The 72,089-nt window shown below is 36.5% G+C and overlaps 4 protein-coding genes across 7 annotated transcripts; 1 reads left to right on the top strand and 3 right to left on the bottom strand.

The window, feature by feature from the left end:
- Positions 1-19,275: 19,275 nt before the first annotated feature.
- Positions 19,276-22,011, top strand: LOC132641200 (probable pectate lyase 5). The gene is made up of 5 exons (XM_060358093.1): positions 19,276-19,456; positions 19,901-20,534; positions 20,655-20,758; positions 20,852-20,990; positions 21,561-22,011. Exons 1-5 carry the CDS (start codon positions 19,353-19,355, stop codon positions 21,780-21,782), a joined length of 1,203 nt encoding a protein of 400 aa, XP_060214076.1. The 5' UTR covers positions 19,276-19,352; the 3' UTR covers positions 21,783-22,011.
- A 1,992-nt stretch (positions 22,012-24,003) lies between these two features.
- Positions 24,004-32,186, bottom strand: LOC132641199 (T-complex protein 1 subunit epsilon). The gene is made up of 9 exons (XM_060358092.1): positions 31,854-32,186; positions 29,456-29,774; positions 28,907-29,255; positions 27,449-27,581; positions 27,290-27,342; positions 26,836-26,938; positions 24,807-24,973; positions 24,607-24,720; positions 24,004-24,406 (listed from the first exon to the last, which is right to left on the bottom strand). Exons 1-9 carry the CDS (start codon positions 32,050-32,052, stop codon positions 24,236-24,238), a joined length of 1,608 nt encoding a protein of 535 aa, XP_060214075.1. The 5' UTR covers positions 32,053-32,186; the 3' UTR covers positions 24,004-24,235.
- Positions 32,187-42,423: 10,237 nt separating this feature from the next.
- LOC132642635 (uncharacterized) lies at positions 42,424-43,836 on the bottom strand. The gene is made up of 2 exons (XM_060359723.1): positions 43,611-43,836; positions 42,424-42,823 (listed from the first exon to the last, which is right to left on the bottom strand). The coding sequence occupies exons 1-2, from the start codon at positions 43,744-43,746 to the stop codon at positions 42,627-42,629; spliced, it is 333 nt and encodes a 110-aa protein (XP_060215706.1). The 5' UTR covers positions 43,747-43,836; the 3' UTR covers positions 42,424-42,626.
- Positions 43,837-56,765: 12,929 nt separating this feature from the next.
- On the bottom strand, positions 56,766-63,062 carry LOC132641197 (uncharacterized). 4 transcript variants are annotated; one of them, XR_009582755.1, is made up of 3 exons: positions 62,785-63,062; positions 59,441-61,563; positions 56,766-57,584 (listed from the first exon to the last, which is right to left on the bottom strand). XR_009582755.1 is itself a non-coding variant. In XM_060358091.1 (2 exons), the coding sequence occupies exon 2, from the start codon at positions 61,525-61,527 to the stop codon at positions 59,581-59,583; it is 1,947 nt and encodes a 648-aa protein (XP_060214074.1). In that variant the 5' UTR covers positions 61,528-61,563; positions 62,841-63,062; the 3' UTR covers positions 59,301-59,580. The 4 variants fall into 4 exon arrangements, 1 of the variants encoding a protein (XP_060214074.1); XR_009582753.1 differs by having other exon boundaries at positions 62,841-63,062; XR_009582754.1 differs by lacking the exon at positions 62,785-63,062 and adding an exon at positions 62,548-62,760.
- Between the last annotated feature and the right edge of the window lie 9,027 nt (positions 63,063-72,089).

The following is a 72,089-nucleotide window of genomic DNA, read 5'->3' as shown; positions in this document are numbered from 1 at the left end:
AAGGAAAGAAAATATTTAGTAAGTTTGATTATAAATCAAGATATTGGCAGATAAAAATGCATGAAGACAGTATAAAATGGGCAACATTTACTTGCCCCGAAGGAAATTTTGAATGGTAGTAATGTCATTTGAATTAAAGATGGCTCCACCAATATTTCAAAGAAAAATGGATAGTATATTCGGAGAATATAGAAGATTTGCATTAGTTTATGTAGATGGCATATTAGTATTTAGTAGAGATATTAAAGAACATCTGGGACATTTACAGACTGTATTTAGACTATTTGTAGAAAATGGAATAATAATTAGTAAAAAGAAAATGGAATTATATAAAAATTACATAAATTTCTTAGGAGTAGTATTCAGAGATGGGGAGATTAAATTACAACCCCATATAGCTAAAACAAACTTTAGAAATGCCAGATAAATTAGATAATAGTAAGGAAGTACAAAAATTCATAGGAATAGTAAACTACGCTAGAAATTTTATAAAAGGCTTAGGAAAAATAGTAGGACCTTTATATTCTAAGACAAGTTCTACGGGACAGAAACATTTCAACACAGAAGATATTAAATAAGTACAAAAAATTAAAGAAAAAATAAAAAATATGCCTGACCTAAACATGCCATTAGAAATAGATTATTTAATCATAGAAACCGATGGTAGTTTTGAAGGATGGGGAGCAATGTTAAAAACAAGACCTAATAAATATAGTAACAAGAGTGAAGAAAAAATATATGCTTATCAAAGTAGTAAGTATAAAGAAAAAGGTAATATGAGTAGTATATATGCAGAAATATTAGCTGTAATTTATGGACTAAATAGTTTCAGACTATATATTTTAAATAAACCAGAAATATTAATTAGAACTGATTGTGAGGCTATAGTTAAATTCCATCAAAAAATAAATGATAAAAATAGTAGTTGAAGAAGATAGTTAAATTTTATAGATACTATAGTTAAATTTTATAAATACTATCTCAATTTATAATTTAATTTTTGAACATATTAAAGGAAAATATAATAACTTAACAGACCAGTTAAGTAGGTTAAAATTACTGTCAACTAATAAAACTGTTCTACATTGATAGCATGAGACCAACAGTTCCAAAGACAGCAGAAAAGGGAATGGCATCCAAGCCTCACCCCAGACACTTATATGCAGACAGTATTAGGTAATCTTCATTTTAGACCGCAAGCTTCGGTGGGTGATACTATTATAGATAGAATATGGTTTGGGAAGAAGCATAATTTGATATCCTTTCCACCTTCAAATATGACATTTAGAAAATTAGCAGAGTGTATATTAGACAGACCACAAACATGTTTAGTAGACAATCTATGGGTAGCATATAATAAAAAACACACAAAATATTTTATAGCAACTTTAAATGCTCTATGCCAATGTTTTACGGATAAAAATCGAGACAAAAGATTTAAATATTATGTTGTGATACATGGCAAGACCAATGACATTTTTCAAATTTGGCCAGAAGTTATAGATTCAATTAAAGATATAGAAAAACCTATGTTCAAAGGTTTTAATGATTTTACTGAAGCATTAGACTATGCTAGGGGAATATTAGGGCTAAACTATTATATTTCTCCAGCACTTAGACAAAAGCCAAAAAAGATCCGTCAATACAACATCCAAAAAGACACAGACAAAGTGATTTTCTGTGACCATTATTCTTCCATGACTGAGGCATTCAAAAGACTAAACCAGAAAAGACATTAATACAAGGAAAAAACAAAACTCATGGAGCAAGTGAGAATGTTAGAACACAGACTTCAGGTTGTAAAGTTCGAGTTGGCCCAATCACAGAGTTTTCCATCTCAAGACAAAATGGATGAGACGGGTGTGCCTTCCGCAATGAATGCAGTAAAATTCCCTGTATCAGATAGAGATACAGCTAGTTCGGTTCAAACGGTAGCCGATAAAGACTCATCAAATCCGTTAATGGCTGACACATTTCCAAAAAGTGAAGATGAAGGTTGTTCATCACTTCAGACCAGACAAAGACTACCAAGGACATTAACACAGGGAGAAACTTTGAAAAAGAAAAGCTTATTGACAAAAAAGAAAAGAAAAAAGAAAAAAATAGAAGACATAGTCAAACAAACTTTAGAAAAGTTTTTCCAAGAAAAGGAAAATCAACACAAACTTATAATCAAAAACCCTAGTCCAGAATTATCTCCTAGTCCAGAAATGTCTCCAGAACATAGTTCAGACCCTGAAGCTTTTCATGAAAATTTCCAGGATACTAACTTCCAAGATTCACAAGACCCAAATGACGATTCAGGGATGGGTTTTGACTCAATAGCCCTACACAATCTCGACACGTAAAAGAACTAGTAATCATGACAGCTAAAGAAAAATCAGACACAGTGAAGAAAGCAACAAAGCCAGATGAGACAATTTAACTTTATTAAAAGCAACCTTATAAAAGTAGCTTTAATAAAGAAGCTACAGGACCAACAAGGACAATAATACAAAGACTCTTTTGAAAATTTCAGGTGACGATGGGGCACAAAACGCACGCGGCTGAAATCAGAAAGATTCTTTAAACAAGTTGAAGTCTGAAAGCTCTTATAAATAGAGACAACTCATGAAGATAGAAGACATCAAGTAATTCAACAACCAAGTTTCTCTTAAAAAACCATATTCCCCTTCCCTTTCACCAAATGCTCCAACTCATCTTCAAAATCTGTGACGACCCAAATTATCGATCGTGCGGGCACCTACCTTATTATCACTAGTAGGCGAACCCTTACCCGTTAACCCATTAATCACTAGCCACTTTTAACTTCTTTAATCATTTATACTAAAACAATCAGTGAACAAGTAAATGAATAAATAGTCTAACCAAGTCATAAATAAAAATTAATATAAGTGCAGAAGTCTTAACTATTACACACCCAAAATCTGAAAGTCATCGTACAAGGACTCTAACTAACAATGTCTAAAGAATGAAGTATATCTTAAATATAATAACAAATAACGTCTGTAGTGAAAGTAGACATCTGAAAAGAGAGATCTTCAGGTGGCATGGCATGGATAGAAGCTCACCTTCGGATTCGTTCAAGCTAACTAGCTTCAAGCTAGAGATGTGGTCTGGATGAAATCTCTGGAACACAATCTGCACTCAAAAAGGGTGCAGCAAGGTAGTAACAATACAAACACTATGCACCGGTAAGCATCATAGGCCGATTAAGATTAGTTCAAGCATATAAGTATAAAATCAACAAGATAAACAGATATGCACTTAATACTCAAAATCCAAGTCACATAATATCCCATAACAGATTCACAGCCTAATATGAAGCTTCTAAACCCCAAGTCTGTCAAGTCTCAATAATCTCACCTGATAATCACAAGTCTAAGTTCCAGCCCTAGGTAAAGTCACTAATCCACAATTTAACTCAATCAATAATCATACTTATATCACAATAGGCATTAAACATCCATACCAAAAATCAGAACCAAACGAGCATATCATAATGCAGATAAAATGCAGTGATGTACAAGGAAAAATATGATGAAGTGCATGCAATGCACTGGCCAAATACACACTGTACACACATGCTCACGGGTGTTATTTCCTAAAAGTCACGACCTACAGGGAATCCATGGTGTTCATGTACCACTCGTTCCGGATCCACTCCTCGGACCCGAGCTCAAACCTAGGCCACATTCTCGGCCCCGGTCAAATGTGCATGTATATATATATATATATATATATGCCACTCGTTCTAAAACGAACCTCGGACCACGAGCTCACAACTAACATCAATAGTATCACAAGTTCAACAAGAAGATTATATTAACTACTTCACTAATTTCACATCACAACGTATGTCTCCGTGTATTCCAGTTCATTAGTATGTATGGACTATGAACAATTAGTAATATCAATGTCAAACACAAGGCATCATGCCACAAGTCTTTCATGAATCCTTACCGAACCATTTCCATCATGTATGAGTGTATGAATGCATAAATGAGTGTAAACATGGTAAATCAATCCAAACCAATAAAGCAACAGTGAAGGTACAAGTCACAAGCGACTAGTCATATCAAGACTTAGATCAACTCAACCATGAAATGGATCATACAAACCGTCTCACCCAATAAAAGAGTCTATGTCCCTCTTTACTTCCACACATAGCAAGTACGCCTCACAACTAAGTCTTGTATCACCAAGATGCTACATTTTACTATATATTATCATCAACAGTAAATCATACATCAAGTTTTCATCTACGTACTGTCATAATTTTATATCACAATTCAAGTCTAAACTCATTATCCTTCCTTTCTCCGATGATTTGTGTCACAATAAGAGAGAATTGGGTACAACACGTATTACACCACAACAATTCAGGTAACAAGTCTAATCACAATAACATGAAAACAAGCCACTATCAACTACAATAAACCTAATATAAAACCATCCCGAATCACCACAGTATGAACACAACTACACCTTCAACTATTGCTTAAATAACGGCGACAAGCCCACATAATCAGAAGTCATACCAAACTAGCTAATATCCAACCAAAACTCCATGTCTGAAGACATAATCATGCTTTCTCCCATCAAGTCTACACAATAGATACATTTCGCTAATCAAAGTTTAACTAAAGTAATCTGTAACCTACCTAGAATGTCGAGCAACAGTCTCTAATATCCAAACCTTAGCATTGCCTTCCTCTGTAGAGAACCTCAAAATGATTAACGTCTATCAAATATGAATTTTACGTCAGAATACGAATCTAAGGATACCCATATTGCCATAGTTTTACCCAAACCCCAAAAATGGATCCAAAATAGCCTAACTCGAGCCACAAGGGGAAAACTGTAATTTTATTGAAACTTTAGATACACTATAGTCAAAATAGTACTCTACAAGTCTAAACGAGTCCAATGATACCCATATTGCTATACTTTTAGAAAAATACCCAAAATACCCCTACAATGTGAATCCGGGTTCATGAGGGTAAAACGGGGAACTTAGTGCACAATTATGTTACCCATCATCTAGTTAACCGTCAATCTTAATTTTATGGAATTCTATTCACCACAAGATATGCAAATTAATCTTTTCTATTTTTAGCCCTAGGGTCCTTAACCCATTAGTTCTTCACAATTAGTGTATAGGATGACTATGAGATGATGATAATCGACAATAAATAATGAATACTAGGTTAGAATCTTACCCCAAAGTGATTGTGAATGTTTTTTCCATTGCTATCTCCCCAACCCTTCAATTATTGAAGGTTTCATTAATTTTTGGGTTCTAATCTTGCACCACCATTAATGAAGCTTCAGTTTGTCATGGGATTTGAAGAAGGGAAGATAATGAATCACGTAAGGGTTTGTGCTTACCTTTAAGGAGGAACCCCACCCTGGCCCTAGGAAAATAGTCTCTCACTTTCTAGGGAAGTGTTTTTGGGTTTATGAGGGGAAAGACTTGAAAATAGCACTTAAAAATGACTTTTCTGCCCTAGACTTTTGCTGCAGCGGGTGCCCAAAATTCTGAAATGTTTAAAACTTCGTTTTAGCCCCTTGAAACTCATCCGAAACCTCCCGAACACAAACCATATATGCGTTTTGATTGTAAAACACGTTACGGACTCAATCGTGACCTCGGAATTCCTAAAATAGATCATTTTAACTGGGTGTTGACCAAGTCAACCCTAACACTGTGAAACTAAGCCTTCACTCGAGATTCAAAACATCCCCGAACGCCTTGGGACGCAAACCAATGGCTTCACTAAGTCATATGTCGTACTAATGGGACTCGGGGAAAGGGTCAACAAGGTTAAATGGGTCAAAATGCTATAATGACCAAACGGGTCGTTACATCAGATACCAATTTACCCATCGGTCGTCCTCGAAATAAGAAGGGGAGTACGAAGGTTGACGATAACCCAAGGACATGCATTATAACCACGCGGAAGCCTACACGCACCAAGTGCGCCCTAACCACTATCTGTTCATCTTATCAGTCAAAGCTTCCTATAGCTTAGGTAAAAGACCCAGTTTCCATATTTCTGTACTCGAAGCTACCATAGGAATTGTTACAATACATATGCGTCATCTAATATATCGAAGTTAGATCATACTAATCCCAATTTATACCTCTAATGATTACAACTTCTTTAGACCCTTATAATCACCAATGCAATCAACAAATCTTTCTTAGATCAGTAAACTAAGATTTCATATCTCAACACACTTTGTCTATTCCACCAACTCATTTACCCTTTTTCCTCGAGACTACTTTATTAGGACACTCTTCATAACATCTCGTCCAATCGGAATTGTTCAACATCCCTATATTTCTCACATTATGAAAAAAATTCTATTTATTAAGAAGTCACAACAGTATATCAACTCTTCGACAAATCTCAACTACCATCAATTTGTTAATTATTCCTCATATCTATCTCAACAAATCAGGACCCATACACCTGCTTCACTAAGTTCATACTTAACCCTTTTCTGACTTAGACAACTAATTTAACTAAGATCACCATTACTTTAATACGACGAAATTTTAACTCAGAGATCTCGAAAATAAGCCTTACCTTAGCAAGATGTCATACAACTCGGGAACACCAATCAACAAACATATATTCAAGCTCAAAAACCACATAGGTAATTACGAAAATATAGTACAATAAATAATATCATCTCTCACCAGCTGTAAGTAACACAATAACCACTAGAGTCTTCGTTTCTGTTATCCAACCAATGTCCCCTATAGCCTATGACATACTAAAACTTACCAATTCATACATAACCCTCAAGTTGACTTCACATTGTACAACCTCAACATAACTGTCAAATTATTAGCTCTTTTTTCGAACGATCCCTCTTTTTATCCTTAATCAATCTTAGTCTAGATTAGATATTCAAGCTTATAATTTACTACTTCATGAAATTCCATCTTACTATTGGCAAGACTCACCAATTAAACTAATATTTAAAGCCTATTATTCAATCCTCAATGTTAAGGTATAAACTCATCTTCTCCAACTAGTTCCCATACATTTTCAACATTAATTCAAGCCTAAGATGATAGATACTCATAAGATAAGGCAAAGGAACTCACCCCCAAAAGAAATAAATTCAAGAACTCTTCAGGCTACCCTTGTCACAACCTAACCGGAGGGCCGTGACGGGTACCCGGAGCTAACCTACCGAGCACCTCTTAACATGCTTCTCATAGTCATAACTAGATGGGCCACGAAAGGTAACTGCTAATATCATAACCTATAAGGGCATGAGGTCAAAAGATAAATGCATATCTTTATATAAACATAATCAAATATGCCCATATGTACAAGCCGACATGGCTGTCAAAAAAATAGTATACCAAGATATGAACCGATAAGGCTACAGAACATCTAACTACCTATATCTGTCTACGAGCCTCTACATAGAGTGCATAATATCATAAGAACGGGACAGGACCCTACCATGCCCAAATATGTACTCAAAAGAACAATACCACTGGACTGCAGCTCTGAAGCAAATGGAGCGCTCTTGAGAATCGCTGATAAAGCACCTATGGATCTGATCCGTCTTCCTGCCTACCTGCGGGCATGAACGCAGTGTCCACAAGAAAATGACTTCAGTACAAATAATGTACGGAGTATGTAAGGCATGAATAACAACACAATAAAATTATGAAAGAAGTATGAGATAGGAGAAACAACTTGTACATCTGATTGCCTCTTGAGGCGGATGTCATACATGCTTAGCTTTTAAAAAAAAAATCATATATATATATATATATTGTTGCGGAAGGTGCATACCGATCCATATATCATATCATCCCGCGTCCGGGGCGTCCCGCGTCTGGGGTAATATCATAACGTACCCACTATAGTGGTGTGCACATCTACGTGTTGTACCCGGCCAACTATAGTGCGGCTCGGTGTGAAAAAATACATATATATATATATATATATATAAAGCATGCATGAGAGCCCAAATAAAACGTTACCACTCTATCAGAGTGACGTAAGGTCGGTAAACCTCCGATTTCTATTATGGAATCATCATCATCGCTATATCTCACCTTGAGAGACAATAATTATAAGATGAAATCAACAACAACGAATAAAATCAATAATCATGGAACAAGCTCAATAATATCATGAGAACATCCAGAACTATAAGCTTTGGTATTTTTAGAAATGGAATCAGCATCATCATCATTATCATCATCATCATAGGGAACTTTTATCAACAATACCATAGGAATCTTGAGAATTATGAGTTTCTAGCAATTTTAGGAAATAGGACATTATAGATATCATGTATGGGTTCACAATAAAGGAATTATGCCTTTTGAAAGAAAGGGTTAGCCTTAACATATGAAAGGGGTTAGCCTTAACATACCTCATCATCTCTTCAATTAGTCGACGCCTATCATCCCAAGCTCATAAATCTACATTCAACATGATTCGCACTTCGGATAAGTCATTGAAACACTTATGAGGTCAAACTAGACTTAATAAATGAGTTAACGAAATTCAGGCAGCATTTCCCCTGTACCACTTACTTGCTCCAAATCTTAAGACAACACCCAAACACAACAGCAACACTAGCAATACCATAACCAAGAGATTATATTCAAATTAAACTTAAATCAATCCACAACTCTCTTTAAAAATCATCCCATATTCATCAACTTCAACTTAATACCTCGTGACTTCTCTATCCCTATTCTCTTGACTTTAAGACTTACTAAACCTCCAAATCAACTCAACATAAGCAATAAGATGAAGAACATACCTAGTATTTGAAGAACTTCAACTCACACAACTTATTTCAAGGCCAAGTTCACCACAACTCCATGTAGAAACAAGAACAAGCACCTTTCTATAAACTAGTTGAGGATTTAGGAGTTTGATCCTTTCTTGATTTGAATTGGTGTGGTTATGGATGTTAGAGGGAGCTTAGAGAGACTTTAGGGTTTATTTTGGGTGAAAAAATGAAGCCTAGGTCGAGGAAATGGCTATTTAAAAGCTTAGGAAAAAAATTCCACCCACTCAAATTTCTGGAAATTTCGGGCAAAGTACGAGTTACTATTCATCCCGTACTTTGGAGGTAAAAATTTCAACTTTCTAAAAATTTTGGCAAAATACGCCCAAAATGTACGGGACGTACATTTTTGTACGAGCCGTACTTCACAGAAATGCGATCTATTATTTGTATTGGAAAGAAGACTCGCCGAACTACAATTTACATAAGTTATGGATTCCGTAACTCCTCATATCCTAGGAGATATGCCTCTTTGAAGTTGGACCAAAAATTCGGCCAAGTTTTTCCAAATTTTCAACAAACCTAATTTCTTCGATTCGCTTGATCCCGAAATCCTTTAAATACTTGTCTAACACTTATTAAAAATCTTCCTTAACCTTATAGGGCTATCATAGCCTCTCTGGACTCACGTTAATTTGCTTATCACGATGCAAAAATTTATGAGGTGTAATAACCCTAAGTCTCAAATCACTATTCTCATGTATCTAAAGGTTGAATTCTCAACTAATAAATAGTAATCCATGCTTCTGGATGATAAACTAACAATATATTCATAACCCATCAATTATCACGAGGGTGCTTACGTTCTAGCATTTTCTAGTCCCCAATTCATCAATAGAGACCCCTTTAGATGAGGTATAATCTTAGGATGATAATGGAACGAACAAAGTAAAGGTTTGAAACTTACCTTTTAAGAGTCGTCTTTCCTTAGTCTTAGAAAATCGCCCTAAGTGTTCCTTAGGAACTGTTTTGGAGTTAAGTGAATAAATAATTCTAAGTGTGGGCCATTAAAACACTAAAATTGTTCGTCAATCGCTGAGGCGGTCGACCAATCCGCTGTAGCGCATCCGCTATAGCGACAGGGGCTCCGATATAGCGGACCCTGTGACCCTTAACTCCCCGCTATAGCGACGATCCATCTGCTATAGTGGGTCCGCTACCGCGGGAATTCACCTGCCGCAGCGGGCCCTTTTAGGCAGTAACCCCGGTAATTAGTTGAGTTCCATACTTAGTTTCTACAAAGCACCTCTACGCCTCAAGAACACAACTCAAAATTACACTAAGTAAAACAAACACAACACACATTCACTTATACACCACACAACGCAAAACACAACAAGCCAAATCTCAGTTTTTAGACTTCTACATTTGAGTTTCTATTAGCTCATTCTACTCTCAGAGAGGCGCTACCGGCTAAGGTGGTCAAGATTTCTCTAATGATCGGGAGGGTCGTTACAGTCAGATATCAATTATTCCCTTCCTAATAGTGGAGATTAATCTATCCAAGGTTCTCTTCTTTACAAGATTATGAAAACAAAATAACCGAGTCTAAACTACAGCCCATACAACTAAACTTCAAGTCACAATTGGAAACTGAACTTGGATCATCCGTCTGAATCAGGAAGACGCATCTAATACCATACCCAACCATGCCATAACACAAACCGCTCGCATAAGATGTTACACCTCAAAAATTTCCAATCTCGTACAGTGAATAGACTAACGAAGAATACGAGCATACGATGTTTTAATAAGAAGGGAACGACGTTTGACGACCCTAAGCAAGATTTTAGAGGCAATTGCAATAAGAGATAGGTTATGCTCCACAATGACTAATTATAGGTTCTGAAGACGTGAAAGTTGTAGATTTGCACTTCGGCCCAGTCGATCGTAAAATGAAATACGGACCGTAAAGTAGTTTACGGGCCGTAAACTGCCATGTCGTATTTCAACCTACAAAACTTCAACTTTCTGCCAAAGACTTAAATGGTTAAATACGACTTGAAATACGGACCGTAAACTGAATTACGGCCCGTAAACTGAATCGTAAACCACCATGTCCTCAGCCTGACTTTCTGGTTCTGATATGTTTAAATACGCCCGCAGAATATGGACCGTAAACCTAAATACGGACCATAAACTAAGTTTACGACCACTGTGCACTTCAACTACTATTCATTTCAGATCAGATTTTAAGTCATTAAAAAGGAGACCCAAGCTCATTAATTCATTTCCACGTTACTTCTCTCTAGAAACCTCTAGAATATTCCCCACTCTTCATCTACAAGAAAACAAAGGAAATCAAAGATCAATATCAAGAATCCAAGTGAATCAAGTGTATGAAACTCATCAAAGTTCATCCAAGTTAAGAAATTTCAAGAGAAGCAAACTAGGGTTTTGGTGCAAGAAGAGTAATACCACTCAAGGCTTGTTCCTACAACATCCAAGGTAAGTTTTATGGCATTTACATGTTATTTAGGGTATGGAAGAGATGAAACACTTGGATTATAGAAGGATGTAAGAAATGGGTCATGAAAGTGTGAATAGTAGAAATGTTGAGTAAAGGTTTGAATTGAGCCATGATCATTGATAATTGTGATTATGAAAATGTTATGAATGACATTTAGAACATGGAATAAGTATCCTATGTGAGAAAATGCAACAATGAACCATGGCCATGATTATGGAGAAATTGAAGACAAATTGTGAAATACGAATATTGTAAATGAATGATGAGTGTTGTCTATCATATTGAGAATGTTGTTATGAACGTTTGAGAGTTGATATAGAATATGGGAAGAGTTGCATAAACGAAAGGAAATGTTGTCCAATTTTCTCTAGCGTTAGTAAGCTATTTTTATAATCGCCAGCTAATGTCGATACAAATTCTCTTGAAGGTAGAACGTACGCACTAAAGGAGAACAAGCAAGCGATAGATTAGTAAACGACAAAGGTATGTGAGGCTAGTCCTTTCTTTCTAATGGCATGAATCCTATAGCATGACTCTCTTTCCTCTTCATGAGTTCCCATATTCCAGAAAGCTAAAAGCCTACGTCTATGAATAGCTATATAAGATGAGAGACAGGTTATGAGCCCTATAATGATGGTGATGAGTTAAAGTATAAGGATTCTAAAATGTATGATATGATGATCCTATAATGATAATGATGTTATTTATTGCTCACACTCACCTTATATGTTAGTTCCTTCAAGGTGAGGCAGAATGTCAAAGAATGTTCCATAATGAAATCGGGGGTTCACGACCTTACGTCACCCCGATAAGGTGTAGTTGTTCTTGAGCCCTATGCATGTACTATGATAAACATATTATGAAAAGTATATTATGATAAGCATACTATGATGAGCATGTATGATGATGACATAACACCGCGCCTATATGGCCGGGCAGTCACCGCTAAGGCGGGTAGCGTATACACCAAGGCCAGATGGCATGGGCAGACACCACTAGTGGGCGGCATGAGATGAAACCCCGGACGCGGGAGGCCTGGACGCAGGCTAATGTTATGATTATCACACCAATCCGATATGGACGGGCAGTTTATACACTATCACACCGTACCTATATGGGCGGGCAGCTTATACATTTATGCATATATGATATGACGATGAGTATGAGTAAGACAGCATGCATTAATTCTTTTATATTTGACAGTCAGATACAAATGTTTCATATTGATATCTCCTTTCTATCATTGTCTTATTTCATTGTTTATGCCTCTCATACTCAGTACAATGTTCGTACTGACGTCCGTTTTCTTTGGACGCTGTGTTCATGCCCACAGGTAGACAGGGAGGAGTGCTTGACCCAGATCCGTAGTAGCTGCTAGCTGGTTGAAAGCACTCCTTTGTTCCGGAAGTGCTTGATTATTCTTTTGTGTACATTTGTATATGTATTTTGGGCATGACGGGGTCTTGTCCCGTCTCTATGTTTAGCACTCCAGTAGAGGCTCGTAGATACGCAGTGTGGGTTAGATGGTCTCACGAAATTGTTATTATGTATATATATTATTTTGATGACCGATAGGCATATGTATATGAAAGTATTTATGTTTCCATATGAAATATGATTTTCCTACAATTTGAGTATAAATGTGATAAAAGAGCTAAATGAGCATGATGAGAAATAGAACGAGCGGTGCTCGGTGGTTAGCCCCGGGTACCCGTCGCGGCCCCTAGCTGAGTCGTGACATAAGAGTTTAGGGAAGGGGTTTCCACAATTCGTGGAAGAATAAGACAATGAGGTGTAGATACTAATTGGAATCGTCTAGATACCAATTTGAATGAAGTAGCACGAAAGAATGAAAGAAGTGGAAGTTTCCTACATGTCCCATAGCCTCTCGTAGATAGGTACCGAGATCTTCATACCGATCCGTAAGACTCTACTAGAAACGTCCTTGTACAACGAGATTCACGAACCTAGGCTCTGATCTCAACTGTCACGACCCAAATTACCGATTGTGCGGCCACCTACCTTATTATCACTTGTAGGCGAACCCTTACCCGTTAACCCATTAATTACTGGCCACTGTTAACTTCTTTGATCATTTATACTCAAACAATCAATGAACAAGTAAATGAATAAATAGTCTGACCAAGTCATAAATAATAATTAATATAAGTGCGGAAGTCTCAACTATTACACCCCCAAAATCTGAAAGTCATCGTAGAAGGACTCTAACCAACAATGCCTAAAGAATGAAGTATAACTCAAATATAATAACAAATAATGTCTGGAATGAAAGTAGACATCTGAAAAGAGAGATCTTCAGGTGGCATGGCATGGATAGAAGCTCACTCTCGGATCCGTTCAAGCTAACTAGCTTCAAGCTAGAGATGTGGTCTGGATGAAATATCTGGAACACAATCTGCACTCAAAAAGGGTGCAACAAGGTAGTATCAATACAAACATTATGTACCGGTAAGCATCATAGGCCGATAAATATTAGTTTGTGCATATAAGTATAAAATCAACAAGATAAACAGATAGGCACTTAATACTCAAATCCAAGTGACAGAATATCCTATAACAAAGTCACAACCTAAGATGAAGTTTCTAAACCCTAAGTCTGTCAAGTCTCAAATAATCTCACCTGATAATCACAAGTCCAAGTTCCGACCCTAGGTAAAGTCACTAATCCACAAGTTAACTCAATCAATGATCATATTTATATCACAATAGGCATTCAACACCCATACCAAAATCAGAACCAAACTAGCATATCATAATGCAGATAAAATGTAATGATGTACAATGCAAAATATGATGAAGTGCATGCAATGCACTGGCCAAATACACACTGTACACACATGCTCACTGTTGTCATTGCCCAGAAGTCATGACCTGCAGGGGACCCATGGTGTCCATGTACCACTCGTTCCAGATCCACTCCTCGGACCCGAGCTCCAAACTAGGTCACATCCTCAGCCCTGGTCAAATGTGCTTGTTCATATATATATACCACTTGTTCCGAAACGAACCTCGGACCACGAGCTCACAACTAGCATCAAATAGTATCACAAGTTCAACAAGAAGATTATATTAACTACTTCACTAATTTCACATCACAATGTATGCCTCCGCGTATTCCAGTTCATTAGTCAGCATGGACTATGAACAATTAGCAATATCAATGTCAAACACAAGGTATCATGCCACAAGTCTTTCATGAATCCGTACCGAACCATTTCCATCATATATGAGTGTATGAATATATAAATGAATGTAAACATGGTAAATCAATGCAAACCAATAAAGAAACAGTGAAGGTACAAGTCACAAGCGACTAGTCATATCAAGACTTAGATCAACTCAACCATGAAATGGATCATACAAACCATCTCACCCAATAAAAGAGTCTATGTCCCTCTTTACTTCCACACATAGCAAGTACGCCTCACAACTAAGTCTTGTATCACCAAGATGCTACATTTTACTATATATTATCATCAACAGTAAATCATACATCAAGTTTTCATCTACGTACTGTCATAAGTTTATATCACAATTCAAGTCTAAACTCATTATCCTTCCTTTCTCCGATGATATGTGTCACAATAAGAGAGAATTGGGTACAACACGTATTACACCACAACAATTCAGGTAACAAGTCTAATCACAATAACAGGAAAACAAGCCACCATCAACAACAATCAACCTAATATAAACCCATCCTGAATCACCACAGTATGAACACAACTACACCACCTTCAACTATTGCTTAAATAACGGCGACAAGCCCGCATAATCAAAAGTCATACCAACCTAGCTAATATCCAACCAAAATGCCATGTTCGAAGACCTAATCATGCTTTCTCCCGTCAATTCTACACAGTATATACGTTTCGTTAATCAAAGTATAACTAAAGAATGTCGTAACCTACCTGGAATGCCGAGCAATAATCTCGAATCGCCAAACCTTAGCCTTTCCTTCCTCTTTGGAGAACCTCAAAACGATTAACGTCTATCAAATATGAATTCTACGTTAGAATACGAATCTAAGGATACACATATTGTCATAGTTTTACCCAAAATCCGAAATGGCCAACCCGAGCCACAAGGGCAAAACTGTAATTTTATTTAAAATTAAAATAAAATAAAGTCAAAATAGTACTCTGCGAGTCTAAAAGAGTCCAACGATACCCATATTGCTATACTTTTAGAAAAATACCCAAAATACCCCTACAATGTGAATCCGGGTTCATAAGGGTAAAACGGGAAATTTAGTGCAAAATTATGTTACCCATCATCTAGTTAACCTTCAATCTTAATTTCATGGAATTCTATTCACCGCAAGATATGCAAATTCATCTTTTCTATTTTTAGCCCTGGGGTTCTTAACCCATTAGTTCTTCACAATTAGTGTATAGGATGACTATGAGATGATGATAATCAACAATAAATAATGAATACTAGGTTAGAATCTTAGGTTAGAATCTTACCCCAAAGTGCTTGTGAATACTTTTCCATTGCTAACTCCCCAACCTTTCAACTATTGAAGGTTTCATCAATTCTTAGGTTCTAATCTTGCACCCACCATTAATGAAGCTTAAGCTTGTCATGGGATTTGAAGAAGGGAAGATATTGAATCACGTAAGCATTAGCACTTACCTTTAAGGAGGAACCTCACCCTAGCACTAGGAAAATAGCCTCACTTTCTAGGGAAGTGTTTTTGGGTTTATGAGGGGAAAGACTTGAAAATAGCACTTAAAAATGACTTTTCTGCCCCAGACTTTTGCTGCAGCGGGTGCACCCTTCGCTATAGCGGGTGCCCAAAATTTTGAAATGTTCAAAACTTCGTTTTAGCCCCCGAAACTCATCCGGAACCTCCCGAACACAACCCATATATGCGTTTTGGTTGTAAACCACATTACGGACTCAACCGTGACCTCGGAATTCCTAAAAGAGATCATTTTAACCCGGTGTTGACCAAGTCAACCCTAACACTATGAAACTAAGCCTTCACTCGAGACTCAAAACATCCCCGAACGCCTTGGGACCCAAACCAATGGCTTCACTAAGTCATAGGTCGTACTAACGGGACTCAGGGAAAGGGTCAACAAGGTTAAATGGGTCAAAATACTATAACGACCAAACGGGTCGTTACAAAATCCAAAACCTTGTAATATAAACCTTTATTGTAAAATAGTACTAGATTTCCAATAATTCTCCAAGTGTGAGCAGTAGTCTTTGGGGTTCCCCGAAAGGGAAACCTCTCTCCATCTTTAAGTCATGTAAGTTTTTATAACTATATTTCTGTATTACTCTCCCAGTTATGTATATTATTAGATTGTTGTTGTAAAAATCTCTGTTATATAAATCTATATTTAAGTAATTTCTTGTTATTATGGATCTGTTACTCTTAGTATATGGTTATTTTCTTAATTTCTTAATAAACTCGATGGATTAACCTGTAAATTCCTATGTTTTGAGAGGCCATTAAAATGTCAAAAGATGATATAGGACGAAATGTTTGGCCATGTCCGAGATGTGGTTAAAGAAGAGAGTTATTAAGAGTAAAAATTAAGAGGAAGAGATGAAGAGTGTAACAAGAATCCTGACCAAGTTTGGATTGTTGAACAGGAGTGAGGAAGTACCTATTAGGATTGTTTAAAAAATTGATTTACACCACAGTTTTCGGTCATTAATTTTATATCCCCCGTCATTAATTTTATATCCCCCCTTTCTTTTTGTTTTTCTATATCTTTAATTGAATCTGTAACTTCCGGCCAAGTTTGAAAAATGTCATTGGTCTTGTCATGTATCACAATATAATATTTAAATCTTTTGTCTTGATTTTTATCTATAAAATATTGACATAGAGCGTTTAATTATATATATATATATATATATATATATATATATATATATATATATATTCCATTTATTAACCAAACCCCTGAAAACAAATTTCCATGAAAAATAATTTCTTTCGTCATACCAAACGCACTCAAAAATAAGACGTCTTAGTTAAAAGTAGAAGCTTTTGGTGAAGATAGAAAGAGACTGAGGCGACCTTACTTTCGTGCAGAGTCTCACATTACTAACATTAAATACATGAAAGGAGAAAGCCACTTTTACCCTTCCAATGTCTTCTCTCATTATTTTCTTCTACCTGTTTTTTTTTATTTATTTATTTTTTATAAAGAGATAAATTACAATACACTGACATTGTACTCCCTTCCTCTCAAATTATTTATCGTGATTTTTAAAAATAGTAATCTCAAATTATTTATTATTTTAAAAGTTTGAGATAAAATTAATTATTTTTTCTCCATTTTACCCTTAGGGTCTGTTTGGAAAGCCACCTGGGATTGGAATTGGTGTAATTACTAGGGTAGTAATTACACAGCCTAGTAATTAAACAGTAGAGTAATTATGACGACTTGTTTGTTTGTCATAACGTAATTATAGGGTAATTACAAGCGTTTTGTTTGGTTGCACAAGTGTAATTACACCGATAGATCAAATTTAAAAATAAATGTCAATATTTGACAAATATATGTCTATATAAATGATAGTATGAAATTAGGCATTTAAGATACATGTTGTTGCTTGAAAACATATTAATTAACAATCATATATTTATAACTAGTATTTTAAAAAATAATTGATATATATATTTTTTTTTTTCAAATTAATAATATTTTAATTTAATTAATTATAAATATTAAAAGCATAAATTTTGTAAGAACATCATGAATTGCATGTTTGAGAAAGATTAATATTTATAAATATAACACTATATCATTATTCAAATAGTAGATAAAAAAATAATCTTTCAATTCTAACTGAAAAAATGAGCAAAATGCAATGTGAATACTATTAAAGCAAATAAATCGAAAACGAAAATACAACATAAATTCAAAAACCACAAAAAAAAAAAAATTAACATAATATTCTTATGTCAAATTCCAACATAACATAAAATAGGTTTCAACATAACTTAAGTAAATATAATTCAAACAAAAAGAAATAAGTCTATAATCTCATTCAACAACGTAATTCTACTTTAATAATATCTCTCATTATATGTCAAGTTTGCTAATACCTCGTTATTTCTAATATTAGGAGGTGTAATTTCAAAAACTAGAATAATAACGTGGTTACGCTAAATGGAGAAAATAAAAATAAAAACGTGAGCAATTATATGGAATCACGCAAAGCAAAGGTTGGGAAATGAGAAGAAAAGAAATAAAAGATAAATAATGTCAAAATATATATTTTAAAAATAGAACCAAATTCAAAAAGAAATTAAAATAATAGAAATAAAAAAGAAATTAAGAATAAAAGAAATTAAAATAAAAAACAAAAAAGAACCCTATAATTACACCATGTAATTACCAGCAATTCTCACCTCCACCTGAGAATTGAAGAGTGTAATTACACCCCCTCAATTACACCAATTACATGTTGACAAACAGGCCAAACTCTTACTAGTAATTGTTCTTGAAGACTACAAACACCTCAAGATGGCACATAAATAGAGCAAATATTCAATGAAGAGATATTATATCTTAAGACACAAATAAGTGTAAAATATTCAAAAACCCCCTCTTAATTAATATTTTCTTAAGGGGCATGTAAAAGAAAAACACGACAAAATAATTTGAAACGGAAGAGTACAGAATTTTCATACCATCATGTTAAGTTTAGTAATCCTAATTTGATAACAGAAAAATTACAGTAAATAATTTGTTATAATTAGTTAAATACACTAATTATGTAGTAACAAAAACTTTACACTATAACATATAGGAGTATATGTGTTGAATCTAAAAACGGTGATAGAAAAATGTGAAAGGAGGGAAATACCAAATTTATGGAACAGTTGATACAGGTAGGTTCAAGTGGTGTTTGGTTGGTTCATCTTCTTTTCCCCTGTATATAAAACCCCTCCAAAAGTCCCACATCCCCTTCATTCCAAACTCCATACACTTATCAGTTCTCCACAAAATAATTCTTCCCCTTAAAACACAAGGGGATTTCAATGGCAATGCCACTTTCCTTTCTTCTTTCTCTTTTTTTAGCTCCTATCTTCACATTCTCCTCCCATGTTCCTGACCCTGAAGTTATAGTCCAAGAAGTTAATCAGTATGACACTTACACCCTCACTCTTATTCCCCATTTCATTTTTTGACAAAATCTTTTTATTATCAAAAATTAGTTGGATGCAGCTATATGAATCCTTAGTTTTTATATTCAAAATTTATCATAACTTGCTTATTTGACATTAACTGTCAACATGCTGCAATCTTGATTTTTTTTTTTTTAAAGGAAGAAGTAAACAAATCAAGATTTTTGCGTACTTACATTATGAAGGGTTGCTAACCCTTCATTAATATATGAGTTGCTAACCCTTGATCACTTACATCGCCCCTAACAACTGACTGCATTTTTTAACTGAAATAGAATATTTATTACTACCTAACTTACATTTTCTTCTTTTTTTCGGGTTTTGGACCGACTATGTTTAACATCTTGGTGGATTTAAATCTTTAACTAAAGAGCTCAAAAACAATTTATATACTTTTGCAGGAAAATCAATGCATCAAGAAGGAACTTAGGCTATTTATCATGTGGCACAGGCAACCCCATTGATGATTGCTGGAGATGTGACCCCAATTGGGAAAAAAACAGGCAAAGATTAGCTGATTGTGCTATTGGCTTTGGCAAACAAGCCATTGGTGGAAGAGATGGCAAAATATACATAGTTACTGACACTAGTGATGACCCTGTGAACCCAAAGCCAGGCACTTTAAGATATGGTGCAATTCAAGATGAACCTCTTTGGATAATATTTTCTAGAGACATGGTCATTAAGTTAAAAGAAGAATTAATGTTGAATTCATTCAAGACTATTGATGGTAGAGGTGGTAGTGTACACATTGCTGGTGGTCCATGTATTACTATACAATATGTTACAAATATTATTATACATGGTTTGAATATTCATGATTGTAAGCAAGGTGGGAATGCTTATGTTAGAGACTCACCAGAGCATTATGGTTGGAGGACATTATCAGATGGAGATGGGGTTTCTATTTTTGGAGGAAGTCATGTTTGGGTTGATCATTGTTCTTTGTCAAATTGTAGAGATGGGTTAATAGATGCAATCAGGGGATCTACAGCCATTACTATTTCCAATAATTATATGACACACCATAATAAGGTAAATTAATTAGTGGCGGATGTAGTCTTTCTGTTCATTTTCGACTCGAATTATGTATATATATATATATATATAAACGCGACATTTTCGACACTTTAAATTTTGGATTTTCATATGAAGGTGATGCTTTTGGGACATAGTGATTCATTTACTAGGGACAAGAACATGCAAGTTACCATAGCTTTTAACCATTTTGGAGAAGGGCTTGTGCAGAGGATGCCAAGGTAAAAAACAAAATGTTGGATCTAATATGCTCTTTGTTTTCTTAGTACATTTATTATAGGTGTAATAAGGCAATATGTTTTTGGGATTTACAGATGTAGACATGGATATTTCCATGTGGTGAATAATGACTACACACATTGGGAGATGTATGCAATTGGAGGAAGTGCTTCTCCAACTATCAACAGCCAAGGCAATAGATTTCTTGCTCCTAATGATGTCTCCAACAAGGAGGTAGATTTTACTATTACCTTAACACTCTTACTTTTCCATTTTTTGAAGAGAAAATATTTTTTCAAAAAGGAACAGGGTGAACTTTTGGTGTTTAAAGGTTACAAAGGTATTTAACAATTAAACAAAAAAAGCAAGAAGCAAAATCTTCTCATGATTTTTCAAGATTACAATTTTTACTAACAAAATATAGTAGCATATTTTGTCATCTTTATTTAGTAATATAACTTCTTTTATGCAGATGTCCTCACTAGTCACTAGTTACCATAATTTATCTATAGTAATACTGATTTATTAACATTTGAATAAATTTTAGCATGTTGAAAATTAATGTTGAATAAACTTTATTTATCCTTTAGCCCGTACAAAGAATCTCATTGAACCAAATTTTGCCTAATTAGAGTTGAAACTTGATAATGTCAATCGCCTAGTTATTAGGTGTCATAAATGTGTACATAATAATAACTAACTTTCATAAAGATGTTAGTGCAATGAAAAGATTTGCTGAAATCAAAAGCATGGTAACTTTAACCTATTTAAGGGACAAAATCTGACTAAATGTTTGTTAAAAAGGTGACAAAACATGAGGATGCAGCAGAAAATGAATGGAAAAACTGGAATTGGAGATCTGATGGTGATTTAATGCTTAATGGAGCTTTTTTTACAAGATCTGGTGCTGGAGCTTCTTCTAGTTATGCAAAAGCTTCAAGTTTAAGTGCAAGGCCATCTACTTTAGTTAATTCTATTACAATGAATGCTGGTGCACTTGGCTGCAAAAAGGGCAAAAGATGCTAATTGGTTTATGATTATCAATAATCCTAATTAGCACTATATGTTCTCTTTTTTTTTGTAATTGTCTTCTTGAGAAATTATGAAATATTATAATCTCTCAGTCAATTCCCATTTAGTATAAGCGGGTTGATGAGTTTGTGACTTGACCCCCCTCATTGTAATGTTATGTGATAATCAAGGATCAAGTGTGAATACTACTACAACATTTCAACTAGAAATAATTGTGCCCCAATGCCCCCAACCCCTTTCCCTACCTACACACTTAACTAATGCTTTATAATTGTTACTAGCAATTCCCCATCACTTATGCCCTTCCATAAAGGTTACATTGATGATATGGGTTTTCTTATGATCCCTAACTTACTGACAGCAACTCCTGTATATTATCGAAAGAGTACTGTGGCCATAAATAATACTGTCCTAGTATTTGTAATTCCATGTGTACAATATTTGCAAATGCTAATTTAATCATCAGTATTTGCAAATCCTAAACTTCAGTATTTGAATTACTGCTGAGCTACTGAAAATAATTCAAAATAATTGTTTGAAGAATATTTCAAGTGAAATAATGATTTTCGTTCATAGCTTTTTGTCAAGTGAAAAATTCATGTCGAAACAAATTTGTGCTTCCGAAATAACTCTTTCTTACCTTCAATTTTGAGCACGTCTACAAAATAAAGCGAGCACACAACACACTCTTACTGCATCAGGACTTTAGCTTTCATTGAGAAGAAGAGACTATTTTCAGTTAGTTTTTGTTTTTTTTTCCTTTTCCAACCCTAACCAATAAACGGTAGGCGATTTAGAATAATTGAAAACGAATTCACTTTAAGTAATTGGAAGCAAGTTAAGAGCCGGGGCGGGCGCCCCCGGCTTCTTAAATTTGGTCATTTATTTCTTCTGTTGAAGATGTCCCACTTGGGGGTTTCCTTCACATGGGGTGGTACATCAACATAAATGCAACTATAGTGAAATAAGAAAGAGTAGGGACCTTGTTTGTACACTCTGAATTGGACCATGATTTGGTAGACTGAAATTGCAGTCACCTAAAAAGAATGCATCTTTTGACAAAAGTTGCAATGGCTCCATCAATGCAGAGATCTTGTTTTTTTTTGCAGAGAGCAATGGTGCCCAAAGGCCTAACCGCTCAACTACCAGTAGCAACTAACATGTAGATATTAAAAGCTTCTGTCTCAACCCCATAGATTTCCTTAAATGAACTACCAGACATAAATTTATCACCAATCTTGCACCACCCTACCCATAAATAGCATATCAAGGTTTTCCCATGAAACTTTATGCCAATTCGTTTCTGGGTTACAAATTGCATCTACTCTTCTTCTATGTTAGCATAATTGTTCTTTTTTTCTTTTATAGACGATAAATCCCCAAACATCCTAATACACAATTCGAAACTCAATGAATAATAGTCAGGTTCTCTATCCTCTGCTCCACTTAAATACCACTTCTTTTCACAGCAGAGTTCCAACCTGTGACGTGTCTAACCCACACGTATTGCAATCTACCACTAGACTAAAGCAACACCTACCACTAGACCAAAGTCTTAGGAGCAAGCATCAAGTTCAACGTCAACATACGAGGCAAAAAAAATTAACTAGAATATCCAGATTGATGAAAGGTTCAGTTGATTATTATGATAATTCTATTTAGGCTGAAAACTCCTATAGCGATTTGAGATGACAACTTTACGTCCAAACTTAGCTAATGCAACAAATTGGGTCGATTTGTTAAAACTGTAGTCTCTCGTTGGAGAATTTATAAAGCGGGTAACTCTCAACACGTATAGGATCGATGGAAAATTTTCTCCATAAGTACCACCACACATGGAAATGAAAACCATAGCAAACAAATCTCAGCTTCGAACGTAGGATTATAAAGAAATTACCATGATCTCACTTTTTTACAACTTTAATGAGCAAGTCAACCACCAAAATCAACAGCATAATGCACTTAACCGTTTGCTAATTGTTGTTGGTTTCATTACATTTCAAAGTCTAGAAAAATGGTTTGGTTGTATTTAAATGCTCCTCCATGGTAGTAACTGAATAATCAACATTCGTTGCCACACAGAGGCAAAGGCGCATAATCCTTTTAATGTAATTGCTACATCATTGCATATAAACTAAAGAGGAAGTACACCATGAAGGTGCCACTAAGTTCAGATGAGAACGCAAACAGAAACTATAGTGTTTGCGCAATCTAGTTCTTTCAGAGATAAATTGGTAAAATCTATTGATCGAGCATACTGTTACCGAAACTGAGAATCAATCCAGTTAAATTCATCAACCACCAAAACTGTACTCAAATAGACAATACAGAAGCCAAAGCATAACACAGTGAAAATTTAACCCAAGAAAACTTGTGGTTTGTGTAGCCAGAAGGAAAACGTTCATCTCCTCTTGGGCGAAGAAAAATTTGCATTTCCATACTTAACATCAATACTCAGATGGAGAAATCACATCATCAATCTTTAGGATCATCTTGACAACCTGAGTTGCAAGCAAAATCTGTTGTTGCTTTCCAATTAGAGTCTCGAAGACGTTTTGCTCACGCATGTCATTTGTGCCAACATCATTACAATCTATTCCACAGCAAGGATTGTTCTCCTGCATATAAGATATGAAGTTGAGGTTATAACATAATTGTTCAGAAAAACACTGGATACATACATGACAGTCAGAAATGGCAAGAATAGCTTCTGTAAGTTTCCTTTTTTAACACCCGAACAGCTAGAAATGTCATATAACGACTCATCAATATTGGACTAATTTAATAATGCTCTTAAATTCTAATAAGTCAGGATTACCTTAATTTGCTGAGCCTTAACAGCAGATAGAGTTTCGATGGGCTGGAGACCACTGTTCTCAGCAAGTGCCATGGGCACAGAATCCAAAGCATCTGCAAATGCCCTGATGGCATACTGCAAAAAAGAACAATAGAGGCTTCAGCTGAAGACACTTAAATACACAAGATAGACACAAAAATTAAAGATACTTAACGCTATACCTGTTCAACTCCTGGGTGTTTATCAGCAGCAGCTTCCACAGCAATTGAGCAAGAAATTTCTGCTGAACCACCACCATATACAATTGAATTGTTGCGAATAAGATTTCTAGCAACACATAAAGCATCATGGATACTACGTTTCGTCTCTTCTATTATCATCTTGTTGCCTGTACAATAATCAAAGATCAGTTCAGGCATCATAATCCGTAACAGTTCCGGTCATATGCATAATGCAATGCTATTTCATATAGTCTGGATAATCTCTAGCATAAAAACCTCAAATTTGCACAGGTAAAAACATGCTGCACCATGTGCTCCATGCAAAATGAATGGCACAAACCATGATGACAGCAGACTATGCTTTACTTCTATATTTAGTTCCCATCTACAAGTTAGTTACACTTAAAAAAGGGGGAAAGGGAGGGGACTGTAATAAGCCAATCAACCAAACAAGACCAAACCCCTTTTAGAAATTAACTGGTTTGTTTTGATTTTGGTTCTGTGAATAAAAAACCATAGAAAACCAAATTGAACAGATTATTTGTATATATCTTATGAAGTACTCCTAAGTTTGGTATGACGGAAAAAATACTCAATTGAAAAAACAGTTCTAAAATGTTTTGAAGCATTTTACACGATGAAATCTTTTTAACATTTTCTTCTTTTGGCTTAACTTCAAACAACTAGTTATGGAAGGAGAATACCCCAATAATTTTTTGATGAAGTTTTTTTTTTTAATTATTCCATCTAATTAAAAAAAGAATATCTATGCTTCTATTGCTTATCCTGAACAATAACTTTTTGAGAAAATGAAATTCAGTGAGCATTTAAAATGTGCTGTACTTTTTAATTAAAATGCTTTTATGGTTCAAACATTCGTTTGTTACATAAATTTTGATACATAATATCATGGTTGATAAGTAATTACTAAAGACTGTCTTATTATGAGGAATGGTTCACTTTCAGACACAACGTAATGTAGAGGACAAACTATCGTTTATATTGGTAGAGGAAACCCAAATTTTCAAACATTCGTTTGTTACATAAATTTTGATACGTGATATCATGCTTGATAAGTAATTACTAAAGAATGTCTATTATGAGAAATGGTTCACTTTCAGACACAACGTAATGTAGAGGAAAAACTATCTTTTTTATTGGTAGAGGAAACCCAAATTTTCATAAACGATAAACCGAATCAAATTGGACCAATACCGCCAATAAGAAACCATTGTTTTTAGACATACTTTGTTCAATTTGTTCTTTTTATCTCCAAGTAAGGATAGGTTCGGCTCGGTTTTTCAGTAAAATTTGGACCATCCGAACCACGCTGACACCTAATAAACTGAGCCGAAAATTACCAAATTGGAGCTGTCACTCACCTCTCCCAGGGAAAAAAGGCTTCAAAAGAGAATTAAAGCTCGCTTACCCTTATCTTTTGCATGCTTGTTAAAAATAAAATAAAAAAATAAAAATAAAAACCTGGTAATGTTTTTTGGCATGCTTGTTAAGGAGGACTGTGTTAGTAAGTTAAGGTTTGGCCTCTCCTTACCTGTAATCTCATTTTGAGGCATTACTAATAAAAGTCCACACTCCACACAGGAACTATGTCTCGGTGGTTATATTAAAAATATTGAAATTAAGGAAGCATTATTGATAAGTCACGAGTCATGACATTATGCACCCGATCTAGATTCAAGGATCACATATTTGTAGAGTTCAATAGTGAATAATACTGACACAATCTAATAAAACATGGACATAAGCAAGGGCAAATAAAGGAACTCCAAAATTTAATTGAATTCTTGCGAATATTGATTACCAGTTGAAAAACTAGAACCAAAAACAACACATGCAATTTCCATTAGCAGCAGAATGAACTAATAAGGCTTTTCAGCAGGCAATTTAGATTAACAATTAAATTCACCAAAAATTTAGATTAACAATTAAAAGATAGACCAAAAAGCAACACCGTTTCGATCAACAGCAGAATGCATTAACCAGGCATTTCAGCAGGCAATCGACTTACCACCACGGATGAATATAGTTACTGCTCTTGAATTTGCACAATGCTCAATGTAAATCATTCTATCCTTTGTTGTACCAAAAGATTTCTCCCGAACAATACCAGCCTGAATTTATTAAAAAGTCATCTTTAACTGGTAGATACTAGAGAGAACTTCAAATCCATAAGCACAACATTACTCATAATATAAAGATTAACGAAATGGTGAGGCTTTAATGGAAAAACGCAGCAAGATCCCATATTTAAATGAATGAGAAAGACTTTCACAACATATTGATGCAATGTTTGGCATTAACAATATATATGTAAAATTGCATTATTATCCATAAACTTTACGATAATCCAGTTATTAGCTTTAAGAACCAATCTTTTTTTAACAACTTCCACATATATGTTGACGATATTTCATAGATACATAATGTACGTCCACAAACAGAGCAGAAAGAAAGGGATGTACCTTGCCAAGTTTTTCAGGTGTCAACTCTTGAAACCTTGGAACTATTCTCCCACCTAATCAAAAACAGATACCAAGAAGAACATGTAAACAAGTTAGTTAGATCCAACAAAAACAGTGAAAGATGCAAGGCATCTATTCAATAAGAAAGTGGACACAAACCTGTGGCAATTGCTATCAGCTCCAATTCCACGCCACCTACCCATCTAACAGCAGGCAAATTTCTATGCATTAATAAGTGATTAGCTTCATCGTCAAAACCCCACTGGCATATAACTAAGGTGGCACCAACATCCTGTTATATATGGCACCCTTGTTAGACAAATAAAGCTCCAGGGAAGCCAAACCAGCAGAAATGCAAGGAAAATCGGTCCAGATAAAAATCAGCTGCATGTAAAAATACACATACTTATATACTCCCTTTGTTTCAATTTATGTGAACTTATTTCCTTTTTAGTCCATGCCAAAATGAATGGCCTCTTTCCTAATTTGGAAACAAATTTACTTTATGAATGATTTGCAGCCACACAAATATTCAAGACTTATTTTGAACCACAAGTTTCAAAAATCTTCCCTCTTTCTTAAAAGTTGTGCGCAGTCAAATGGGTTCACGTAAATTGAAACGGAGGGAGTATAAATTAATGGTAATTGTGAACATAAGCATCGGCATCCCTATTGACTCTACTTGTTTATGCTAATAGCAGACCACATTGTATAACCTCATAGGAAAAGAGGCAAGAAGGAAAACATATATCTCCAGATTTCTTTTTTTTGAAAACTGGTAAGTTGTATATCTCCAGATTTCATTCTTAACTAAATCTGCACATACAACAATAGGCTGGGAACAACAAATTCATTTGCCAAAACAGATAAATAGATGTGAGAGAGTGAATAGAACAACAAATTCCTTCGCTAAAACAAATACTCCCTCCGTTTTAGTCTATTTCAAAAAGTACACCACTTTCTATATTTAGTAACTCTTTACACCCTGCACCTTACATGGAATATTTAAGAGCACAAGATTCAAAAGTCTTCCTTATTTTTCTTAAACTCCCTGTCAAGTCAAACCAAGACAAATAAATTCAAACGGAGAGAGAAATAGTTATGAGAGACTGAAGAATTGGTTTTGCAACACTATCACCTGAAAATTCAAGGAAAACACTACTCCCTCCGGATCAAAAAAAGTGTCCACTTAGCCTTTTTTTCTTGGGTCAAAAAAGTGTCCACTTACTAAATCAAGAAACAATTAACCTTATCTTTCCAGATTGGCCCCTATTATTAACTGTTATGTGATCAAATCCCAATGCCTATTTAATTAGGGGTAGTTTAGTCAATTTACATATTTTTTTCTTCGAGTGAGTAGTTTCTTAAGGGGTGTGCAAATGGCTAAGTGAACTCTTTTTTTGATCTGGAGGGATTATTAGTTTTAGCTGATCATAGACTTTTCACTACTCCAATACATCTATAAGGGCTCAAAAACATGTTTCAAGCTTTTGTTGCTCCAACCCTCCCATTTTCATTCCCTTATTAAACAACAAGATTAGCTTCAACTCTTTCCTTCTTGTTTTCCCTTTGGAAAAGGTTTTCAACTTGATCTCATGTACATATCAGCAGTTTTACCTTGCATTTCTGAACCATGTCATCGAAGTACTTCTGCTCCTGTTGCCGTAAGTTCTGAAACTTTTCAACAGTATCAATGTCAACCTTATGCTTGGTCTTTGGTTTAGGAGGCTCAAAAGGACATGTCAAAATTGCAATTTTGGCATCCTCAATTTGCTTTGGCATCTGTGGATGACTCATATCTTTGTCAATTATAATACCATAAATTAGCTCTGTGTCCTCCAACTTTCCACCAACTTTTCCTTCAACTTTGATTAAGTCCAGGTTTACATCCTTCCTCTCTAAATCAGCAACTGCTAAAACTGCTTTAACAGCAATTTCAGCCATGCTACGCTTGCATCTGTTCACACTGCAGTAAATTATTCATGTCAAAACAAGAACAAGTTTTGTTGCAGGGTCTTCAGCATTGTAATCAATATCAAAAGCAGCAAAATACTATCCAGGATGCATGTGTAGTAAATAAATAACATGCATGTGCATGAAGCCATAAAATACAATTCCATAACACAGAAAATTATAACCAGTATCTGAAATTGACTTGTCACTTACATCTTAGATGACAAAGTAGTCATGCAAGTTTGAACCAAAGGCTCAACATCATTCAGACCGAATTCAAACTTATGTGCTACACGCTCCAAATGCTCAACTGCAATCCTCGAAGCCATTTCATACCCTTCTGCAACTCGAATAGGATGAATACCACGTTCTAACAACTTCTCAGCTTGTTCTAGAAGTGCCCCAGCCATGACAACAACTCCAGTGGTTCCATCGCCAATTTCATAATCTTGACTCCGTGACAATTCGACCATCAACTTTGCAATCTGATTGTCGACATCCATCTGCTCCAAGATGGTGGCACCATCATTTGCTGACAATTGAAATCTCTAATATTAGGAACTTCGAAACAAGAGATAAGATTGTATGCATAGGTTTGATCCAGAAAGGGAAGAGCTCATAGTGATAGTAGTTTTAACTATGCGTTCAACCAAAAGGTCGCCTCAACTGGCTTGCCTTTTGAATGAGGCAAGGCCTCACAGGAACCTTTTTTTCTTTTTTCTTTTTTTTTTTTCTTTTTTTTTTTTTTTTGATAAGGAGGCCTCACAGCAATCTTATATGGCAGGCATCAATGAGGCTAGAAACAGCAAAGTTACACACCCCTCCCCAAACAAAAGCAAAAATCTCAATATAAAGTGCTCAAAAAATAACCTCCTGAGCAGTATTGTTACCTCTTAATCATATATTAATCTACCCTTCACACTTAAACCTTGTAAGCAAATGCACAAGAATAGACGTAGAGTTAAGATTTTCTCCCTTAATTGTTCAAAATTATCAGTAATGTTGGAATTACAAATAATTGATGCAAACTAAAACCATATCCTAAGAGAAACTCAACAATCCAATTTCCATGAATAAAATGGACCAACGGCAACCGAAAGCTTGAACATATACACCGGCTACGCACCATCCCCTTTGAATCTCTCCTTAAACCAAGTACAATTGCAGGCACTCATATGGTCATACATCAATCAAACAGAGTAAATGAAATGGACGCACTTAAACAACCAGTGGTGGTTCTAACTATAGGAGCCTAACTAACTTGACTCTAGAGCCGTGTAGAGTAGTACACTAGACATTCTACTAAGCGTAGTTGCTGGAAAAAAAGGAATTCATAAGCTCATTCACTGCAACCTCACACAAATTTCTTTAAATCAGTAATGCATCTACAACTAAATGGCATACACAATACAGAACCAAAGCTCCTACGCTTACAGTTCCTCTCACATCGTTATTCAGAACACTAGGATTAACACTAGTTATGCAGAATCGAGTTTTATTTACAAATCCAATGTGCCAAAATATTCCACGTGGAGAAGTCATTTTCTGGTGTTCGGTTAGCAAAAAGTATTTTTCCCAAGAAAATATATACATTTTCCAAGCGAAAGGGAGAACATTCCATCCCTTGCTTTTGCCTTTATAACTATCCCAACTCTAACCCCGTATCACTTTCCTTATCAAAAAAACTCTGTATCACTTGCTCCAAATAATACTTAGACATTGTTATCAATCATTACTACTCAAAGATTTTATCAAAACACTATCCAATTCGTTGACATTATTATCAATCTTGGATAAATATATTTTCAGAAAACATTTTCAGCTCACCAACCAAACATTCCTGGAGAACACTGTGCACTACACATTTTCCTTCATACACAACATACTTTCTGGAAAAATTAAATCAAAACCACAAACGATGTTTGTTAAAAAAGTACTCCCTCCGTTTCAATTTGTTTGTCTTACTTTCCATTTTAGTTCGTTTCCAAAAGAATGTCCCTTTCCTTTTTTTTTTTTTTTGACAACTCTTTAATTCTAATTTTCACATGGCATGTTCAAGACCACAAGATTTAAAGGGCATTTTGGTACATTCAACATATCTTTAGTTTAACACCACAAGATTCAAAAGTCTTGTTTAGTTTCTTAAACTCTGTGCCAAGTCAAAACCAGACAAACAAATCGAAATGGAGAGAGTACTACACAGCCATAATTAGGAAAATAAAAAAAAGATTCCTTTTTTCATACATCATAGGACTATTTTGGTCAAGGGGAATATATCAAGGACCAAACTAGTCCAAAACCTATACATTTAAGGACCATTTTGATCAATTTCTCTAATATTTTTCCTTCATACCAAACACACAATATACTTTCTCAAAAAAGCAAATCTAAACCAGAAACGATGTTTACTACATGATAAGTTTAGAACCACAAGTTTTCCAATTCCAACATGAACCACATGTTTCAGGACATTTTAGTACATAACATATATCTTTAATTTAGAAGCACTTTGTTTCTAAAACTCCGTGTCCAGTCAAGTCAAACTAAGACACTTAAATTGGGAGTACGCAGCTACTTAATTAAAGAGTAAGAGAAGGAGGAGCATATATACTGATGGTGACATCGCCGTCGGGGCTTTGAAGCATTTTATCCATGCCTTTAGGACCAAGTGATGTGCGCAATATACGTGCTACTGCTTTCCCTGCAGAAATGTTGGATTTCTGAGCATCGAGACCTCTTAACCTGCTCTTCTGTTCTTGCTCTCTCAGTATTATAAATGACCTTCCGAATTCATCGAATGCTAACGCCATTCTTTGTTTCCGGTCAGATCTCGGAAACTAAAAAGTTACTAATAGAGAGAGTTGCGCAATCTAGAAAGGGCTTTCAGAACCCTAGCATAGCATGTTTGTTTTCTGTGATGCGATAAACCCTTAAATGTAAAAATGCTCCCGCTTCTTGTTTTATTTATTCATTCATGCCCCGTTTCTCTATTGGGTCGGGTCGGGTGACCTCCCGGTCTCAAGTTATTAGCCTCTACTAACTTTTACTTGTCACGTTTCACTTCTCGAGAGTTAAAAATGCATGGACTTTGATCAATAATTTAAGATGTATTTTTTCATCTTATTAATATGAGAACCTATAGTATTTTTTGTATAGTTCTCTAACATCGAAATTTTAATTTTAAGATATTGAATTAATCTAATTTAATTTAGCTCTGAAGATTAATCAAATTGACTCTCGAAAAATGAAAGTGACAAGTAAAAATGAATGGAGTTTGATGCTAAGCTCACGTGAGTTAAATGTGCACCGAGACGGTGACAATGGCAAGGGGGAAGACGAGGCCAAAGGCAAACTCAAGGCCAAGGACGAGGTCGAGGAGGCCTTCACAAGACTAACTCGATAGAAAATACAGCGAATTTGGATGAAGGGAACAAAACCCCAATTCTTGTGAACAATGTAACAGTGACGCTGGTGACCACCACGGTGCAAGTGACAGACATAATACTCGATGCAGTACTTCTGGGGTTTTGAAGCAATTGTAGATGAGTTTTCCGGAATCACAAGCAACCCCACCCCAATTTCAACAGAACTCAGATCATGTTCCTATTTCAACTAATGGAACGGTACTAGTGGCAGTTGCAGCCACCACTTCGCTTGAAGTTGTTGTTGATAAACCACCCGAGGCTTTATGGATGAGTATCTTTGCTGGTAACAGAGCAGCAACAAGTAGGTTAAACCTGAATTTTGTAGCTCCTAAGTTGATTAATGGTAATGTGGTGGTTCAACAAGATGAACAGAAGGTTGAGCAAGAGATAGAAAAATGGAAGTGCTCCTTGATTGCATACGTTGTTGGGGATTCGCCTGGGTACAACTTTCTGAAAAGATACATAGCACAAAACTGGTCTTATGTAGCACCTACTACTCTATTTTATCACGAAAATGGTTATTATGTGGTGAAATTTCAGAAAATGGCTGATTTAAATGAGATTCTCTACTCTGGCCCCCACACTAGAAACAACAGGCCTTTGACACTTAAAATGTGGAATCCGAACTTCGATTTCAAAAATGAACTTATTACTGAGGTTCCTTTATAGGCTAAATTGCCTAAATTGTCTTTTAGCTGTTGGAGCAGTAATTCTCTAAGCTGTATTGCTAGTGCTTTGGGAGTTCCCCTGTTTGCGGATGAGTGTACTGCCAAACAATCGCAGATCTCTTAGTTAGGATCTTAATTGAGATAAATATTACTAAACCTCTTCCCTCGACCACTACTTTTAAGGACCCTTATGGTGGGGAATTTCAGTAGGATGTCATGTATGGATAGATCCCAGAATATTGCACTGAATGTCTTATAATTAGACATGATTGTGATAAACTGGAGAAGGCTAATCAAGACAAGGAACATGCCCATAAAAGGAAGAAACAACCTAAACTTGTACCAAAATGGTTTGCAAAGGATCATCCAGATGAGGGCACTTCTCTCAACACTGTCCAAGCAGAGGTTGGCATGGGCACTATTCCTGAGATGATGGTTCTAGAATGACTATACAACAGAGAAATGTTATCACCACCTCTCCTTCGATGGATTTCACCTACCAAAACAATCAATAGAGGAAAACAGACTATGCAAATGGTAAGCCTTCTATTGGATCCAGATGAGTTTTCTGTCTTGAGTTCTGCTATTATGAGGAACTCTATTTTAGCTCTGAGAATTGGTGAGTATTCAGGTAAACCACTGATGAAGGTGGTACCACTTTATCATGATGAATTGGATAGTGTGGAATATGAGGGGCTTGAATAAGAGATATAAACAAAGGGAAATGTGAAACTACTTGAAGACCAATAATATTAAATTAGCTGGACTTATGGAAACTAGAGTAAGTAACATAAAATAGATAAGATTATGAATAATATTACCTTTGGTTGGTCTTAAAAGAATAATTATCAACATGCTATTAATGGGAGGATTTGGTTGATTTGGGATGACTGGATTTACTCAGTGGATGTTCTTGACAATGAAGCACAACTTATTCATTACACTGTTAGATGTAGAAGAAATGATTTCACATGCTGCTTAACTGTCACTTATGGTTTTAATACTATAGAATTGAAGAAAGCATTGTGGGATAAAATACACTCTCTTGATGGTTTAATCAGTGAATCATGGCTGATCATTGGGGATTTTAATGTAATGCCTCATCTCCAATATAGGTTGTTTGGGATCCCCATTACTCAAGATGAATTAAAAGATTTCTCAGATGTGTTTAAAGTTTGCAATTGACTAAGTAATCATGGAGGGATAATTATTACACAAAGACCAATAGACAATAAAGGAGTGACAAAGTGTGTAGTAGGCTTGATAGAGCTTTTAGAAATGCCTCACGAATGATGAAATGGGCCCATATCTCACTGGAATATGATTTTCCTCTACTCTCTGATCATTTGCCTATGAAATTAGTTTTGAAGCATGAAAACTGGAATATTAAGTGTCCTTTTAGATAATTTTAATGTGTGAGTTGCCTTTAAGGATTTCAAGAAGATTGCTTATGATGTTTGGTAACAAAAATGTCACTCCAATGCAATGCAAAATGTCTGGCAAAAACTCAACATGCTAAGACCCAAATTGAGGCAACTTAACTAGCAGGAATTTAAGAACATCTCTCAGAAGATTGGCAAAACAAGAGCTGATCTGAGAGAGATCGAACTTTATATCCAAAATTAGAACTCAAACAGTTTCTTAGAAGTGGAAAAGGAAGCACTACACAACCTGGAGAAGTGGTATTTCGGAGGAGGACATGCTTAAACAGAAATCAAGAACAACTTGATTGAACTAGGGGACTCAAATACAAAATATTTCTCTATTGTGGTGAGGGAAAGGGCTCAAAAGAAACAAACCACTAAGCTCACTAATAGTACTAGACAAAATGTAAGTGAACCAAAAACTATCCAGAATGAAATAATTCAGTTCTACAAAGCACTAATGGGATCCTCAGCACATCCGATACATGCTATTAATAGACTAGTGATGACAAGAGGACCTAGATTGTTTCATTCTCAACAACTTATGTTATGTTTAGAAGCAATTTCTACAGATGTCCATGATGTATTATGGAGTATTGATGATGATAAGGCTCTTGGAGTGAATGGATACAATGCTCACTTTTTCAAAAAAGTATGGCCCGTTATTAATAAAAAAGTGACTACAGCTGTTATTGATTTCTTTGCCACAGGTAAACTCTATAGAGGAATGAACTATACGGCAGTTACACTTATTCCTAAGGTGGCCAACCTCGAGACTGTCAAGGATTTTAGACCTATTACATGTTTCACCATATTTTATATAGCAAGTTATAACTAGTGCTATTTGTGAATCTTAGGCTAGATTCATTCCGGGGAGGAAAATTGTTGACAATATCATTTTGGCACATGGATTGGTTAGATCCTATGAGAGGAAATATTTATCACCAAGATGCATGTTCAAAATAGACTTGAGGAAGGCTTATGACTCAGTGGAACCCTATTTACAGCAAATCCCTGAGGAATTAGCTTTTCTCCAACAATACATAGCCTGGCTTATGGAGTGTGTCCAAACTATTAATTATACCATCTTGACTAATGAGGAAACTACAGATCCTCTTAATGCAGCTAAAGGTTTGAAGTGGGCGGATCCAATGTCCCTATTTTTATTTGTTATTGCATGAAATACCTTAGTAGATCACTTAGTGGACTTTCCAAGGATGACAACTTCAAATTCCACTTTAGATGCTCTTAACTAGGGATCACTCACCTTAGCTTTTCCACTAATTCGTTGTTATTTGTCAGCGGAGGTATTGAGACAATTATGCTACACATAACTGTTTTAATCTGTTCTCCTTGGCCTCGGAGTTGCAAGCAAATTCGGATAAGAGTTTCTTGTATTTTGGTGGTGTAGGACTGCCTTATCAAAATGCTTTATCTTTTGGGGAACTCTCTTTCAAATATAATATTTTGGGAGTCTGTTTGTCCATAAAGAGATTAACTATACTCAAGTATTATCCCCTCATTGATAAAATTGTTACAAGGATCCCATCTTGGACCTCTAAGACACTATCCTTCGCTGGTGGAATGCAATTGGTATAATCTGTCTTATTTGGAGTTTAGGTCTATTGGTCTGAGCTCTTTCTTATGCCAGCTAAGGTATTGAAAGTCGTTGAAGCCTTTTGCAGAAACGGTTCCTCTATTATCACAAACAAAGCTCTTGTCTCTTGAGAGAGAATGTGCATGCCTAAGTCCTCTGTTGGTTGGAACCTCATCAACATGATAGTGTGGAATAAAACAACTTTAGCTAAAACATACTGAAACCTCACTCATAAGCAAGATAAATAGCGGATAAAATGGATCCATAGCTACTACATTAAACAACAACAAGTTCATCAAATAAGAGTGCCAAAACAAGCATGTTGGATGATAAGGAAGATTGCGGAAGCAAGAAGCATACTAAATCAAATGCAAAAACCTTTATCAGAAGGAAAAAGCTTAATAAGACAAATATATCTACAATTACTTGACATTGCTCCTAAAGGCCTATGGAAGTGCCTCATGTTTGGGAATGAAGCTACAATTAGATGTTTCCACCTTTTTTCAACTTTTCTAAATTAATTCTCGGGCTCATTATGTCTTGTATCACCACTAGCAATATGGATATTCTACTAGACGGAACACCCACCAACCGTCTTAAACTATCTAGGGGCATCAAATAAGGAAAACATATGTCGCCTTACATTTTTATCATATGCATGGAGATACTCTCTATAAACATCGACCATGTTGTCTGTCACGACCCAGCCCCGTGGGCCGCGACTGGTGCCCTTCCGGGACACCCCAAACGAACTCACACCCAGATCATCGTAATCAGACTCGACCAAACTCAACGTACGTTATTCGAACTCAACATCGTAATCAGATCTCTACCGAATACTTATCCTAAGCAATCGCCCGTACAGATCAGACAAATCACAAATCAGAAAGGAGGCGGAATATACATCGCCAAATTTCACACACACACATCAGAAGGGTGGCGGAATGCACATCGCCCCCAAGTACATATACATACATACAAACTCAGAGGCCGACTTGGCCATAGCAGCGTACGGGCCGCTTAAGAATGCAAAACAGACTCACATGCAAACACACCGGACCCACGACCCACAAATCTGACTACAGGCCTCTAGACAAAACAGAACATATGAACATATGACGGGACAGGGCCCCGCCGTACCCACACATCCACAAATGTACAGAATACAGACACAACAAAGGACATGTACCAAAGTAGGCTCCGGATCAAAGGGGAGCTCTCCAACACAGCAGAATGAGTAGCCTAAACTGGAGGACCACCCAAACGAGCTTCTGTACCTGCGGGCATGAAACACAGCCCCCGAAGAAACGGGGGTCAGTACGGGAGAAGTACTGAGTATGTAAAGCAGAAGGTACAGAAATCACAAACACAGCTGGAGTCAGAAAGAACCAACACACCAACATCGCAAACAAAGCAAACCTGTGCGGGAGGCGAACGTACAAATGCAAATCAAATCATGTATAGGGTTTAGGAACGTGGTCACCCCCCGACGCTGGTGCCACAACACATCATAACTCCAGAAGGTTTCAAATCTCCGTACAATCTCCAGACACATCATATCACACACACATCATATCATCAGAACGTATCAAATGCCATATCACATCATAACTCCATAAACGGTAACCGGCCCTATGGCGAGGCCTCGGAAACCGTAACACATCATAACTCCTGAATATATTATAGTGCGCACGATCACAAAGTCGGCCCGGGTACCGACGAACGAAGTCATAGCAGGCAGCACGAACAGAGTAGTGCAGAAATCATATGCATATCAAAAATAATTTGTCGGACTTAACATATAGTTTACGTAGAGGTATATACTGACGCCCGAAGGATCGGAGTAGGAATCAGACTGGTCAAAGTATGCGTATAAAAGTTACGAAGTTCCAAACTGCCAAATTCGCAAGAAAACTGTTCATAAGTCATTTTCCGAAAATCTCACATCATTCAAAGTACAAAACGTACATTAATGGCATAGAAAGTTTCAAACACATCCTTGGGTCCTAAACAGACGGTTGCGGATCATAACGGACACAAATGAATCAAACAAACCGAATAAGGGGAGCCTCGGGGCTCGCGGGCCCACCTCGAGTCAAATTGAGGTGGCGGACACAAATCACAGACTTTCGGCTCCATAGAGCCATTTACAAAAGTTTCGAAGAGTTTCGGACACAACAGCACAAGTTATGGAGGTACGAACATTCTTTTAACCAAATGTGACAAAGAGGGTTCAATCGCGCTGAGTGAATAGTGCTCGAACTTGAACCTCGATTTCCAAGAGTAGGATTATTCCCGAGGGGCCGATCTTAACCTAGTATATCTAGGACATGCCAAAAGAATGATAGGTAGGCTTTACATACCTGGTTGGCGCCTTACGCTCCTCAAATCGCAATTCCCGTTTCGTCCAGAAACTGCAAATGGTCACTTTTACCAGTTACTATTCATGAGAATTAACATTTTAGTCTTTGGGCTATATTTGGCTACCGAAATTTCGGCAGCACTTCCCCTATAAATCTAACACCCCCGAGACTTAGCTCGGCTCAAAATATAACAACATCAACAGCCCAAACATCAATACACAATACGAATCACAATCAAACACACTAACTTCGCAATTGCACCTCATTCCATAAGTTGATAATCCTATTTCCAAACTTCACAATTTCAACTCAAATCCACATTATTGTATTCATTCATTCAAGGTTATTCCATTACATAACAAACAAGTTCCAAACCACATACAAACATCCCCAAAGTTCACTACTTTCCAATTTTCATTCAAAACACCAAAAGTTACGACGAACGTTCTAACTTGCGTCGTTTCATTCCAAACTCATTATCATCAACCATAAATCATATTTAAAGTCTTTAGTATCATATATATACTATGATATACACAAGTATACCAAAGGTATACACTTTCCGATAACGTCCGAAATTATTTTCTAACACCAACTCAATTCCTTAATCAATCCTTTACAACATAATGACCACAACAACACATCATTCAAGCTAAATAAGATCAAATTCTTATGCCTTAAACCTTATAAAACCCACGGCCAAACACACTCTTTTTGCACACACACGCCATGCACAAACACAACACCATTCCAAAATCTTCATGCCAATTCAATCACTAACACATATGTATCCATTTCATAGCATTAAAACATAAAGATCTTACCTTTTTCTTGAATTTCCGATTTGCCGCAAACGAGCACCTTACGCCAATCTAATTATACCACCACGAAGAGCACCTCGAACTCATCAATCATTCCAAAAGAGACTAGGCGATTGGATTAGAAACAAGCCACGAATTTTTTTTTCTTTCTCTTTCTTTTTCGGCCGAGAGCACCTTCAATGGTGTTCTTGAGATTTTTTTTTTTTGATCTTGATAAAGCTAACATAGATCATATATATCCACTCCTAGGTCATGTGCATAGCACATGACCTTAATAAATGGACTTGGACTTGCTCCCTTGGGCCGGCCAATTCACTTCCTTTGGGCCTCAATTTTTGTATTCCATTTTCTTAGCCCAATTCATAAAATGTCCCGTTTTGTAATTCCCGAAACTAATTTCCGAAGTTCCAAATTTACCCTCGGCCTTCCCGACGTCTTAACATTAATAACTCCATAACCAACATATTCATATTCACCAAAATCAAAATATTTCCTCAACACACAAGTCTTCTTTATTTCTTGATTTCCCGTTATACGAAAATACGGGACATAACATTGTCGATCCAAGAAACATGAAGTCTGTAAAAATTAACAGGACATGACCCTTCCTATCCCACACCTTCTTTGCTGATGACTTCACTATTATGGTCAGGACTATCAACAGAAAGATAAATAATATTGTAGAATCCTTAGAAGACTTCCGGTCACTACTGGGGCAAAATATTAATTTCACCAAATCAAAAATCATCTTCTCCGCTAACTACTAAGCTTAATTTATTGATGGCATTACCAAGCAACTTTTCATAAAGTAAAGTAAATTCTTTGACAAATATCCAGTATTCCCGATCCTAAACAAATGCCAGACAAATAAAGACTTGCAGTTCATCATTGACAACATGAAGACCAAGCTCGCAATGTGAAAAACAAAATTTCACACTATTGCGAGGCGTTTTATACTTGCAAAATCTTTATTAAATAGTAGTCCCAACCATGTAGTGCAATTTATTAAGCTTCTCATTTATTAACAAATGTATTAATAATATTCAAAGAAATTTTATTTCGGAAACAACTTCTCAAAAAAAAAAAAAAAGACGCACCTTGTGAAATGGGATATAAGTTACTAGGAGCCTGTTTGGATGGGCTTATGCCTATAAGCTGTTTGCAGCTTATAAGCTAAAAAAAATAAGTTGGGGTAGTCTAACTTATTTTTTTTTGGCTTATAAGCTGTTTTCAGCTTATAAGCTGCTTTAGATAAGCTAAGTCAAATGGGCCCAATTATTTTTTTGAGCTTATTTTAAGCACAAAATGACTTTAAGCTGGTCAGCCAAACACTCAAAAAAACTGAAAACAACTATAAGCCAATCCAAACGGGCTCTAGGCCTAAAACTTTGTGGTGATTGAGATGAAAAAAAAAACAAGAACGAAGTTGCTTTAGCAAGCCTCATTTGGCGCCTCCTATAAAACCCGATAAATCTTGAGCAGAAGTCCTCATTGCAAAGCAATGCAATTACAACTTTGAGAAACAGCATCACAAAATTATGAACTCCAAAATATGAAAGTGCGTAATACACAGATGGACATGAAATGAAAAATGGAGATTGGATTATAGTTTACATGAAGGGACTTCCATCGACAATCAATACAAGAACTGAGGTTATTGCACTCCTCCAAGGACTGTGCATTGCTGCCGACTAGAACTTTTAACCGCTAGAAATATACATAGATGCAAAAAGAGGTAATCAACCTACTTATTAGTCCGAATGACATTTATAACAACTAATTAAAATGAATGCAGGTTGTTGTTGAAGAGACATGGGGACACATCTGTTAGCCAAAACTTCAAAGAGCAGAATCGGATGGCGGAAATGCCGGCAAGGGAGGGATCTAGGAGGCAGGTATATGAAGACTCTTTTTTGGATGATTCCTCCTATGTTTGTTATAGCATCAATTTACGCAGACAAATAGGAAACAACTTTTGCTAGAAATGCTTTATTTCAAACTATAAAAGTAATTTAGATACTAACTATAATTCTCCTACTTACTAGGCGCAACACGGCCCGAACTTATTTCGCTCTTTTTGGTTAATATTTATATTATAATAATGCATCATTTTAACCTTAAAAAAAAAGGGAAAAGAAAACAAACTCATCATTTTTCTCTGATTTCATTTGCATGATTAATGAAGATATTGTTGGTAAGTTCTTGATTTCAAAACGTATGTTTTTACCCGTTCAACAAATTAATATTTTTAGGCATATTCGAGTTAGACTTTTGATGATTTGGTTTGTCAAACAATCTAAGAATACTACTTGGATTTTATTCACCTTTAAATTCTACATAATAATTTCGTCGGTCTGCATATTCCACTAGACTAAAACTTTCCAATAATGACCACACTTACATCTCTATGTTGTGAAAAGCTTTTTGATTCTTTTTACAACCAACAACAATAGCTATGTCTTTATCCAAGCTAGTTAAAATCGGATATAGCAATCGTTATTGTCCATATTATTTATATATATTGTTTTGATCTAAGATTTCAATTCTTTCGTGTTTCAGCAGTAACAAATTCTTCCATGGAGCTAAGGTCCAAATGCTTCATTTTAAGCTTGTGTAAGTGGAATATTAAAATTTTACGACACTTTCAAGAAGACCTTGTTAGAATTCATAATAATAAAAAAAAAATCCTTCAAAATATTGTCGAAGTACAAATAAGAGTTGAGAAAAAAACTAAAAACATTTCAAACACGTATGATTTGGTTTAATATAAATGTATTTTTAAATACTTCTCCGAAAATATTTGTCAAATTAATTTAAAGTTGGTCAAAACCTGAATATCATAAGCCTTACTATTTTAAGATAAAAGTAATAATTCATCATAAATTACAGAAAAAAATTCGATTCAATCATTTTTCATTTTTCATTTAAATTTCATGGTTTACAAAGATGATGTCTTTTACATATTGTCCAATATAACATGTAACATAACTCCAAATGGATTAAAGACAGGAAAATATGTAACCAGAAAAAAGATGTTAAACAAGGATTTAAGCTCCACTCATGTTGGATTCTTGATTAGTTATCATTCAAAAAAAGAATGAACCAGCAACAGCAGCAGAAACAATAGTTGTGGCAATGGTGATGAAATCTGGGGTGCTAGTGGTGGCACCGTTAGTATTGGGTGCTGGTGGTAGGGTTATGTTAGGAAAAGTATTTCCAGAAATTGGTGCACCAACAGGTGCAGCAGCTACAGCTCCATTTTCATAGGATCCATTGATAGTACCTATTAAAAGATAATGTAATTGATAAAATTAAATGTATACTCTCTTTAACAATTGAATTTTTTAAATGAAATTGTCACACAATTTAATATAGCAGCAGAATTGATTCAATTGGTAACCTTAAGTCAAATCTTTATAAGAGGCCTTAATCTTATTTATTAATAAATGTATATATTAACGATACAAAACACTTATTTTCTCATCTATATATAAATCGGACGAGCTAGACCAAATAACTAATTCATTTAGGAAAAATGAGTTGAAATTGAAATGTAAATCATCATATTCTGAAAAATGAATAAATAGTCACAGAGGATGAAATCAGTATTAAAAGTGGAGGTAAATGTACTAATTAATAGAAAAAATTTATTATAATATACTCACCACGACCACAACCAAATCCCAAAAAAATAGACATAACATTTGAAACCTTCTATTGATAACAACTACATATAAATTAAAATATTAAATATATTATAAAATTATAATTTGAGAATCTTTAATTTTTGTGGCCTAAAGTAAATGATTTAATTTCCTTGCCCTTGAGTTGGTTCAAATAACAACATAATAGGCAAAAAGTTTAATAGCTTGTTTGAGGAAGCTTCCAAAATGGCGAAAGTGCTTTTCTTTATTTAAAAAATTATTTTAGAGAAAGATTTAAATTTCATCGCCCCCAAAATATATGTGTTTTGGACCATGAAAAGGAAACAAACCCACACAAAGGATGCGTATTATTGAGATATAATATAATTAAGTAATTAAAAGTGTATTCGTAGAATTAAAACGTACCAATGATACTGTTGTTTTCAACCGGAATTGGAGCATCCGCTGCGTCTTTCAAAGCTGCTGCAGCATTATCAATGGCGGAGGCCATGCAGACCATGGCGAAGAACACGAGAGCAAGAATCATAATTTTTCGTGCCATTTTTTCTTGCCAGAACGTTTTCTTCCTTATTTTTTGTATTTATTTTGAATGCATCAATTCTCTAAGGGGAATTGGAGAAATGGTGCAGTGAGAAAGGAATTGATAAATGTAGGGATTAATATAAGATGAATGAAACGCAAAATAGAATGTTTTCATGGTTGAGCGTAGTCCAAGGGTGGCCACGAAAGGCCCTATTATGTTTAGAACCTACAAAAGTTAACTAATTTTTTTCAATCAACCACATTAATTAACTTTTTTTCATCAACCGCAAACTTAACTAATATTTATTTCATTTGACCAAGGATTTGATTACTTCCGTCTACGGGTGTACAATGGACCGGGTTAGTTCGGATTTTTTAAACACCAAATCAAATCAATTGCGTCAGGTTTTAAAATTTATACACCAAACCAAATCAATAAAATTCGGGGTTTTCAACCTCGGGTTTTCTTGGGTTATTCGGTTTTCTCGGGTTTTTTAGTTTTTTTTTTTTTCCGGAATAGTCTTGATACAAAACATATACACTTTTACTTCAAATATTTCTTTAGTCCTAATAAGATACAATTATATAATTAAGGTGTTTCTTAAGAAAATAACACAAAATGTGAGAAGAGTGATGGCATTGTATTAAAATATTCAACAAAAGATAATAAAATCGGTTAAAATAAATATTGTTAATTAATAAGCCATAAAAAAAAGACCATAATCTAAAAACACTAAGTCATGCTAAAATAAGTACGGCTAACAAGTATTAGTTACATGGCAAAGAAAAACAAAGAAAAAAAACTTAAGTTATGTATTTTCACTCTCTAAACCAATTATGCAAAACTCAATAATAGATATCCAACATTATTGTCATTCTTAGTGGTAAATTGAATTTTTTTTGTTAGCATTAGTGTTGAGTTGGTTTGGGTTTGGACTTTATTTGAGTTACTAACATCCATAGGATATAAAACTTATTGACATTCAAAATTATAACTTCAAGCTTGAATAATATGATAATAGATAAAAAAACTACGAAAAAATTTAAGAAATATTTATAAACTACATTACAAATAAATATTTGTATGTATAAAATATTTTAAAAATTGAATTCATGTAATGTCGGGTTGGTTTGACTTTTTTTAGCTAAAACCAAACCAAACCAAACCGATTATGGTCGGGTTTTTTTTTCAACACCAAACCAAGTCAAACCAAACCACTAGTCGAGTTTTTTTCTCAATTTGACTCGGTTATCGATTTGGTGCGATTTGTCGATTTACTTTATACACCCCTACTTCCGTCAATGATTATGATTTATGAATGATATTAATAGTATGAAACAAATAATAAGAAAGGTTATCTTGCGATCAAGAATATGTTATTGGTTTCATTTAAAAAGGGAAAAGGGCCAACTATGCCCTTAACCTATTGAATTTGGCTAAAAAAAAAATACTCTTCTTCGACCTATCGCCAAAAAATGCCCTCAACGTTTTTATTTTGGCTTAAAAATATCTCCCTTTTACCTGTTGGATCAAAAATGCCCTCAACGTTATATTCTAACTTAAAAATGCCCCTAAAACTACCGATTGAATAGATGAGGCTTTATAAGACGCCGTGACAACATATGATTGGTCCAATTATTAATTTAGTGTGAATTAATTCACCTATCCATATGTAGTGGTCAAGCTCACCCATATAATTTAACCCGAGTCCTCATTATAAACCACCCACCCCGATTTCTTTCTTCTTCCTCATGTATTCCTCCAATATTATCGTGGTTATTTGGGTAAAGATCCCTTTTTTTTTTCCTGATAAAATGATTAGAAAGTATAAGGAATTGTTATGTACTCGGTACAACCTGATTCGTTTACTTACCCTTTTCACTAATTACCCATTTATATTTGCTGATTTGTAATGTTTTAATAATTTGATTGGGAAAAAGTATTCTATACGAGTGAATAAAGATTAATCTCTTGTCAATATTTAAAGCAAACTTGGCCACCTTGTGAGCTGCACCTTTTTCCTTTTTGTTGCAGAAATGTTTTTCACTTGCAATTCATCAATTTTTGTGGTCAATATTTTTTTTTTTGACAAAGCACTACCTGGGCAGTCTTGGGCATTTGTTAGCTTTATTCAGGAAAAATATATATTGGATGAATATATAAGTTATAAATATTCGATAATAAATTGGAGGACTACGATTGATTGGCCCCGAAAGTAAAGAAGAGAGGAGTTGAGGTTTTTGTTTTGAGGGGGGGGGGGGGGGGGGAGGGGGAGTTTAATAACTAGGAGAAAGTTTAATTATATGGGTGGGTCAGATCAACACAAATGTATTGGGTAATTTAATTCACATTAAACAAATAAATTGACCAATCATAAGTTGCCATGTGGCATTTTATAAAGCCCCATCTAGTCAATATTTTGTCTTAGGGGCATTTTAAAACCGAAATAAAACATTGAGGGTATTTTTGGTCTAATAAGTGGAAGAAGGGGCATTTTCAGCTAAAATATAAATGTTAAGAGTATTTTTGGTCTCATAGGTGGAAAGAGAGTATTTTTGAGCCAAATTCAAAAGGTTAAAGGGCATTTTTGGCCCTTTTTTAGTTAAATAAAAACTAATATTTCAATAGAAATTCTATTTTAAATTGATCCAATCTTTTTAGAACTTACAAATTCAGGACAAAATGTAAGTACATCTAGTGTTGCTCCTACCTTTCATCATGATTGGCTGATTGCTAAATTTCAAAATAGCTTTAACAGTCATTGATAAGCTCCCAAACGAGTTAATAGAGAATAAATTAGGAAGGTAAAGGAAAAAAACAAGAATGGACAAATTTTATTGGTAATGATTGATAAGCATCCATACGAGATACGCCCCGAGGTATTATTACAGCATATTAAATGAATAATCTAAGTTGTAAGTAAAATGATTTATCATTCAGGGATGTTGTAAAGATCCACCCATTTAGAAATTAGGGTGGATATGCAATCAGCTACGCGTTCGGCTAAACGGCCTAAATCAAATAGTTTTGACCTAAACTCTATGTTTGTCGTAAGAAATTCATATAATGCGTATCAGTTATTAATTTAGAACCAATAATTAGCTCAAAAGGGCTAGAATTATATGAACTCATAAATTTCAAATCTGAAATTCACCTCATTTACAAGCACCTTTTAGATCGCATAGTTTGACCAATGACTATTTGGTTCCTATGAACCCACACGTAACACTCCGAATCCGCCCTTATGAAGTAGGATGACATATGATCATTTATTGTATCCACGGTGAAGGTGTTATAATTACCGATGAATCACAAGTCCTTCGCTTTGAGTCCAAAGGAATCATTTAAAGCGAGCCCTGACTTCTAATCCATTATATTTTTTATTTGCTAGTCAACCGTGAAACTTCTTATTGGAGGGATTGATGGGGATGGTATATCATTATTATGTATGAAAAGAGCTAGATTCATGTGACAACCCAAATTTTGCTAAATCATGATGGCACCTAACTCAACTTGTCAGGCGAAACAATCGTGAAGTAACCACGATACAAGGACATCATAACATAATAAAGTCTAACAGGATAATATAAATCAAATTGTCACGACACAAAATCCTCTAAGCCGTGATAGCACCTACATGCAACCCAGTAGGCGAATCATTTCTATATTTTTATCCACTTCTATTATTAACATGCATAAAGCAATCATGATCAGTGATAAAATATAAAAGATGTCACGAATTTACATAAGTGCACAAAGTACAATCAAAATACACCAAAGACCTGGTGATATGACTCAAGAGCACCTAACTGAAAGCAAATACAAGAATTTTGACATGACTTTGTTTAGAAATAGAAAGACAGCTAAATAAAGAAATAAAATTGGAGTCGGCTGCTACGAATTCACAACTGCTCACTCTGAAACTCCAAATAGCAGAACTTTAATCGTCTTGTCATAATCAGCTAGTACTCACACCTACACATAGTAGTGTAGTAAATTTAGTATGAGTGCAAAAAACACATGTACTCAGTAAATCACGTTGACCGATAACATTGAAGCAATGTCAAGGTTAATTATAGAAAAGTCTCATTTTAATATTTAAAAGTGTTACTTTATCTCAATTATAATTCAACAAAGCAAGATAGGAAGATAGCCCAAATAACCAAGTAGAATCAATCAGTCAAATAACAATGAAATCAAGTAGATGCAATGCAATGCAATACCATATATGAGCAACTCGTATACACACTAACTCCATACGGGGGTGTCCGAGAACCGTGACCTATGGGGGAATCACGAGGTCCATACACCCGTCCTGAATAACTTTCCACCGGGCATGCATCATTTTTTCCCGGAAGCATTTCTCAACGGGCATGCATCACTTCATCCAGAACTAGATCCGTGAAGATCACATCGAGTCATAACCGTGTGATGGTTCATAACCGTGTGAACCATCACAGTGGATAAATATGAATGATCACATAAAGCATGAATATCACATGCAACATGGTCATAAATGTATATTGTTCAGGAAAATGCACTAAAGCAGCTTAATTGTATGAGACATCCGGAGTGATGTATGATGGATATAAAATATACATATATTATATACTTAAAACTATACTATTTTAAATAAAGAAGTTATATAATACTTCAATTTCTATGTGTTTTTTAACAATATTTTGCAGGAAATAAGAAAGCCATGAATATAGCTAAAGATGAAAGAAAAGAGGAGATTGCAACACATCCACTTCACAATACAAAAGGCGAAGTTACATCTTCCTCAAGGATAGATTTTTCTCAAAATATATCTTTTCAAGATACATCTTCCTCACACTACATTTCCACATTTAATGAGGAAATTTACTTCTATAAATAGAAGACAACTCTTTGTATAGAAGACATCTAGAGTAGTAGGAAAATAACCACTTTTCTCTCTAGCTTTGTTCTTGCTCTTTCTTTTTATTTTTCTTTTATTTTTATTTTTATCTTTTAGCAGATCTTTTGTTTATATACTCCTTAATGGAGTAATATCTTTATGGGAATAGTTGATAAAACTTGGTATGTTATTATAGTATTTATCTTATTTTAGTTATTCCTTGTCCGGAAGTTCTTTATCTTCATATTTACTTAGTGTCGGAATTTTAGAGTTTTCCTAAATATTATCGCTACTCTATTATACTTTATGTTGTGGTTATTCTTGTATTAATTTTGTAATTCTCACGAAGAAAAATTAATACTTTATAATTATTGCATAAAATATTAGAGTAATAATAATTTTTAATTATCTATCATTCCAAATCGTTGATCTTGCTTCTTTCTCAAATCTAATTCTCAAGAAGGAATTGACTTAAGCAAGTTTATTGATTTAAAGATTTTTTATCTTATTTCTTTTGGTCCTAATCTCACAGAGGGATTGACTCAAACAAGTGTATTGATTTGAGGGATATCTATATCTTATTTCTTTTAGTTCTAATCCTCACGGAGGAATTGACTCAAATAAGATTATTTATCGAAAGACTAATCTCAAGAGGTCTTTACTCCTCATGACACAATTCAGGGAAGGAATTATTTCTCTTTTAATTTTCACTAGTTGTAATTAATTAATATGCTTAACCTCAAGGAATGTTATTAATTGGTTATTTCCAAGTGAAAAAAATGTAATTGTATAAGCAATAAGCAATTATTCTTTCGTGAAATGTATTAAATTAAGATTGTATTATAATAATATTACCAAGTGACTTCAATTATTCCCAACTCTTTTTAAATCTTTAGGAAATTATTTGTTTTGTTTAAGTACTTAATTTTAAGACATTATTCTCTTTTCATCAATTTGATTCTCTCAAATAGTAACCGGGATAATATAAATCTGTAGCCTAGGTGGTTTCAATCTCTGTGGGACGATATCTTAAACTATACTATAATTTGACAGAGTACGAGCAAAAAAACTCTTTATGCTCAGAGCTCGTCAACGTATGAACACATAAACAATCCAATCAAGAGAATCGTCATCTATTAACTAATTCACAACATACTTTAGCACTCAAAGATTCTATCCATCAATTACGTATTTCAATAAAGTTTCTGTAACATGACACTGATACCCGTAAAAGTGCTTGTCACCTCACGAATACAGGACCCCGTGGCGAGCGCAAAACACTATATAATTGAAGCGCTTAGCTCGTCAAAGATAGTATAGTGTTTAGATTGTCTCCACAGACATTGGTACAAACAATTACTCAAACAAAACTTGCTTAGTATTATTCAGGTTATCAAAACTTGAGTTTGTTGTGGTTATAAACCACGATTATTGACTACAATGTAATTAAAGACAATTGACAGCGAAAGCAAGTAAGGGTGGTAGACAAGGTAGATGCAAGATTTGCAATTAGCTCCAATTCGTTTTATCATTCTCTTCTAAATATTATTGAGTCTTTCGAATTCAAAAAGTAATTAGTTTACTCAAGAATCCCATAAACATCTTCCGATTATTTATTCAGATTTCACAAATTAAACTAATGCAAGCCTGAGAATGTTAAAAAATTATGGATAGAAATAGATCTTTAGACAACTTCTTACGAATTTCGTCAGCTTATAACCCCAAGATAAATCATTCAAGAACATCTTTCGGTTACTCAACAGAATCATTCAATCATGAGCTAAATCAGATTTATATTAAGATAATTCATAGAACTCTTCCTCTTCCGATTAAAGCATCCAAGAATATCTCAATGATTAAATAAAACTACGATTCATGAATTCAAGACTAATAAAAAGACCTGTGAACCTATGCAAGAAAACATAAAGGATTAGTCTCGAGAAAAACGTCTCCCGAATATTTTCTCTCTTGGTTCAACCAATAATCCAAACTCTTTAGATTACTTAGAAAAATCACCAATTAAAACCAAACAAAATAATGTAGAGATATTCAAATAGCTATTCATCTTTCGATTAAATAAAATAGTAAATAACTCTACAATTCAATTCAAAACTCCATTAACAAATTCAAGCAATAAAACAAGAATCGAATCTAAAAACGTCAATTAATGCATCATGTCTTGTCAAAATCCTATAAGAAAACAACCCTGTGATAGAATAAAAGAAAATAGAAGAAATAGAACTAGAAAACATTACAACCGAATATTAATCGAAACTTTCATATTGAGTCGGATCGTGATGGAAAGTAACGAATTCAGGCGTCGAACTCTTTGACGTGCCTCCAATGCTCCCTTGGCCCAAAGTCCCTCGTGTTTTTCATGTATTTATAGAATACCCCAAAGTGTCCAGACCAAAATACCATTAAAAATTGAAAAATTGAAAAACAGCCCGAAATTAGCTTACCGTGTCGTGCCAGTCGGGGCGGTAGGCCATATTTTCAGAACCTGAGATTTTTGGCCACATGCAGCAAAAACAGGCGTGTGCGCGCGCGGCGCGCTAGGCTTAGCGCCAAGCTGTTTCACGTGTCATCTATTTTCTTCAATTTTTTACATGCATACTCGGTCCTTGAATCCCAAACTCGATCTCAATTTATTTGTTGGACTTCTACTCAGACTTTAAATTACTAAAACCTCCATTTAAGCCCTAAAAATTCTTGTTTACTCAAGAACAAGTCCTCCACAAGAAAACACACGTAATAAGTATAAAGTACTACATTATAGCTCAAACGCGAAAAAAGCGTAATCAATAAAGGTGTGAAATATAGCTAAAATTTCATGTTTCTAGCCTATCATCACCCCTCTTTTACCCTTAGCCCTTATCATTACTAGTTATTAAAAACATCCCTCAAATGGAGTCTAAAATGTCTTAACTTACCTCGATCCAAATAAAGCTTTAAGTCTTCCGAAAAGATCTACCACGTCCAAAATCACCAAACGAGTCCAATATATTCAAATAAGTACTCTATGAGGTTAAACGAGTCCAATGATACCCATATTGCTATCTAAAATAATTCGAACTAAAAAGATCAACCAAAAAGTCAATTCCTAGCCAACCGTTCAAAATCGCAAATTTCGGGTTACCCATTCCTTTAAAAATCCAGATCTGAAATTTCACCCCAAGACAATTTCGAATCGGCCTCAAAATTCATAAATTTCATCTTCTTAAGTTTTAGGGCTGAGATCCTCAAATACCCAACCAACATACGGATTAATTCACTAATGAACGAGTTTAATCATGTTGAAATACAAAATTTGAGGTTAGATACTTACCCCCACGCTAAATCGAGAAGAATCCTGCAAAACTTTCCCAAAACCGAGCTCTAGAACTCCAAAAAATTGATTTTGAATAAATGATTCAAAGTTAAAATTTCTAAACCACTCAGGGCCTTCGCACATGCGGCCCCCACGTCGCACCCGCGGACAGATTCCCAGATCTGGGGCTCCGCATCCGCGGTCCCTTTTATGCAGCCCCGGTGCACCAGCACCAATAACTTTTTCCGACATTAAAATGGGTATAACTCTCTCATCCAGTCTCGAAATTCAACGATTCCTGTTGCTATGGTTCTGTAAGTACAATACGGGTCTAATGGTTCAATAAAACATAATTTAGAGTTCATTTGCTTAATAAGGTACCATTTATGCTCAAAACGGCGTCTGAACATCAAATATGAATGCAACACGCTAAAACCTGTACGAAAATCATTAACATCTAACAAAAATTTGTGGAAAAGTCCAAAATCATCATACAAACTGGTTGGAACTTTCAAATCATGAATCTGAACTCGTTTAGTCAACTATCTGATCGTGGTCAACTCTTAACTCTCAATTCTATTAAAATGCAACTCAAGCATTTGAATCACTAGAGCCCCTCGGAATTCGTCCAAGCTATCCAACTAAGTCATAAATCACCATCCGGACCTATGTGAACTTTCAAACCTCGATTCTAAGTCCGTTTATCCTGATGTTGACTTTGGAAAACTCTTATTTTTTTTTCCTCTCAAAATCTATAGTTTTTGATTTTCTTCTCCGATACTCATTCGGTTACCTCAGGACCTATTTCAATCGTCAACGCAAGTCATAATATGCATGTGGAATCTACAAGAAGCAATATTTGGGGAAAAGGCTTCTAATGCTCAAAATGACTAAACTGATCGTTACAGAAATGTTGACACTGACACGTGTATGTTTTGATGATCGAAAAAGTGAATGAACCAGGTCTATAGACATGTTCCATCTCAGTAAGCGATGCGAGATAAAGTGAATGAACCAGGTCAAGTCCATGAACATGTTCCACCTCAGTCCTGCTATGTATGTTTTGATGATCGACAAAGTGAATGAACCACGTCTATAGACATGTTCCATCTCAGTAAGCGATGCGAGATAAAGTGAATGAACCAGGTCAAGTCCATGAACATGTTCCACCTCAGTCCTGCTACAAGTAGAACTCTTGAATTAAAAATATTATGAGATAAGGACTTGGTGGACAAGCTACAAGATTTCTTGTCATAATTATCCAAAATACACTTTAGACTCCTAAAGGATACTGAAGCCGTTTGAACGCAAGAAACCTAAGTCAACTCAAACCCTAATACTCTTATTGGGCCTCATCATGTAGGGTTTGTTTCAGCCGACTTATGCATACCAAAAGCTATATATATCCAAGTCCTCTCTTGAAGAATCTCACGCAGCCACATAGAGAGAACAAACATAATTCGAGCGAATACAATCAAAGCAATATTTGTGAGTTCTGATTCCTGAAGTGCGGCCTAATACAAAGAACAAGATTGAAGAACCTGTTTCATTGAGTAATATTTTACAGTCTTCAAGTCTAGATTCGTGTATTAGGATTGTTAATCGAGTTGTACCTTTACCAGCTTTTATAAAAGTAATTGTCGTAGGTATAAACGCTTGTCAAATTGAGCTTCAAGTTGAGGACAACACGAAGTGGGCTCAATATTCTAGGGAGATTATTGAGATAGGAATTAGAGTTAGTTCCTAGGTTGCACAGTTTGTAATATGAATTTGGAAAGCTCATAGTTGTATTGGAGTGTTGCGAAAATTCCTGCAGAGGTGTAGGTAGTGTTTTTTTCATCCTTGTGAGCCTGGTGATTTCCATGTAAAAATAATGTTTCTCTAAATTCTATTCTTTATTATTCCGCAAACGTAAGCTTGGAACAAATAAAGTAATCTAGTATATCCTATAGGCAAAATTGGGTATAACTTAGGATAGATATTTGATCATGCAAAATATCAAAAAATAATACTAAATCAAATACAACGCTGAAATAATCAATACAGCCCCTAGAGACTACTGTCACAAGTCACGAACTACTAAGAATAGAAAGTACAATTTTGTAGAAGAATACATAAGATCCATTTGGAATACTACAGACTCATCGTCTCAATCACTGTCACCCAAGTAGTGGGATCACACAGACTCATAAACTCAACACACGAATGAAATGTGAATTACATATGCTATCAATAAGACACATGTAAAGTGCATGACTAAACAATTTAAACCATATATCCGACATACATGAAATCAAGTAATGTTAAACTAACATGTAAGTGCTGCATATAACACTATCTCTAGCATGAACGCATGCCCAATTAGTCATACAACAAGTAAAAGCATAGAAGTAGATATCGTATATCATATACCTAACATGTAAACCGAGTATCCGCATAAGCACTCATCACCTTGCTTATATGTTACCCCCATAGACATAGTATATCACAATTATGTCAATTTGTAAAAAAATTAAGATCAAAGTCTTAATTTACCCCGACTTAAGCGAACTTTAACCTTCCAAATAGCTTTACCACATCCACGACCACTCAAATCTATTAAAAGATTATTCTACGATGTTAGACGAATTCATTAATACCCATATTGTAAAGACTAGGTCAAAGTCAATCAAAAAGTCAAATTCAAGCCCGTGATCAAACCCCATATGTGTTTTCAATTACTTATAATCCTACAATTCCAAATATGCAATTAGATTTTCAATCAGAGTCTGTTTTGATGTTCAAATCCCCAAAATACATGATCTTAACCCTAGGTTAAAAATCTCTCAGTTTCAGCTTTTTAATTCGTGTATTAAGTGTTAAACCAAGCATGTATTCAAGTATAATCACTTAGATTAGGTATAGAATATGTCAAATCCAAGTTGAAAATTCTCGCAACTTGTAGCTTAGCTCGTCCAAATATGGAGGTTACAAATTAAAAATCTCAAAATCGGCCCTTATATTACAGGGACCTGTCGTAATTGCAACTACCCTGTCGCAAAAGTGACCCCTCTACTCTGTCGCAAAAGCGGCAATTCCCTTCGGCCCCCCTCCCCCCCCCCCCCCCCCGGGAACCAGTCATGGCTTGTTGCAAAAGTGACACCGATCGCAAAAGCAGCCTCTGTCGCAAAAGCGATCCATGGGTCGCAAATGCGATGCACTAGCAAAAAAAGAAAAATTGAAATAGCTAAAGCCAAAGAGTTCCATCCTGAACTATTGCCAACAAGTCCTAAAATATAATACCAAATTGTGAGAAGTCTCAAAACGTTGGACACAATTACTCAAGACGAGGGATTATATTGTTACAGTTCATTATGAATACATAGCTCCTCGCCTATTGGATAGATTACGCTAACGCTCTTAGATGCATTTCAATTTTCATTTTTCAAGTTTGACAAATTGTCATTTTCAATGAATACTATTCGGTTCGAATAACAAAACTGCTAGTTAATTATTTTGATAAGTGTTATCAGGTGACTAATCAACTTCATTAATATGTCCTTGTCATCCTCAAATGTGAGATGGATGTCTTTCTAACTAAGCTAATATCGAGAGTGAAAACAATTGAAATCCAATGCCTAAGACAAACATACCACACATACAATCAAACAGCTTTTCATTCCGATGGTAAATCCAAATCATACAATTCTGCAATTTCAGTAAGGGTAATAAGTTAATTAAATCAAAAGAGCACAAACCAAAAATTATCAACAAATTGCAAGAACCTGCCAAACTTAAACTCAAATAATGCAACACATATCATCACTAATCAACGTTAACTCTCTCAAGACCAGATACTAATATCAAGCTAGATGAAGGCACAACTTTTAATCACTAATTAGTGGTTGGAACATCTAAGTAGCTCATCTCATTCCCTTTTCAAGCCAATCAATCGCCTTCTCCGTTAACTGCAGAACCCCTACAGTTCATAAGTTGGGGGTAACGAAGGAGAATGGATAGAGCAGGTAATAGTCGATAGTGCACAAATTCTTCTTCCATTTTTTTTTCAGGTCAGAAACACAGGCTGCTAGGGAAATGAACCAAACCAGGGAGAAAAGACCAATATCGTCGGTCCAAATATCACAGTTCAATTTGGGAAGATTATTCCAGCCTGCATTTGCTGGACAATTTGGGAAGAAAGAAACCAAAGATGTTTTGAAGACAAAGGCAACCATTTCCAGAAAATCAAAATGAAGTGTTTAGGGCTGTTCTACTTTTGGTGTAAAGGAATAGGTTTAGAAGATAATGAATCAATCTCTGATGTATTACAATCTTTGTGAGATGACAAAGGATCAGATGCTTACCCTTTTGTAATCTGTAATTAGGGGGACTACACAGTTTTGTGTAGTCTATATATATATATAAATATACAAATATGTTACCTCCTCGAAAAAAAAAAAAATCACAGTTCAAATGGTGGAAAGAACAACACTATTAGGCAATCAAAAACCCAAAGAAAAGACGCCTAGAGGATGTACATTACATGGTAACAAAACTGAAAGAACTGCAAGTAAATCAAGAATAGAGCATTACCTTAGAGCACACTGTTATGTTGCTCGGACTCTTCAGAAATGTCGACAGGTCCATGTGTGATTCTCCAAAAGTAGTGCATTTTTGGAGAATCACACATGGGTGCAGCCACATTTTTGGAGAGTCCGAGCAACATATGAATGCAAGAGAGTTCTTCTGGATTCAATGTTTCTCTGATCAATTATAAAGACTTGCACTAATTGGTGAAACATCAAATTCCAGGCTAATTAACAGATGTCTCAGCAGCTAACATGCACTAACTGAAGCTAAAACCAAAAAAGGAAGAACAATTAAGATACAACAGGTTAAAGGCAATGGGAACCCGGTACTTGTCTCAGGGCTCTTTGATACATTTGAACCCACAACTTGCTACTCCTAAATCAAACTACGTTAACATTACATACAGCCAATGTGGTACAAGTTTACAAAATGAGTAACAAGAAAGCATAATTGACCAAAATCAAACATTTTCAGATATTACAACAGGAATTTACACTTGGTGTATGATCTAACTACAAAAAAGTTTTTACAGGCCTACAGGGAGTTTGCGCAGATGCAATCTGCAGTCAATATCTGTATCTTGGAATGTACAAGGAAAAAAAAACTCATATTGGCAAAACTGGGATGAATAATAAGCCAACTCCTCCAGATGTTACAGGCTATATTTCGGATTACAGCACCCTACAAAAGTTGCTATCCGACCACAACTAACCTAGACTAGCATTACTATGTACAAACCCACCATACGGATATCTACAAGACAAAGTGCTCAGCAGACTTGGTACAACACTTTACAAAGCTCAAAGAAAAGCAAAAAATACGTGTATGAAACATTACACATCGTGGAACCTACTACATGATCTACAATACATAGCTCAAAATAGAGCTTTTAAAGACTGGATGCATCCCTATCTAAATTGGATGCCCACAATGTTATATACTAAAGGAAACAAAAATTACAGCCAAATATCTCAGGCGCACTAGGCACTAGGCAGAGACTAGCAATTTCAAACAATTGTCCAATTTAACTCATCTTCCTCCAGATAACCAAAATATGCTGATTTAGTCACGAAAAACAGAGAGTTGCCTGGCGGCTCCCTGAATACGATAATTAGAGAAAATTGCCATGTTAATACTCATGAAAAATGATAGAACCCAAAATTCATATGACTGCGTCAGTTATAGATACCAAAAACAGTTAAGAGATGCATTTAAATTGACATAGAACCCAAAAGGAAAGAAGGAATAAATCAGCTCCACGCAGACTGATCTTTAACTGCCTCAGGAAGCAGGTTAAATGGTCAAACCCTCCCGAACAACATGTCAAATCAGAGCAACATATGAATAAGAATTGTACAAACAAATGCACATCAAGCAAATAATCTACTAGATTTAACATAGTTCAAAATTCGAAGTGGCATCCAATGTATGTCTCTGCATTTCTGCCTGTACCAATTCCATTCAAGAAAAGATGAAACAAAATCAATGTAACACAAATAATCAAGCATATTTACAAAATCTTTTAGTTATCAACCATGCAGATGTGCCGAATATGTTAGCCATATCTATCAGGAACAGAGAAACGCAACTTTAAATCCTCTGTGCATGAGCTCATATGAGGGCAAGCTAAGGATCTATAATTTAGTACCCCTATCCTCTTCTGGAGGGTTGGGAGGAGGAGTTGGTGCTGGTGTCACATAAGATGTTTGTGCTTGGTCCAATAAAGTAAATGTCAAAAGCCCTCAAAATGATACTGTTATTAAAGCATTCTTTACTTTAACACAGAGAAATAAACCAGTAAGTCCTAAGTTATGGAGGCTCTTTCGGTCATTCACGAGGACAAAAAAAAAACCAGAAAGGAAAAGGCCAAAATGTAACAAATTGTCAGCTAACCCATGACTCCGTCATATATAATCAGTGTCCAAAAATGCAGCAGAAATTTAAGGGAGTGAAGGCCACAACATATTTGTTGATCACCTAGAGCCCTTATGAAAGCAGCAACCTATGAGCCATGCAGTGTCACATAAACTTAAAGTTGCTAAATAAATTCTCCAAGACAATATGCGTACAAATTACCCGCACGAGAACTATGACTCTCTAACTAGTTGTCAACTAAAAGACTTCAGCTTCACAAATAAGATGTGCTAGTGTGCACCCATATTGGTGGAAGATCCATACATATAAGCACAACTTTACCACCTAACAGCGACGGCACAACCAATTTATAGGAACACCACACTGAAATCACTAATTCACGACTTTCGAAGAATACTATCGTGAAAATTCAGTTTCTTCCCTGGAGACATGATCAAATAAGGACTAAAGTTTGCCTCCAAGCTTACCTAGATAACAAGGTCTGGCAGCCTAGAGATGAATAGCCAAGAAAAGACAACCCCCTCCCCCGCCAACACGTGTGTGCACCCAAACAGGCAAACAAAAGAAGAAAAAATCACATTTTGATATCACATGAGCAAAAAAAAAAAAAAAAAAAAAAAAAGAAGGCCAGCTCGGTGCACAAAGCATCCAGCGTTAACAGGGTCTTAACAGGGTCTGGGAAAAGCAACACCCCAAAGGGTGTCATGTAGACAACGAATCAAAAAAGCCAAGCATCAAGATACATTAAGCCTATTTCTCAGCTTATTAAAGCTAATATAACTAACTGAAAGAACTTAGCCAACAAACCATCGTACACAAAAGGGACCGCAACTCTAAGATAATAAACAACAAGATGTAAAAGCTACAAGGAGCTAATTTATGAGAATAGTCATAAAACCTACAAATGATCAGCAAGAAGGAATTAGAAAGCTCAACTCGTCAAGCAAACCCATAAGAATATTTTAATAAAGTTACTCATAATCTTAGCACAAATAAAAGTTTGCATCAAAAGATGTTTATAGGGAGTAGAATAAAAGGATCTATATCTCTTCCTTGAACCATAGTAATACTTGACTTACTTCTTTAAGTCCTGAAACCACAGAATATCAGCACCAACAGAAAACAGGAAGAATGCCACAGCATAAAAGTAGCTGAAGGAAGGACATCGCCGGTAGTCCTATAAAAGACTTGGAACAGACGCATGGCACCATAGAAGAGATCATTCAGAAGGCGCACGTCTACGTTTCCCATAATTTGTGTCTCTTGATCTAGACCTATGACCCTCCTCCTGCACTGCTCGGGATCTGCTACGGGATCTTGAAGAAGACTGTCCACGGTCATAGTCTTCCTCATACTCTGGTTCACGCTCCTTTTGACGATAGTCCCGGTAACCATCCCTTTCTTCCCTGTATCTGTGCTCCCTATTATCATACCTCTCTCTGTCATGTTCTCTTTCATCACGATGCCGCCTCTCGGAATCGCGCTCAGAACCCCGTTCCTTTTTACTGGACACAGCACTTGACCTGGCTCCTTTATCATGGCTAACCTCTCCATAGCCACCATACTCTGATGCATTATCTTCACCACCGTAACTGGACTCTCTAGTTCTCCTGCCATGTTCTTCTCCTCCTCCCCATCCGCCCCCGCTTGTGTCAGTCCACATTCCTGGATGAGGCCCCCCATCCATCCCAGCAGTACCCATCATTCCCATTCCATTTGCAGCCATTCCTCGACCAAAGAATGCAGGGTTGACATGAGGAGCCACCCCAGGTAGACCCATAGGATTAACAGCTGGAAATGGAGGCATCATCCCTGGAAATGCAGGACCTGAAAATCCTCCATAACCACCTCCTCGACCCATAAAACCGGGATCAAAACCAGGACCCATCATGCCCTGAGGATGCATTAGACCTGCAGGAGGACCACCAAATGCTGGACCTGCAAGTCCTCCTTGCCCAAAAGCTCCACCGGCACCATTGCCAGCTCCAGGATTCCCCATCATATTCTTCGATCCCATGGCTCCTCCTCTTCCCCTCACTGGTCCACCCCCAGGTCCTCTGTTTTGCATTCCCGGCCCTCCACGCCCCCAGCTACCTCTACCAAAATTCCTCCCAGCATCTCCAGGGGTGTAATTCGCTCCACCTCTGCCAACTCCCTCATTCATGGGTCTCCGTCCCTGTGGCTGAGACTGCACCTGGTTTTGAGTTTTGTTCACATACGAGGAACCCATCTGTTTTATAGTTTGTGGAGTTGCAAATGCAACAACGCAGGCTCGCCCATTGAAAATATGACCATTCATTCCTTCTTTGCAAGCAGCTGCAGAAACTGGATCAAAGAACTCAACTTGACAATAGCCTTTAGATTTGCCACTAGCTCTCTCATCAAAGAATTTGATCTCCTTTACCTTCCCAAATTGAGTCAACACACTCTCAAGCTCAGCATCAGTAGTCCACCAGTGCAATTCTCCAACAAAAAGCATGGTGTTGCCATTCTCCAGAGATGACCTTATAGGAGTGTCACTAATAATTGGGCTATTCATGTTAACATTCCCACTTGAATTCAATTGATTAGTTGGCATTTGCGGAACAACTCTTGATCCAGAATTCACCAATGGTGTAGCTTCACTGGCATTCTTTTCTGGCATAGCAATAGGATCAGCTCCAGTTTTCTGGGGCATTGGCATGGATCCTTCGTAACCAGAGTTTCCCACTTGAGTATTGAGAGTCATCGTAATTGCTGAAGGCCTTGCTATTTGTGCAGCATCAGCGGGTCGTTCAATTTCCCTTTCAGCTACAGGCCCACTCTTTTGCTCGGGGAACCGGACTTCAGTGCCAGCATACTTCCCTTCTGTTGCAACACCAGGGATTTTCGCCTCCTCTGATCCTATACCACCACCCCTTGCTTCACGAAAACTAGCTTTCTGGGCTTGAAAATTCCCATTTCCCGCATCAACAGAAGGGGTTGGACCCTCTGACCGCTGCATCAGTAGGAAACCTTCCCCAATGTTAACATCATTGTAAAGATCATCATATTCATCATCTTCACCCATCATTTCATCCTCTGCCAGTGCAGGAATTGTCCCACTTCCATGGTACTGGTGTATCTTGTGGCTTCCTCCATATTCCTCATCACCATAATCCAACTGCTCATCTGTTGTTGGATCCATCCAAGGTAACTGAGACTATAAATTAGGAAACTCCACCTGATTTTTAAAGGCATAAAGATGATTGTTAAGTTCATTGATTTACAGATTAAGAAACAAAGAACGTGAATTTCCATCTGCAGCAAATATACACAAGTCATAATATATATGGTCATTAATGTACAAAGGATGTGACAGAGTCTGTTTCCATTTTTATTTTTATTTTCAATTGATAAACCGCATCCCCACCCCCAAAACTCCCAGGGGCCAACAGTGGCTTTTTCCAACTTCCACCTTGGTCATTCAAACTCCCACTTGAGCAACCCTCTTTATTCAAAGATGACTGTTTTAGCAGACAGAAGAATAAGATCTTAATACAAGAATAACAACAACATACCCAGTGTAATCCCACAAGTGGGGTCTGGGGAGGGTGGAGTGTAGGCAGACCTTACCCCTACCTTGGGAGGTAGAGAGGTCATTTCTGATAGACCCTCGGCTCAAAGAAAAGCAATCCGTAAAAGGAAATAACAGAAGTAGAGAAACAATAGACAATGACAGAAATCAGTCTGAAAAAAAGGAACGATAACATAACTGCCACAAAATCATACGATAATTGACGTACAAGAAACACCAGATAATAACAAAAAATCAAAGGGCAAGAAACTACAAGAGTAATACTACGACTAAGAATAAGATCTTAATGTAGCGAAAGCAAAAGAGCATAAACTTTAATTTACAGAAAAAAGGAAAAAAAAAAAACTAGAACACAATTGCTGAGTGGTGATTAACTCAGCATAGAACACAAAAAAGAGAGAAATGAAAGTTTAAGCATTTTCAAGCAAGGAATCTAGAGATCTGACGTTAGGAAAGTAACAACAACACATAGATCTTTACAAACACGCACACCACAGTAAAAACTAAATAATAACTCAGTAGTAAAAATGGAGACCCAGCTACACACATCCAAAAGTCCCAAAAAAAAAAACATGAAATTTTGTACATCATGTAATGAAAACATCAACAAAATGAAATTTTGATCAATACCCATATCACAAAAAGCAATCTTGTTGAATACCCAGATCACAAAAAGCAGTCTTGTTGATTACCCATATCACAATTTTTCAGATTTCCTAAGATAACAAATATTTTGAACATGTACACAGGCAAAGGGTATCCGATTGCATATATCGGTCAACAGATTACAATTTATCACTGACGAAAACTATTGAAAAGCTGAGTTTCCTAATGGAAAGAAAAATTGAGGGACCAAAAGATAATTACCGAAAGAAAATAGGGGGAAAAGTGAAAACAAAATGAGAAAGAGTTGTTTTTCTTACTAGTGCTTCTCCTCTTAGCTGTAGAGGTTAATAACTTCCAACTCTGCCCAAATTTCTCTCTTGTTTTTCTCTTATAAAACCTGTGCGTTTGGTTGTAGACTGGCTTAATTTTGTAAGTCTTCGCCCAATGACCGCCCAATCTTTGGAGTGGTAAATTGGATTGAATCTGTTTTTGGTTCAGAAATGCAATTATAAAATTTTAATGATCTGTTTAAACGAAAACAGGTCTCACGTACTCGAGTGTACTTTTAATACGGAAAAGGCTTAAATATGCTATCCAACTATCAGAAATGACTTATTTATGCCCCTCGTCAATAGTTTGACTCATTTATGCCATAGAACTATAGGAAATGACTCATTTAAGCCCTCGAACTATAGGAAATGACTCATTTATGCCACTCATCAATAGTTTGACTCATTTATGTCATCGTCTGTTATCAAAATGACTCATCCATGTCATATTTCATTAATGCTGGTTTTAAAATACCATATATGACACGTGACCTCTAACTAGATTATGATTGTGGGTGGGTAAGGTGTATGGATCAATTTTTTTTATTAATTTGGTATTTAAAATTGGGCTGGTTTAATTAAACGATGTAGTCCTCTAATTGGAGGCCACGTGTCATATCTGGTATTATAAAACTGACGTTAATGAAAAATGGCATGGATGAGTCATTTTGGTAATGGACGATGACATAAATGAATCAAACTATTGATGAGTGGCATAAATGAGCCATTTCCTATAGTTCGAGGGCATAAATGAGCCATTTCCTATAGTTCGATGGCATAAATGAGCCAAACTATTGACGAGTGGCATAAATGAGTCATTTCCGATAGTTGGATGACATATTTAAGGCTTTTCCGTATTTAATATGTTTGTCTTGCTCTTTTAGTCTATTTAAAATAGAATGACTATTTCTTTTTTTGACAACTCTTTATTTTCAATATTTCACATGAAATATAGTAGGCGTTTGGCCATGAAAATGACATACTTTTCACTTTATTTGAAATTTTGATGTTAGAGTTGAAGTTGAAGCTGAAAATGGAGTTGTGCTTGTTTATAGTTTTTCAAAGAATATTTGGTTGTTTGAATGTTATCACGACCCAACTCCTGGCTCGTGCCGGCTCCCACACTATCCCAGGGGCGGATCCACTCTATTGGGTGTGGGTTCGCGGGAACCCAAAACTTTTATCCGAACTTTGTATTTATAATGTGAAATCCTTCAAACATATAAGAAATTTGAGCTGAGAACCCAGTAACAACAGACACTGCTAACTGGGAAACCACAAGCTTCAAATCCTAGATCCGCCTCTGCACTATCCCCTGATGGGTGAACCCTTCCCTTAAAGCTAATTCATTTTTTTGTTAACATTCAACATGCGCAAGTAAACAGAGATAAACTATCAGTCTTAATTTATATAAATCAGTGCGGAAATACTAAATTCACATAACCCCAAGAATGGTCTGAAATCGTACAAGGGCCATTAATAACAAATACATAGTCTGATAGATTAAATACAGTCTCATAAACTAGATAATGCTGTCTCAGAATAAGAAAGAAGACATGTAAGCAAGAGGGAGTCTCCGGGCTGCAGATCAGGCAAGTAGCTCACCCTGGAAATCTCCGGTCAAGGGCCTCAGATCACTCACGAGACAGGGTGTCGAATCAACAACAAACTCTGCATTCAACAAAAGTGCAACATGTGTAGTATGAGTATAAACACACGTACTCGTAGGTATCATAGGCCGACAACAACTAGTTCACATATATAAGTAGAAAGAAATAGACTGTCACGACCCAAACCGATGAGTCGTGACGAGTGTCTGACCTCTAGCAACCAAACACCCTTATACTCATATCTGAATCTTACCGGACATCTAGGGCCCATACATAACTTAAACTGATCTCATAAATAGGCGACATCATGAACACTGAACAATCTGTATATACATAAACATGCGGAAAGAACAGTACAAGCCAGCTAGGCTGCTACATATACTGTACATAAAAGAATAGAAGCCGACAAGGCTACATCATCTAACTAATACATACAACTGTCTACAGACCTCTACTGAAATAAAAGCTGTAGAAAGGACGGGATAGGGCCTCGTCATACCCATGTGCATATACATCTCAAAAGGGTGGCATACCAAAACTGACTGCTGCTCCGGATCAAATGGAACACACTGACCACTGCTAGATCTAGAGGTCCTATTGAGCTGGACCACCTGTCTGTCTACGTGTACCTGCGGGCATGAACGCAGCCCCCCGAGCAAAGGGGAGTCAGTACGGATAATGTACTGAGTATGTAAGGCATAAGAACAACATATATATACAAGAATCATGAATAAGATCTGAACTCATAAGTTGAAATGACTATCACCCTGTACTTGTATGAACTAGTATCTGTTTGTATTTGCATAAATCTGTGTAACTGACAATGCCACTGTGGGCGCATAATATGCATGCTCATGCCAATCAATGAAGGTCATACATCTATATATATGTGCGTGTATAACGCCTGATATATGTGCGTATATAACGCCTGTCTATTTTCTCATATCATATCAGCCTCTCTGTGGCCATCATCATATACATTACTGCGGTACTTACAGCCTGATTCTCATATCATTATCATAGTGGTAATGCGTAGATAACACCTATATCTCTTCTCATACTTCATATATATCTAATATTCGCGTATATAACGCCTTCTGGTCACAGGTCAATGTACATAAATATATAACGAATGTAATGCATGGGTAAACTGTATACATATAACTAACTGGCTACATACGACTAGACCCATGAACAGAAGGAACACTCATAAACTAGGTACATGAACATCAAATATTGAAGGACTTCTAATGCTTCTAAGAGTAGAGTAATATGGAAGCTCACTTACTCGCTTGTTGACTCATATCATAGGATCATGCCATAGGAAAGAAAGGATAGCCTTAGCATACCTTGAAGTATATCCAATCGTCCAACTTCTACCTCTCGAACTTGCAAGTCTACAATTAAGATAACATAGGCCTTAATTAGGCTATTTTCCTCGCTTACTAACCATCTTTAAACGCATATAGAGCTTAACGAATTATAGACAATAATTTCCCTTGTAAGCTTACAACTCTTCAACTTCCCATTCAATCCAACATTAACCACAACAACAATAACAACACTTATATATAAATATATACTCAAATTTATCCCCAATCATCACTTAAAATAGCCTCAAGTCACTACCTTGCCCTTCATCAACTCACCACTTCCACAAATACCTTCTCTTTACTTAAAATCACTAAAACTCTTGATAATAAACTCAAATACAAGGGTAGAAATCATTTACATACCTTGAGGGGGTCTAAGATCCCAAGAATCACTTCAACTCCAACTTCCTAAGTTTCACAACCTTGAAGAAACCTTAGAAACAACTTTTTTCTTCACAACACGGGTTTACGGGGTTTGGATCTTACCAAATCTTCACTAATATGATAGGAAATGTTGGGAGATAAATATTAGGGTTTTTCTCTGACTTGGAATGGAGGGAAATGAGGAATAAGTCGTGAACCACATATTTATACTCGGAATTAAAAAGGCTACAACGGTGCGGTTTGACGGCCCATCGACTTGCTCCGTCAACCTGCGCCTGTAGATTTCTAGTTGCGGAACCCTGTCGACGCCGCACATTGACGGTCCGTCGACCATGTCGACGACCCATCGACGATGACTGGTGTCTGCAGATTCTCTCAGATTCAGTTCAGATCGCGTCGATTCGATTCGCCAACTTCTAATCCTACAAATTGCCAAGAATACCTGCTGGTACCCTTGTACACGGGGCAAGACACTTTCTACCTCCAAACTCGGGCTCAGGTTTCTATTCCAAGGGTATTCCTGACTAGAAAACCATAGGTTCTACCACTACGAAAACAAGGGGTGTAACATTCTTCCCCCCCTAGGAACATTCATCCTCAAATGTTTGAACAATCCTAGGTTATAAAAATTTTGGAAGATTTTCTCCTGTATTATACCAATCCGTTCTGCACACAGCAACCCAAAATATTGCCACACAGGTCCACATACTATAGCATACAATACTAGGGCCTCACACAACTAATCACGATCACTGAAAATGGAATAATACCTAGGGGTGATGATGCCTCAGACTGAACCTCCTATACTGCTGGAAACAAATGCGGGTACTTAATCTTCATCGCTTCTTTAACTGAAGCTACATTCTTGGTTCGTAGCTGGCGAACCTGCCTGTCTAATATAGCCACTGGAACCTCTTCGTATGATAACTGCTCGGTCACCTGGATATCATCCATTGGTACCACTCTTGAAGGATCTCCGATACATTTACGAAGCATAGATACATGAAATACCGGATGTACCGACTCTAACCGAGAAGGAAATTCTAGCTCATATGCCACCGTGCCCACAGTACGAATGATCTTATATGGCTTAATATATCTAGGGCTCAACTTACCGTTCTTGCCAAACCTCATCACTCCCTTCATAGGCGAAACTTTCAGGAACACCCAATCTCTTATCTCAAACTCTAGCTTACGTCGCCGATTATCCGCATAGGATTTCTGTCGACTCTGAGCTGTTAGCAATCTGGGCCTACTAACCGATTCTCTCCGATATCAAACCATCATATGGGCGATCTGCATCTCCGCCTATATAAGGCCTCATACGGAGCCATCTGAATACTGGAATGGTAACTGTTGTTATATGCAAACCCGATAAGAGGCAAATGATCATCCCAACTACCTTGAAAATCAAGTACACAAGCTCTAAGCATATCCTCAAGGGTCTGTATAGTACACTCTGCTTGTCCATCTGTCTGCGGGTGAAATGCAGTGCTAAGACTCACCTGAGTCCCCAATCCCTGCTGAAAAGACTTCCAGAATTTAGCTTTGAACTATGCTCCCCTATCTAAAATAATGGCCGTAGGAACACCATGAAGTCGTACAATTTCCTTGAGATAAAGCTTCACATAATCCTCGGCTACATAAATAGTTCTGACAGGCAGAAAGTGGGCTGACTTTGTAAGCCTATTAACTACAACCCATATGGAATCGTACTTCTGCGGAGTATGGGGCAAACCTGTAATGAAATCCATATTAACTATCTCCCACTTCCATGACGGAATCTCCATAGCCTGCAATAGACCTCCGGGCTTCTGGTGCTCTATCTTGACCTGCTGACAATTTGGACACTGGGCAACAAATTCAGCTATATCTCTTTTCATACCATCCCACCAATAAACTTTTTTGAGATCATGGTACATCTTTGTTGAGCCTGGATGAATAGAATAGCGGGAGTAATGTGCCTCTCCCATAACCTGCTGACGGAGTCCTGCAATATTAGGAACACATAACCTACCTCGATACCTAAGTACTCCATCACCTGTAATCACAAAGGGTGTCTTTTCTTTCTGAGGTGCTGTATCTCAGTAATGAACTAAAACAGGATCCTCATATTGACGCTTCTTTATCTCTACTACTAAAGATGACACCGCTGTGTCTTGAGCAATAACTCCTACATCCCCTGAATCAATTAACCGAACCCCGAGGCTAGCTAATTGATGAACTTCACAGACCATTTGTTTTTTCTCTGGTGGCACATATTACAAACTACCCATGGACTTACGACTAAGAGCATCGGCTACTACATTAGCTTTCCCAGGATGGTACAGAATATCCATATCATAATCCTTTAGCAATTCTAGCCATCGCCTTTGACGCAAGTTCAAGTCCTTCTGCTTAAAGATATACTGGAGACTCTTATGATCAGTATAAATATCAACATGGACACCGTATAAGTAGTGCCTCCATATCTTCAAGGCATGAATCACTGCCGCTAACTCAAGATCATGGGTTGGATAATTCTTCTCGCGCTTCTTCAACTATCTAGAAGGCATAAGCGACAACCTTACCGTGCTGCATCAGCACACAGCCCAATCCAACACCTGAAGCATCACAATATACCACGTAGCCATCTATTCCTTCCAGAAGAGTCAAAACTGGTGCTGAAGTCAACTTATCCTTCAACGTCTGAACACTCTGCTCACAAGCATCTGTCCATTGGAACTTAGCTGATCTCTGAGTCAACTTAGTCAATGGGGCTGAAAAAGAGGAAAATCCTTCTACGAACCTTCTATAATAACCTGCCAACCCCAAGAAACTGCATATCTCCGTTGGTGTCATGGGCCTTGGCTAATTCTTCACAGCCTCAATCTTTTGGGCATCCAGTCTAATGCCTTCTTCTGAAATAACGTGACACAGAAAAGCCACTGAGTTCAACCAGAACTCATACTTAGAAAACTTGGCATACCACTCTCTTCCTCGAAGAATTCCAAGCACTGTTCGTAGGTGTTCTGCATGATCAGCCTTTGACGGCGAATAAACTAGAATATCATCTATAAACACAATCACGAACAAATCTAGGAAGGGTCGGAATACACGATTCATCAAATCCATGAATACGGCTGGGGCATTAGTTAGCCCGAACGACATAACACGAAACTCATAGTGGCCATATCTAGTACGGAATGCCATCTTCGGAATGTCTTCCTCCTTCACCCTAACCTGGTGTTACCCCAAACTCAAGTCTATTTTCAAGAAATATTTGGCGCATTGCAACTGATCAAATAAATCATCGATCCTCAGGAGCGGATATTCATTATTTACAGTCACTTTATTCAATTGCCTATAATCAATACACATTCACAAAGAGCCATCCTTCTTTCTTACAAACAACACTGGCGCTCCCCACGGCGATGTACTAAGCCTAATAAAGCCCTTCTCAAGCTAATCTTTCAACTGCTCCTTCAATTCTTTCAACTCCGCAGGTGCCATCCTATAAGGAGGGATAAATATTGGCCGAGTGTCTGGAAATAGGTCAATAATGAAATCAATCTCCCTTTCTGGGGGAATGCCTGGAAGCTCATCTGGAAACACTTCTGGAAACTCATTAACCACAGGAACAGTCTGAAGAGTCGGCGACTCTGCTTGCACATCTTGAAAGCGAACTAGGTGAAAAATATACCCTTTTTAGATCATCTTCTCTGCCTTAAGGTAGGAAATAAACCTACCCCTAGGTGAAGCAGCATTGCCCTTCCACTCTAGAACTGGCTCATCTGGAAACTGAAATCGAACTATCTTTGTTCTGCAATCAACATTAGCATAAGAGGAAGCCAACCAGTCCATGCCCATAATAACATCAAAATCAATCATATCTAACTCAATCAGGTCCGCTAGTGTATGACGATTACAAACTATAAAGACACAGCCCCGGTATTCTCGCCTGGCTATAATCGGATCCCCAACTGGGGTAGACACCTCAAAAGGTTTAATCAATTCGGGCTCTATCCCAAACTTGCCGGCAACAAAGGGCGTAACATATGATAAGGTGGAACCTAGATCAATCAATGCATAAACATCATGGGAAAAAACTGATAATATACCTGTAACAACATTATGAGACGTCTCGCGGTCCTGCCTACCAGCCAATGCATAAACGCGGTGCTGAGGAACGCTTGAGCTAGATTCTCCACTCCTCCCTCTACCTCGCCCTGCTGGAGTCTGAAAAACTTGCCCTGAAGGGCGCACTGTAGAAGAGGAACCAACCATAGACCCTGTAGGCTGAACCATACCTGTACCAACCCCCATCGGGCACTCCCTCATCCTGTGGCCTGATTGACCACAAGCATAGCAACCATCCAACCCCAATCGACACTGCCTAGCGTGTAGCCTACCACACTGAGCACACTGCGACAAGAATGGCCTCGTCTGGCCTGACTCCGGTCTGTACTGAGAGCCTGATGCTCTAGAACTCTAGCTTTCTCCAGAATAAGAAGACCGATCAAACCTTGGACCTGAAAACCGCGGAGATGCACTCCCTGCTGAATGGAATGGATAGCGGGGATACTGCTGTCTCTGTCCTCCTCTAGACTCACCCCCTATCTCTAAAGATCTGGGCCTCTTACCATAGGCCAGGTCACGATCACGATCTGTCCTCCTCTGATGCTTGCGATCTTCCAGATTCTGTGCATATGCTGTATACGGGAGATATCCATGCCTGGCTGTAACGCAGCAGTGATACAAGCATCTATCAAATGTGGCCCTAGACCAGCCACAAAACGGTGAGCTCTGTCCTCCATCTCAGCCACCATGGCTGGGGCATATCTAGCCATAGAATTAAAATATACATAGTACTCCTGGACGCTCATAATGCCCTGCTCAATACGTAGAAATCTATCTGCTCGGGCTCGCCTGACCTCAGGAGGTAGATAATGGCGAATAAAAGCATCCGAGAACTCTTGCCAAACAGCTGGAGGGGAATTCTCTCCCCTAGATGACTCCCAAGTCTGATACCACTGTACTGCAATATCACGGAGCCTATATGAAGCCAACTCCACAGACTCGATCTCATCCGCGTGCATAACCCTCAAGGTCCTGTGCATACCATCAATGAAATCCTGGGGGTCCATATTTTGCTTTATCATTGAGAACTCTAGAGGACCTAACCCAAGGAAGGTCTTAACCCTCGAACTACCAGTCCTATCTTCCTGGTCAACGCCAACTCCTTGCCGCTGAGCCTGGGCGGCCACTAATCTAGTCAGTAACTGTATCGTAGCCCTCACATCCTGGCCCGGTGTATCCGGCTGAGGAGTTAGGTGTCACACCCTAATCTTGATAGGGCATGATGGGCATCCTACCCCATACTCAGAGCCGAGCGAACCCCATTAGTTCTCGTTATGTTCATAACCTCACTGGACTCTTAAGTTACGAAATGAAATGCATAATGAAAACTTGTCAAAACCATTCTTTTCGTCGTTCTCAAATCAAGTAAGATCTGTAATCATATGGAATTTGTAACATAATGCATAATGGTACGTCGGCTTGCAGAGCCGCTTACAAGACTGACATCCTATATACATGACTCTGTCTGCAAAGTCTCTAACATGCTATATACCATAACGTAGATACTCTGACTCGGCAACACTCCGGAAAGAAATGGAGCTTGTCAACCCAGCTGGTACATCTCCTAGCAATGTCCTCTACTCATCTGTATACACCTGCGTGGCATGAAACGCAGCCCCCCGAAGAAAAAGGGGGTCAGTACGGAATATGTACTGAGCATGTAAAGCATGAAATTCAATTAGGTAGATCATAACTGAAATAGAGATTCCAGGAGACAAGTATGATAATCAAGAAATCGCTGTACCTGTGCA

This window comes from Lycium barbarum, chromosome 5, assembly GCF_019175385.1.
Source record: "Lycium barbarum isolate Lr01 chromosome 5, ASM1917538v2, whole genome shotgun sequence".
Taxonomy (NCBI): domain Eukaryota; kingdom Viridiplantae; phylum Streptophyta; class Magnoliopsida; order Solanales; family Solanaceae; genus Lycium; species Lycium barbarum.
The sequence above is the reverse complement of the archived record's forward strand: the minus strand, read 5'-3'. Positions and strand labels throughout refer to the sequence as shown.

Coding starts and splice junctions, on each gene's coding strand:
- LOC132641200 (XM_060358093.1), top strand. CDS start 19,353: ATGGCAATGCCACTTTCCTTTCTTCTTTCTCTTTTTTTAGCTCCTATC. Junction 19,457..19,900: donor ATAGTCCAAGAAGTTAATCA/GTATGACACTTA, acceptor ATACTTTTGCAG/GAAAATCAATGCATCAAGAA. Junction 20,535..20,654: donor ATATGACACACCATAATAAG/GTAAATTAATTA, acceptor TTTCATATGAAG/GTGATGCTTTTGGGACATAG.
- LOC132641199 (XM_060358092.1), bottom strand. CDS start 32,052: ATGGCGTTAGCATTCGATGAATTCGGAAGGTCATTTATAATACTGAGA. Junction 29,775..31,853: donor CGACGGCGATGTCACCATCA/GTATATATGCTC, acceptor TTCAATTGTCAG/CAAATGATGGTGCCACCATC. Junction 24,974..26,835: donor AACTATATTCATCCGTGGTG/GTAAGTCGATTG, acceptor ATTATTGTACAG/GCAACAAGATGATAATAGAA.
- LOC132642635 (XM_060359723.1), bottom strand. CDS start 43,746: ATGGCACGAAAAATTATGATTCTTGCTCTCGTGTTCTTCGCCATGGTC. Junction 42,824..43,610: donor TGAAAACAACAGTATCATTG/GTACGTTTTAAT, acceptor ATCTTTTAATAG/GTACTATCAATGGATCCTAT.
- LOC132641197 (XM_060358091.1), bottom strand. CDS start 61,527: ATGGATCCAACAACAGATGAGCAGTTGGATTATGGTGATGAGGAATAT.